The sequence below is a fragment of the Gossypium hirsutum genome, chromosome A01, assembly GCF_007990345.1.
Source record: "Gossypium hirsutum isolate 1008001.06 chromosome A01, Gossypium_hirsutum_v2.1, whole genome shotgun sequence".
NCBI classification, from domain to species: domain Eukaryota; kingdom Viridiplantae; phylum Streptophyta; class Magnoliopsida; order Malvales; family Malvaceae; genus Gossypium; species Gossypium hirsutum.
In genome coordinates this window covers 21,264,496-21,336,584 of record NC_053424.1, presented here as the reverse complement: position 1 = coordinate 21,336,584, position 72,089 = coordinate 21,264,496, and the positions used below count along the sequence as shown (strand labels likewise).

The window sequence follows — 72,089 nt, the reverse complement described above, 5'->3', positions numbered from 1 at the left end:
GTCAAAGATAAATAAGACCGTGGATGGGAGACGCTATGATATCTATTGAACAATTGATATTAAGGTAATACGTATTAGATGACGAATGGTTACATGAAATGGTTGTGTGAAATGTTTACAAGAACTGGTCATATGGAAATATATGTACAAAATAGTTGTATGAAATAATTATGAAGATAGATAAACAAAATAAGAATAAATACATGGAATATAATTTATGTTAAGTTTGATATAAACTTTACCGGAATAAATATACTTAAAATATATGGAAATGATGAAACATGAAATATTGATATAATGAAACGATTGATATATACTTATAAAGAAAAGGTAATAGAATTAATATGTTTCATGACATGTACATATATGATTATCTTTGATACGTTGATACAAGGAAATTATGTAAGTAAAGACAATTATTAAACTCAAATGTGACATGTCGAGAAAATAAGTATATCGATGTTGAATTTATATGAAATATATGCAAGTATACTAACAATGATGTGGCTTGACACTTAGACAAAGGACAAGCTATTGATTGAATGGTAATATGTTTAATTACAAGAAGCATTGAAATGGTAAGTACTTAGATGAAAATAAAATTTAAGATTTTGCGAATTTTTTTTATAATCTCGATTTAATTCCATTTGGTTTCTAGTGTATGTTTGGGGCTTCGAGGGCCCAATAGAGAGACGTTATGATTATTTTCAAAATCTGAATAATAAATGACTCAGAATTATCTGAAAATGTTCAGTAAACTCCGGTAATGCCTCGTACCCTATTCTGGCAATGGATACGGGTAGGGGGTGTTACAGACATTGTACAAGCTTATGTGATTTCCGAGTATCCTTAATGATTTCGAACGGTTCAACGGGTAAAGTCAAGTAGAAAAAGAATATGTGAATGAGCTAAACGACTCAGGTACGTACGAGATTCATATGAGTATTGAAAAGGAGAAATATTTGATTAACTTGATTAAAACATTGAATATATGTTCAATGGAAAGGTTTGTGGATTTGGATGATATTAGCTATGTTTGAATTGAATTGCAAATGTTCATGTGATAGCTTTATTTTTATATGGCTTAGTAAGCTTTTTAAGCTTACTTTGTGTGTTATTTCCATGATTTATAGATTATCGAAGCTAGCTCAGACTCGATATCATTGGGATTACGTCATCACACTATCAATCATCTTGTTGGTACTTTTGGAGCTTTGTATTTATGCTATATGGCATGTATAGGCTAGTGTCATTGTGGTATGTTTTTAGACTTGATTTTAGCCATCAGATTTGGCTTGTAAATGTTGGTGTGAATTTTGCCATTTAAGTTGGCTTATGTTATGTGTTTGATAAGTTATTTATGTGATGTATATAATGCCTTATATGTTGCCTTGTTTGGTATAGTTATATGGTTGTTATTTTAATTAGTTGTAAATGGGAGTATTAAGGTTGGAATAATGGTATGTTGTGACTTGATTATGTGATATTGAAATGGTATGTCTTGTGGCTTGAAATAGGTGATAAGATGATGATGATGAAATGCATTTAAAAGTTATGCAAGTTTAATGGTTTTGGTATGATTGTGGTTGAGAATTTAAGTAGTGAAATGGTTGATTATGAAATGACATGAATTATATGTGATTTGGTATGTTTTGGTTGCCCATATATGTAATGAAATGATACTATTTTGATGGCTAGGTGAGCATGAGAATAGGGTGGCAAATTGACTTTGCAAATGGCCTATTTTTGTCCACAAGGGTAGAGACACGGGCGTGTGTCTCAGCCGTGTGCGACACATGGTCATGTTACACAGCCGTGTGTCCCCTAAGGTACCCTTCAAATTAAAGTCAGTATACCCTACAGTTTTGACACTGCCTAGACACATGGGTGTGTCTACTGGCTGTGTGTGGCACATGGGCTAGCACATGGGCGTGTGGTCAGCTATGTGACCAAGTCAGTAACCTCCCTTAGATTTCACATGGCCTGGCACATGGGCGTGTCCTGGGTCGTGTGGTATAAGTTAGTATGTATGCCATGTTTTCACATGGCTTATAACACGGGCTTGTCTAGTGGCCGTGTGCCTGTTCACGCTGACGTGTGACCCTGAAATCAAAGAAAATTTTTTAAATTTCCTAAAATTTGTAAATGTTATCGATTTAGTCTCGAACCACTTCTAAGCATGTTTTAAGGTCTCATAGGACCTTATAAGGGACAATGTGATTGAGATGAATGAATTTTAATTATGATTGCATAAATGTATTTGAATGATGTGTTTTATCTAGTAATGCCTCGTAACCCTATTTTGGTGACAGATATGGGTTAGGGGTGTTACATTTAATTGGTATCAGAGCTACGGTTTAGTTGATTCTAGGACTAACTAGTGAGTGAGAGTCTAGCTATACATGCCATATATATAAATTGCAATAGTGTGATGATTCCTGATAGTTAAAATGTGTTTTTATATAGCAAATGGATCCCGATCGAGCAATAGCTGATGATGTGGAAAATAATGTGCCCGCTCCCGCTCAAGGGGCAGAGCCAGCCAATTCTAGGCCTATCTCAAGTAGCCAAGGGGGAGAGGCTAAGCAAGAATTCTTCCAAATGATGAGTGAGTGGTTCACAGAGTTCGTTCGAATGAATCCGGCTGCTCAACAACCTCCACCCCCATCTGTTCCTCAACAAGTCCCAGTTGTGCCGCAAGTGTTATATCTAATTCGAGTGAGTAAACCGCCAGTGGATAAGATACGTAAACACGGATCCGAAGAGTTTCAAGATACAGTTGATGATGATGCTGAGAGGGCTGAGTTCTGGCTTGAAAACACAATCAGAGTATTCGAGGAATTATCATGGACTCCCGATGAATGCATTAAATATGTTGTATCCTTACTGAGAGATAATGCGTATCATTGGTGGAAAATATTGATATCAGTTGTCCTAAGGAAACGTGTCACCTGGGAATTCTTTAAGACCAAGTTTCAGAAAAAGTATATAAGCCAACGATTTCTTAATAAGAAACATAAAGAGTTTTTAGAATTGAAACAATGTGGATTGACTGTGACCAAGTACGAAAAAGAGTTCGTACGATTGAGCAAATATGCTCGAGAATATGTTTCTACTGAAGAAATTATGTGTAAGTAGTTCGTCGATGGGTTGAATGAAAATATAAAACTTCTGGTTGGGATTCTGGAAATTAAAGAATTCATTGTTTTGGTTGAGAGAGCTTGTAAAATCGAGGATCTCAATAAAGAAAAGAGAAAAGCTGATTTTGAAGCAAGAGATTCAAGAAAGAGATCAGCTAGTAAATCTATTAGTCTGTATCGAAAAAATTCTAAGACTCATTTAATTGTTCCAATGCATCTGTGGGACATTCAAATAGAGATCGAGTAAGGCAACAATTGAGCTTCAAAAATCCAGCTACATCTATTGCTAGTGTTGACAGTGTGGACCTAGTTGATCTGAATGTAAACATTGTGGTAAAAAGCATCCCGGTGAATATAGATTAGATGATAGGGCTTGTTTTAAATGCGGATCATTGGATCATGTTATTCGTGATTGTCCTGAGTTGGTTGAGTAAGATACAGTACAAAATATGAGGCCGAGTAACACTGCAGCTAGAGGTAGACCACCCAGAAACACGGGAAATGTGAGTAGTGGTAGAGGTGCGACATGAGACATTGCTGCGAGATTTGATGCTAGAGCTCCTACACGAGCCTACGCTATTCACGCTCGTCAATAAGCGTCATCTCCAGATGTTATCACTGGTACTTTTACTCTTTATGATACTAAAGTTTTTGCATTGATAGATCAAGGATAAACTCATTCGCATATATGTGTGAATTTAGTATCCACTAAGACTTTGTCTATAGAGTTTACTGAATTTGTAATTAGAGTGTCGAACCCCTTAGGCAAGTACGTATTGGTTGATAAAGTGTGCAAGAACTGTCCATTAATGATTAGGGATAATTGCTTTTCGGCCGATTTGATGTTGTTGCCATTTGACGAGTTTGATATAATCCTGGGTATGGATTAGTTAATACTGCATGATGCTGTTGTGAATTTTAAAAGAAAGATGATAGATTTGAGATGTAAGAATAATGAAATTATTCAAATTGAGTCAGATGATCTGAATGGCTTGCCAGCAGTGATTTCATCAATGTTAGCTCAGAAATATGTGAAAAAGGGTTGTGAAGCTTACTTGGCTTATGTGCATGATACGAAAGTGACTGAAAAGAAGATTGAATCAGTGTCAGTTGTATGTGAGTGTTTAGATATGTTTCCTGAAGAGTTTCCGGGTTTACCACCGATCCGAGCGATTGACTTTGGTACTGAGTTAATGCCAGGTACTGCGCCAATATCGATAGCTTCGTACAAAATGGATTTGACAGAGTTAAAAGAATAGAAAGCTCAGTTGCATGAATTGACAGATAGAGGTTTTGTAAGATCGAGTTTCTCACCTTGGGGTGCTCCTGTGTTGTTTGTGAAAAAGAAATATGGCACGATGAAAATGTGTATAGACTGCACATAGTTGAATAAAGTGACAATCAAGAACAAGTACCATTTACCGTGGATTGTTGATTTGTTTGACCAATTGAAAGGGGCTACAATGTTTTTAAAGATAGATTTGAGATCGGGTTATTATCAATTGAGAGTTAAAGACTCTGATGTGTCAAAGACTGTTTTTAGGATGAGGTATGGTCACTATGAATTCTTAGTTATGCCTTTTGGACTAACAAATGCACCTGCTATCTTTATGGACTTAATGAACCGTATTTTTAGACCGTATCTAGATCGATTTGTTATTGTGTTCATAGATGATATTTTGATATATTCAAGAAATGAAACTGAGCATGCCGAGCATTTGAGAATTTTATTGCAGACTCTACGTGATAAGCAATTATATGCAAAGTTTAGTAAATGTGAATTTTGGTTGCGTGAGGCTGGTTTTCTGGGGCATATTGTATCAGCATTGGGTATTCGAGTCGATTTGAGCAAGATTTCTGCAATAATGGATTGGAAGCCTTCGAGAAATGTATCTGAAGTTCGTAGCTTCTTGGGACTTGCCGAATATTATAGACGATTTGTGAAAGGTTTCTCAATGATTGCGAATCCATTGAAGAGATTGCTTCAGAAAGATATAAAGTTTGAATGGTCTGAGAAATGTCAGAAAATTTTTGATCAGTTGAAAGCTTTTTTAACTGAAGCTCTAGTATTAGTACAGCCAGAATCGGGTAAAGAATTTGTGATCTATAGTGATGTATCGTTGAATGGTCTGGGTTGTATTTTGATGCAAGAAGGCAAAGTCATAGCTTATGCCTCGAGACAGTTGAAGCCGCATGAACAGAATTACCCAACGCATGATTTAGAGTTAGCAGCCATTGTGTTTGCGTTAAAGATTTGGCATCATTATTTATTTGGTGAGAAATGCCATGTTTACTCAGATCACAAGAGCTTGAAATATTTGATGACTTAAAAAGATTTGAATTTGTGACAGTGGATATGGTTAGGATTGCTAAAAGATTACGAGTTAGTGATTGACTATCATCCGGGAAAAGTAAATGTTCTTATTAATGCTTTAAGCCGGAAATCTTTGTTTACTCTACATGCAATTAATACTCAGTTGGCTCTATCTGATGACGGCTCAATTTTCGCTGAGTTGAAAGCAAGACTATTATTTTTATAGTAGATTTTTGAAGCAGAGAATATTGATAATGAAATGTTAGCAAGATGAGCTCAATGTGATTCAAACCCTGATTAAAAATTTCAAGTTGATTCAGATGATTGTTTGAGATTCAGAGGTCGAATATGTGTTTCGAGAAATTCAGAGTTGATTCAGATGATTTTGAATTAAGCACATAGTAATCGTTTATCTGTTCATCTGGGAAGTACGAAAATGGATAATAACTTGAAACAACTCTATTGGTGGCATGGTATGAAGCGTGATATTTCAAAATTTGTTTCGAAATGTTGGATCTGTCAGCAAGTTAAAGCTGAGCATTAGGTACCGTCAGGTTTATTACAGCCTATTATGATTCCTGAGTGGAAATGAGATAGAGTAACTATGGATTTTGTTTCGGGTTTACCCCTATCTTCGAGTAAGAAAGATGCAATCTGGGTTGTTGTCGATAGGTTGATGAAATCATCTCATTTCATTCCGATACGAACGGACTATTCGCTTAAAAAGTTAGCTGAGTTATATATCTCCGAGGCTGTGAAATTACTTGGAGTACCTGTTTCTATTGTTTTGGAAAGAGATCTGAGGTTTACATTGAGATTTTGGAAGAAACTACAAGATGCATTGGGTACCAAGCTACATTTTGGTACTGCATTTCACCCGTAGACGGATGGTCAATCCGAGTGAGTTATTCAGATACTCGAGGGTATGTTGAGCTGTTGTATTCTTGAGTTTGAAGGTATGTGGGAAAAATATTTGCTGTTGATTGAATTCGCATATAACAACAGCTTTTAATCGAGTATTAAGATGGCACCATACGAAGCTTTATACGGTCTTAAATGTAGAACACTATTGTACTGGACTGAACTTAGTGAGAATAGGATTTTCGGGGTTGTTTTGATTAAAGAGACCGAGCAGAAAGTAAAACTAATTCGTGATAGTCTAAGAGAAGAGTCAGATCGACAGAAATCATACGCAGACTTGAAACGAAAAGATATAGAGTTCCAGATCAGGGATAAAGTGTTTTTGAAAGTATCTCCGTGGAAGAAAATACTTCGATTCGGTCATAAAGGCAAATTGAGTCCAAGATTCATCGGGACATATGATATTATCGAGCGAGTTGGACCACTGGCTTATCGGTTAGGATTGCCATAGGAGTTAGAAAAAAATTCATAATGTATTTCATGTATCAATGCTACGAAGGTACAAATCTGATCCTTCACATATTATTTTCCCGACCGAAGTTGAGATTCAGTCAGATTTATCGTACAGTGAAGAAACGATCCGAATTCTAGCTCGTGAGATCAAAGAACGAAGAAATAAAAGAATAACGTTAGTAAAAGTATTATGGCATCGTCATGGGGTAGAAGAAGCTGCGTGGGAAACTGAGGATGCTATGAGAAAGCAATATCCAAACCTATTGTTGGTAATCCGGGGACGAAAATCCCTAAGGGGGAGAGTTGTAACAGCCCGGTTTTAGCTAAATCGAAACAGTGGTTTTGAGACCACAATTTTGAGATTGTAAAATTATTTTAATATTATTTTTGGTGTTTATAGCATGTGATTATATATGTATGAAAATTTCGTAAGCTAATTTTATTGTTTAATAGCTCAATTTAAGAAAAAGGACTAAATCGCGTAAAATGCAAAAATGGCATTCTATCTGTTAAAAGTGCCAAATTGCTATGGCTTATTAAATGGGAGGTCCTTATGTTGTAATTAGACCATTGATAGTGGTGATGGACATAAATGGCCTTGAATTATATGTTTTATAATGGTTTTAACTAAGATTAAATAAGTAATTTGGTAATTTAAGTTAATTAAAATAAGATAAATTGAATTATCATCATCATTTTATCCTTCCATAACTGAATATACAAGGAAAATAAAGCTTTGGAGAGCATTTAGGGTTCCGCACTTATCTAGCTTGATTAAGGTATGTTTTGAGCTTGATTTTTAATGATTTCTACGTTTTTGTAATCGTTGCTTCGTGTTCTAGCTAGCCCATGCTTCAATTTTTGAAAGTGTTGATGATTTTGTAAAATGACATTGATGATAGCTTGAGCTCTTGAATGTTTGATGATGGAAATTGAATAATTTTTGATAGATTATCATGTTTTGTAAAGTGATTTTTAGTGAAATTGCATAAAAGGGATCAATTTGTGAAAAGTGTAAAATGTGTGGTTAAATGTGTGAATTAAATGAAAATATGGGCTGATATGAAGCTATATGAAATTCGACGCACATGGGTTTGTAATGAATTGGTGTAATTTTGTGTTATTTGAAATAAGGACTAAATTGAAATAAATGTGAAAGTTTAGAGCCAAAGTGAAAAATGCTTAAATATGTGTTTGTGGATTAAATTGAATGTATTGATGAATAAAAGAGTTAATTTTGAATGTATATATATCATGAAGGAAAGAAAATAGAATTAGATTGGGGAAAATCGAAAGTTGACGAATAGTCGATCTGGTCCCCCTATTCCAACTACGAGGTAAGTTCATATGCAAATAAATGTCTTTGAATTGAAATATATATGTTTTATTATCATTGAAATGCTATGAATGTCGAATGAGTAAATACGAGCATGAATCGATGAAGTTTCGACATCCGGAAGTCCCGTATGAACCTTAGGAATAGTATAGGATACGAATGTCATGACATTTGGTTATCGAGGTGTGATTACTTGTAAGACCATGTCTGGGACATTGGTATCGTTAATTGATTTCGTGTAAGACTCTATCTGGGACAATGACATCGATATGTATTTACATATATGACCATATCTAGGATATGGCATTATACAAGCTTATGTGATTTCATAGAATCCTTAATGATTCCGAACGGTTCAACGGGCAAAGTCAAGTAGAAAAAGAATGTGAATGAGCTAAATGACTCAGGTACCTACGAAATTCATATGAGTATTGAAAAGGGAAATATTTGATTAACTTGATTAAAACATTGAATATATGTTCAATGGAAAGGTTTGTGAATTCGGATGATATTAGCTATGTTAAACATGTTTGAATTGAATTGCAAATGTTCATGTGATAGCTTTATTTGTATATGGCTTACTAAGCTTTTAAAGCTTATTTTGTGTGTTATTTCCATGTTTTATATATTACCAAAGCTAGCTCAGACTCGGGATCATAAAGAATACGTCATCACACTATCGATTATCTTGTTGGTACTTTTGGAGCTTTGTATATATGGTATATGGCATGTATAGGCTAGTGTAATTGTGGTATGTTTTTAGACTTGATTTTAGCCATGAGATTTGGCTTGTAAATTCGGTATGAATTTGACCATTTAAGTTGGCTTGTAAATCGGGTTATTGCAACTCTTCCGTTTAGGAAATTTTGTCCTCGAATTTGTTACCTGAAAATAGATTCAGATATTGTAATCTTATTGATTCTTCGATTTCCCAGGTAGCTTCTTCTGTACCATGATGATGGCATAATACTTTTACTAACAGAACTCGTTTATTCCGCAATTCTTTGACTTCCCGAGCTAAAACTCTCACTGATTCCTCTGAATACGTCAAATCTTATTATAACTCAATCTCATTATGAGGAATCACATATGAAGGATCAAATCTATACTGTCTCAACATTGATACGTGGAAGACATTATGGATTTTCTCGAGTTTAGAGGGCAAAACTAATATATAAGCCATAGGACTGATTTTTTGAACAATTTCATATAGTCCGATAAATCTCGGACTCAGCTTTCCTTTCATGCCGAACTGTAACACTTTCTTCCACGAAAAGACTTTTAAGAATACCCGATCACCAACAACAAATTCTATATCTTTTTTTTAGGTCCGCGTACGATTTTTGATGATCAGATGCACCTTTCAAACTATCCTGAATAATCTAAACTTTTTCTTCAATTTCTTGAATCAAATCAACTCCTATCATTTTGGATTCACTCAGCTCAGACCAATACAACGATGTTTTACATTTTCTCCAATAAAGAGCTTCAAACGGTGCCATTTTTATATTGGATTGATAACTGTTATTATATGCGAATTCAACCAACGGTATATAATTTTCCCAGTTACCTTCAAATTCAAGTATACAACATCTTAACATATCTTCAAGAATCTGAATCACTCATACTGATTTTCCCTCAGTCTGTGGATAAAACGCTGTGCTAAAATTAAGCTTAGTACCTAGAGCTTCGTGAAGTTTGCTCCAAAATCTTGATGTAAATCTCAGATCTAGAACTGAAATAATTAATGTCGAAACTCCGTGTAATCTCACAATCTCAGATACATATAGTTTTGCTAATTTCTCTAGTGAAAAATCTATTTTGACTGGAATAAGATGCGCTGAATTAGTCAATCTGTCAACACCATATCGAATCTTTCATTCTCGAAGTTACGGGTAAACTAGATACAAAATCCATCGTGACTCGCACTCACTTCCGTTCGGGAATCATAACAAGTTCTAGTAGACCTGAGGGTACCTGATGTTCTGCTTTCACTTGCTGACAAATCAAGAATTTAGCTATAAATTCACTAATTTCTCGTTTCATACCCGGCCACCAATACATCTGTTTCAAATCACAATATATCATCATGCTACCCGGATGAATAGAGTACCTACTACTGTGAGCTTCAGAAAGAATATCATTTTTCAAATGTAAATTACTCGGAACACAAATTCTATCACGATAACGCAATGTACCACTATCATCAACACTGTACTCTAAACTATCTGTCGTTTCAACACCAACTTTAGATCTTCATCTCACAATTCTCGAATCCATTGAAGAAACAAGGGTTTCATTCTCAACTCTACTAATACAGAACATTCAGAACTAAATGAGTGTTCATTACTCGAAGTGCAAAGAATGACGACTTTCGACTGAGTGCATCCGCAGCCACATTAGCCTTTCCCGGATGATAATCAATAACCAGATCGTAATCTTTCAGTAATTTTAACCATCATCTCTATCTCAAATTCAATTCTTTCTGAGTTATCAAATACATTAAATTTTTGTGATCTGTAAATACGTGACATTTCTTACTGTATAAATAATGTCTCCAAATCTTCAAAGCGAATACAATCATGACCAACTCGAGATCATGAGTAGGATAATTTTTCCCATGTGACTTTAACTGCCGAGAATTATAGGCTACTACCTTTCTTGACTGCATCAGTACATAACCCAAACCGTTGAGAGACGCATCACTATAAACAACATACGCTACTCCAGATTCAGGCTTAGTCAAGATTGGGGCTTCCATCAACATGTTCTTCAGTTGATCAAAACTCTGTTGACACTTATCAAACCAAATAAACTCATCATTTTTCTATAATAATCTGGTCATCGACGAAGCAATAATCTAAAAGTTTTTTTAACAAAACGTTGATAGTAACATGCCAAACCCAGAAAACTTCGCACTTCAGAAACATTTTTCAAAGTCTTCTAATTCATCAAAGCAGAAACTTTATTCGGATCAACTCGGTTTCCATCGGCTGATACTATGTGTCCCAAAAATCTAACCTCTTGAAGCCGGAGCTCACATTTACTAAAATTTGCATACAACTATTTTTCTCTCAAAGTCTTTAATACGATTCTCAGATGTTGAGCATGTTCGAATTTTATGATGGAATAGATCAATATATCGTCAATAAACACAACAACGAATCTATCCAAATGAGGTTGAAAAACTCGATTTATTAAATCTATAAAAGCAGCAAGGGCATTAGTCAAACCAAATGGCATTACCAGAAACTCATAATGATCATAACGAGTTCTGAAGCAATTTTTAACACATTTTAGTCTTTAACCTTCAACTGATAATACCTGGATCTAAGGTTTATCTTCGAGAACACTATAGCACCTTTCAATTGATCAAAAAAATCATCGATATGAGGCAAAGGGTATTTATTTTTCATCGTGACTCTGTTCAACTGTCTGTAGTCTATACACAATCTCAAAGAGCTGTCTTTCTTTTTCATAAACAATACAGATGCACCCTAGGGAGACAGGCTTGGTCAAATAAACCCTCTGTCTAATAATTCTTGCAATTGTGCTTTCAATTCTTTTAGTTCAGCTGGTGCCATACGATACGGTAATAGTAATATTGGTGTAGTTTCAGGAACCAAATTAATCATAAACTCAACTTCATGATTAGGAGGTATACCTGACAATCCTTCAGGAAATACATTTATAAACTCACTAACAACTGGTAACTGATCTAGTTTTGATTCTGAATCTCTGGTATCAAGAATATATGCTAGAATTGCTTCGCCACCTTTTCGAATCAATCTCTGAACAGTAAATGCTGAAATAATTCTAACAACATCATTCAGAGTTTCAAACTCAACTGAAATCATCTCTCATGTCTGGCATTTCAAATCAACCCGTTTCTGTCTATAGTTACCACAGTATCATGTAAATATAACCAATCCATACCTATAATAACATCAAATTCTCAAAAGGGTAACAACATCAAATCAGCAAGGAATTCACAGCCCCTAACTTTCAGTGGACAATTACGACAAACGAAGTTAACTATTACACTCTGACCTAGTGGATTAGTAATCAGTAGATTCAATAGGTAACTTATTTTCTATTACTAATGCAGTGCAAATATAAGAATGAGTTGACCCAGAGTCAATCAATGCATACACAATAACATCAAAGAGATAGAATATACCAGCAATCACATCTAGAGCAATAGCTTCCTTACTGGTTCGAACGGCGTTGGTGCAAGAAGGTGCTCTAGCCTCTAATCGAACAACAATGTCTTTCATTCTCATACAAGTAGTCTTGGTAGCATTGTTCTGGCCCGGACGTCTACTTTTCTGAAAGGTAGATATTTGCTTTTCTTTCTGATCTTTATCCTCTTTTGGTAATTTAGGACAATTTCGAATAAAAGGATCAGTCGAACCACATCTATAACAGGTTCTCGATTTACCTCTACACTCACCAAGATGATATTTCCTGCAATATCTACAATTGGGCTTTGGAGCATTTCTTACACTACCCACACTATCAGCTGGTCTAGTAGGTACTCTGAAATCATGTTGAATCGTCTTGTTTTTGTTTGGATGCTCAGACACTGAAGTAGCTCGGCTAAAATCATCTTTAGTCTTCTTTGCCGATGATGCAGAAAACAACTTGACAAAACCTCTCTTGTGAAATTCTCGAATTCATCTATCCCGTTGTATCTTGCGATTGTACACTTCTTCTATTTTCTGTGCACGATCAAACAAGACAACAAATTCTCATATTTCATTACCTTCGATCATCATTCGAATTTCATCATCCAAGCCATCTTCAAATTGAATACACATTTCTTCTTCAGTAGGCACAATTTCTCGGGCATATTTACTGATATACACAAATTCTCTCTCGTATTCAGCTACTGATCTATTTCCCTGATGTAACTCAAGAAATTCTCTCATTTTCTTCTCCAAATACTTTTTCCTAACATATTTCTTTTTAAACTCAGTCTGAAAAAATTCCCAGGAAATTTTCTCCCTCAGTACCACAGCTACTATCGTCGACCACCAACTATACGCTTCCTCCGTTAATAACAAAATATCACATATAAGAAAGTCATCAGGAGAGTAAGCCATTTCTTCGAAAACTCATAATATATTTTGAAGCCAGTACTCAGCTTTAACTGGATTATCTTCTGATATACCCTGAAATTTTCCAACACTATACTTTCTAAGTTTCTCAATTGGAATACGTCTATTAGGTTCAATCACTGAAGGAGGTGGAGGTGCAACTAGAGGTACAATAGGTGGTAAAAGAGGGGGTGGAGGTCGCTGAGCCACATTTTTCACTTGCGTAAACTTGCTAAACCACTAGTTCATATACTCAAAGAACATATTTTTAAGCTCATGTTCTTAAGCCGGAGAAATTGAAACATTACTAATTGTCCCATGATCAGAATTCGATATGTTACTGCTAACCTTATCATTATCAGTACAATCAGATCTGTCTGACATCTTTACAATCTATAAGAAAATGAAAGTTAGATCGGATCATGCACATCACACTATAGCAGATTTATATGACATGTAATTCTAGACATTTCACACGCTACATTCAGTCTGAGAATCGACTAAACCATAGCTCTGATACCACTAAATGTAACACCCCTAACCTTTATCCGTCACTCGAATAGGGTTACAGAGCATTATCAGACAAACAGAATATTAAACCATTCAAATAATACATTAATACAAACGTAATCAAATTTCATTCAAACACATTCATAATGTCTTTTAATCGAACCCTCGAGACCCTAAAAATACTATAGTAACAATCCAAGACTAAATTGAAAACATTAGGACATGTTAGGAAAAAGTTAAAAAATTTAGACTGCAGGGGTCACACGGCCGTGTGGACATTCGAAATAGGGACATACGACCGTGTCCCAACCCGTGTCTGTACCCATGTAACTTACTGACTTGAGTCACATGGCCAAGCCACACGTCCGTGTGTCAGGCTATGTACCCTTCGAAATGATCTCACACGCTTATGTACCAGGCCGTGTGCTAGGCCGTGTAATAGCTTGACTTGTATGCATTGAACGTATAGGGGACACACAGCCGTATGTCACACATGGTTGACATACACGCCTGTGTCTCAAGCCATGTGGCCCCAAAATGAACCTTAAAACACAAGTTTACCATTTCATAATTTCTTAGACCTTAACAAACTCAAATTCCAATCAAAATACCAGTCCAAAACGAAAATAATCGAGCCATAAATACATCAAACCAACCTAAATAGTGTCTAACCAATGTACCATTAACGGTACCACAAGTATATAACATTTTCACAACAAAACAAACATCAATTCAATTCATAAACTCTTTCAAACAATACCTAATCAATATACCTCACAAAGTTAACACAATCACCCCAATTCAAATACGTATATATATCATACATACTAGCATCACAATTATACCTCATTCTCATACCAATATGCAAGTTGGTTATATAAACAAAATATCATTCATAATATTTACCTAAGCCAAAGTTTGACCAAAACCACACAAAAGCCTATCATGCCATATAATACGAATTAAACGTTTCAAAAACTACCGAGATAAACTGGATAGTGTGATTTAAGTGCCGATCTGATCATCCGGCCTTCTGAAAATCTACAATGACATTAAACAATACAAGTAAGCTTAATGAAGTTTAGTAAGTTCGACGAGTTAATCGAAAATCTTACCAAACTAACTATAATAAATAAAACAATAAAAATCATCCAAGAGAACTCCCTATCATTCACAATTTCAATTGATAAATACATCTGTATTCAAATCAATACAAAAATAAATAACAAATCTTTCAAATTCGTGAAATAAATCACCTTACCAAGATTTTCCATTCGAAGAATGACTTACGGGTAAGAGTACACCGTCAACAGAAGCTCATAAGAGCTGGTTCTCTCGAATACGCCAACAGAATCTCGAAAGCTGAACATAAGCTCGTAAGAGCTAAACAGAAGCTCGTGAAAGCTGATCCACCCAATCACGCCAAACAGAAAGTACAACGCAAGAGTTCGCAACAAATACTGAACCTTGGTTTACTTGGGTAAAATACCGATATCTCCCTCTAATACCATCTCCACTCCAAACCCCCATCAAACACCAAATCACAAATGTACTCAAATCATGCGTTCAATTCAAACCGAATATCCAATTTAATATTAATATTCAAATAATAATTAATTCCAAGAATAGAATATATATATATATATAATAGCAATCACCAATTGTTACAAATGTTAAAATTTATCCGTACAAACTTACCTGGACTGAATTGTAGTCATTGCAGAGGTTTAGAGACTATTTTGTTATTTTTCCTTTTCCACGAGTATCTACGGGATTTTGATATCAAATGTAAAATTCTTCATTTATTAGCATATATTTCATTTCTAATCCATTTTACAACTAACATCATTATATTTTTCAAAATTTGTACAATTACCTCAAACTTTTACAATTTTTACAATTTAATCCCTCAATTAGTTAATTCATCAAATTAACTATTTTTCTCAAATCAATAATTTATCCAAAAATTCTATGCCCTCAAACAGCCCCTAATAAACATCAAATTTACTATCCAACCCTAATATTTTAACATTTTCACAATTTAATCCTAAAAATCAAAATTTAACAAAAACCACTTTACCAAATCATCACACAACACAATCAAAACTCCAAATACATAATATTCATCATAAAAATCCAGTATTCAATAATGAAAACTTCCAAAGTTTTTAACAGGATTAGAAACGAAGGTACGGGCTAGTTGGACCTAGTTGCAACGATCTCAAAAACATAAAAATTGCAAGAAACGGGTAAGAATTGAACTCGCATGCAAGCTTTTATGCTCAACCGATTCTCCAAGCTACTTCAATGGTGTTTTAGCAATGGCATAAGAAGAAATGAAGAAGAAAAACTTATTTCTTTGAATTTGTTTTATTTAATTTCTATTTATTTACAATTATGCCATTAAAATCTCATTAATCTATCATTTTAATTTCTCTTGCCACCCAACACTATCCATTAGGGACTAATTATTATATTGGTCCCTCCTCATGTAATTTCTAAGCTATTTAATCATTTAATTGAACAAATTATTAACTTTTGCACCTTTCTCAATTTAGTCTTTTTTATTTAATTAACTATATAAATGTTAATATTTCTAAACCAAATTTTAGTACGGATTTTATAACTCTGTAAATATTCTAAAAATAATAATTAGTAGTGGAAATGATGGAAATTTTTGGTCTCAAAACCACTGTTTCGCCACAACTGAAAATCGGGTTGTTTCACCATCACACTTGAGGATGTCGCAATGCAATTAGGGCTCCTAGTAGACAGTGATGCGATAACTAGTTCAAGCGGTATAGTAGATCCTGCGACAAACGTTATCAGATTATGTGACCAAGATGGAGAAGATACAGGTTGTTCCGGCCTATATACTACAACTTATATGGGGTACTTATGCTGGATTCCAATAATAATATAGTCGACTTGATGTACCTGGGCTTATTTAATAATTTACAATGTGCTCGTTCATACAGTTGGGTTTTGGCAGTATTAGCTATGCTATATCGTGAGCTTTTTCGGGCGACAAAGTACAAAATTGTCGATATAGGTAGCTGCCTGATACTGCTATAATCTTGGACGCTATACAGGATGTTATTTCTGGCATCAGTGGGTCACCAAGCGAATTGGTTCCCACTTATGAATAGGTAAAAAATAAATAAATTTGGATTAAGATTTTTTTCATGAAAATATTTTTTAACGAGTTTGATTTATATTTTTAGATGGTATACTTGTCCGAACATTGAAAAGTCAGAAACACTCATTGTATACCGACATAAGATCGAGGCATACGCAGGGATGAGGTAATTTAATTTCAAATCATTAAATTATATTAATGTTATGTAATTATTTTATTTATTAAATTATGTTGTAATTATTATTTTAATCATGTGTTTAATTGTGCAGTTCGTGTGGATGTCGTATACAGCGTCAGATGTTGCTTCTGTCATTCATTCGCTAACTAGAGCATATGCAACCATGTGGTGTGTTAACGCACCCATTATCAATTTTCAAATGGTGAAGTGGTATGCTTGGGATCAGGTGTCGTCAATACATTTAGGACATTCCTATAAAATTGGGAAAAGATGTCCACGAAATTGACTAGAAGGGGAAACATGCAAAGAATTGGGTATTAGGGCTTTAACCATATATTGTGATGTGGAATGCCCAGTTGGAAAGAAGGCTTTATTTGGAATCATGTTTTCCTGATTTCACTCCATCGAGGGACTATCAGTAGTAGTTTATGCAGAATGTTTTCCCCTACTTATATGGTGATCGATTGATGTTAATCCCTTCACATATGGAACGACGAGGTCCCCTAAAAAGCCATCTTTGTAAGCAATCTCCTCTACCACCTGAGCCTAAGCTCCAGCCTTAGCTTGATCCGATATCTTCATTGTCATACACACTCTCGACTGACAGTTACTATCACTTGGAGATGGAGGGTTGGCCCCAATCTGAGTTATCAGTTTCGAGGTTAGTCAGTCTTTGTTTGAACTGATGTGGCTCTAGCTCATTCCCTGAACCGTTAAAACATGATATGTGTCGTTTGGAAAACTCTAAACATATGGAAAAAATGTAAGACAAATAATTACCCATATTCATAACTTGTCTTCGCTAATTTGTATTTTTGAATTCCTTATGGAAGTTCATCGTAATATGCTTGATGCAGTACACGCGCCTCCATGGAACACCTAAATGCCTAATTACGACAACTAGCCCCTTTAATCTATTGGAAATGATACAAACGTTATCTTAAGTGACAACATTTCTCATCAAATTCTTCACGAAAAATTCCTACGACTCCATATTCTCTCATTCGATAATGATAAAGGCTTTGAATAGAATGTTCTGGTTCTCATCTTGTATAATTACAATAAGGAGGATCTGCCTATATTTCCTGTATAGCCAAGTCCCATCCACTTGCAGAAATGACTTACAATGAGGAAAGACCCGAATGCATGGACCGAATGTCCAAAACATACAGTGAAAAATTCTTTTCCCCAGATGTAATTGGCTACTTTGGTCATGATAAAGCAACGTCTGTAACTCAATGATAGTCCCTAGAATGTGCTCTCGCATTGCGGCAATCCACCATTAAATTTCATTGTACGATGCATCCCATTTTTCATAAAACTTATCCATGGCCATCTGTTTAGCCAACAATGCATTCCAGGATGAAACTTGGTGCTAAAATCGTTCTTGCATTTGGCAATAAACACTGATATAAAAATGGTAGGGTCATCTTTAACCATAGTCAATATGCAGTTACAGATAGTTTTTGAATCAAGTTTGCGTTGGTTATGCGTCAAAGAGCAGAAGTGCATGTATGAGGCCAACATATTTTGTATCTCCTAATATTGAGACCTCTAAATAAATGCAGTTCGTACCCCCCACTTGCACCCTCCTGTCAACTTCTAACACTCACCAACATAGATCATGGGTAGAGTCAGGCACCTTGTAGTCGACAGACACCTTCAAACTATAACGCTTGATGACATTGACACACTCGTCTTTGCTCGCGATTCTTTGACCCACAAACAACTCTTTCGATTTAGGATCTTCTAACATTAGGTGAACAGATATAATGTCCAGGTACTTGGGGAATTCGGAAGCATGCGTTGTATCGGAATTGTCGATCGACATATGGACCCTGATATCAATGCGTATGACGATGCCACAACTCGAGTTTTCGACCAAAGGGGCATGATCATTTTCATCATTTTGTCCTTCTTCATCGATATCGTCTAGGACATCGTCTAAACCAGGGTCACTAAAATCTTCACCTTCGTGATAAGAACAATCATTATTATTGGATCCATCTTCACCAAGAGCATCAGTTTCAATAATGACTAGATGTATCTGTAATCCACCACCATACTGATCATCCAATGTTGAGATTGATGTCAAAACCGTGCACAGACGACCTGGGAACTTCTGTTCGTGAGTCTTCAACTCCATATTGTTGACTTAACTGTGTTGCATTTTCAACGGGCTCTATATTTGCTAACTTCGAAAATAACTGAATCGGTTCAGTGTTTAACCTCCCTGACGAGCAATACAATGCAACTATTGTCTCGACGTCGTCATTGTCTAGAAGTGCCATCTTGGTAAATTTGATAGGATTTGACCAAACTGGAAATTTGTAGAATAGTTTCGTCATCCTTCTTCCACAATGCTGGGAAATTGTTTCACTCACCTTCTCTTTCATATCACTGATGGACACATTCCTATTGATTCTCATTCCAATTTTTTGATGAGTTTCAAAAATACAACCAACGGTTGTTTTTAAACTAACAATATTGAAATTAATTGCTACAAAAAAAAATGATTCTCCATTTTTTTTGAAATTGCAAAAAATAAAACAAAAAGACTTAATAAAATAACAATAAAAAGTAAACACACACAATTATAATAAAATAACTAACTATTTTGTTTTTTAAAAAAAGAAACTTCTGGCTATTCTTTAAACCATAGTAAACAAAATAAATTGTAATATAAAAAAAATTAACATACCAAAACAGTTAGTATTAACTTTCTAACACAAATAACATACCTTAATACTAACATTAATAAACTATTACTAAAATACCAGTGAAGAAACTTAATTGCAATTTTCGGATGGGGGAGGGGAGGAAGTTCAAAATTTTTTTCTCGATTCAATTTAAGAACTAATGTGTCGAGGTTGGGAGACCAAACCAACCCCTTTTATAATAATAAATAATAATAAAACAATAAAAGATTTTTTCTAAAGCTGAAAAAGAAAAATAAAGTTGGTATTTTAATTTTTAGGTATTGGAACCTGGGTCTGTGACTGACAGGCCACATCTGTGATAGGTCGCCAAATTATCAGGCAACACCGGCCTGACGGCTTGCCACGGATGTGACCTATTGGTCACGATCCCGAGTTCCAATACCCGAAAATTAAAATACTAGTTTTTTTTCAACTTAAAAAATATATTTTATTAAAAATAATAGGATGCCGTTTGACACATTGGTAGCACCAAAAAAATAATATTTTTTTTATTTTTATGCGTATAATGTTTAAAAAATACATATTTTGGATTTTAAATACGAGTGCTGTTGATTGGTCAGGTTGCACTCAAAAAAAATATTTTTTTGGTCTCAATTTTCATAAAATTATAATCAATTATAACAACTCTTACTTTTATTACAATTTCTATAATGTTGAAATAAATTTATAAATTATAATTATAATAATTCATGAAAAGCAATTGCATCATCAACAATAATTAATGTACTAATAAATAAACTATTAAAGTAAAGGTTAAGTTTTGCTACTAGACACTATACTTCACATAATTTGTGAATTTAGTACATGTACTTTATTTTAATCAAATTTAATCCTTATACTTTTAAAATTTTGAAATTTTAATCTTGACTAAACAATAGCCATTAAATTTATTTGGTTAAATTATGCTATTAGTCTTATATTATGTGTAAAGTTATAGATTCAATTTGTCATTTTTAGTCATTATATTTTTTAAATTTTTAAATTTCAGTTGTAACACCCCCAAAAATTTGAATGCTTGAGTCTTCGATTTTGTTGTAATTAAATCTTTGTATCTGTGGTTCTATGCTCTGCTTATGTGGTCGAGGTCAGGAGTTCGAGTCGCATCTTTAAAATTTTTCTATTTTATTCTAAGCAGCCCCGGTCCTGAAATTAAATAATTAAGTCTAATTTTGTGCAAACTTAGGACAAGAATGAGCTTCCTGATTTGATGGTTAAGCTTCAATATCCTATCGGGTTCTATGTTTGAGTCTAAATACATGTGTTAGGAAATATTTTTGCTAAGTGTTGGAATTCTGGCTAGTGGTTTAAACAATTAATTTAACGTCCTTCTTTCTAATTTCCCAATTCTTTCTTCTTTCTTATTTTCTTTCGCTTGAGGTTTGTTGCTGGTTTCTTCCCTTTTTTTCTTATTGTCTGCTTAGATTCGTACTCTTTGTCTATTGTTGTTGTCAATAAGTTTGTTTCCATTAATTCTATGAGTTCAGTTGTGCAATATCTGAAACCGTTGGTTGCTTCCTTTTTGCCAAGAAATTTGTTTCTTGATTAATGATAGTATTCTTTGTTTGTGTGTTCGATTATTGTCTTTAGGAGGAGGCCTTGAGAATGATAGTCCCTCTAACGCTCTTAATTCATGAATTTTCGTTGGGTGCGGAGGTAATGGTTATGTTGAATTGGGGCTTGTGTCGAAATGTGTCGTTGAACTTAGTTGCGCATTAATATTAATAATTGTTGTGATCTATTGTTAATTGGTTATTGACTGTCCATTCTAGGCCCGGGAGTCTTTTACATTGTTCTTGCTTCTAAATCACTTGAGGTGCATGCCAAAAACCCCTATTTTTGCGAATTTCAGACACTAGAAAACATTATTGTCGACACCACACGATTGTATGGTAGGTTGTGTAAGCTACACGGTCATGTGACAGGCTGTGTAACACACTATTCACTGCATACAAGCCACGTGTCTAGGCCGTGTGGTCTTGTTAGTGCAGAGTTCACATGGGCCAAGGACACCAGTGTGTGTCTAGGCAATGTAACTCACTGAGTACAAAATAAAGATCAAACGGGCTAGGGACACGGGCGTGTGTCCAAGCCGTGTGACTCATTATTTATGAATTAGGACCGCACAAGCATGTGTCAGGCTGTGTAGGACAAACGGGCGTGCACCAGGCCCTGTGGCGTGTAGCTAAAATCTAGAACTTGTCTCTGAAGCCATAAGCATCGTATAACACGAACATTGGCCTACCATAATGTATTTATAACCTGAATTAGATTGTATGATTGCTATCTGATGTTTTGAGACTGAGATATTGATTATATAAATGTACACGCACCGTGATGATTGTCGACAATATTAATCTGTATCACCTACCTATGAATTGAATCCGAATGACTGTGTATATGTTGTTGACATTTGGAAACTGTATTGGCATTGGTTTGGAATTATGTAAAGGAGGAAGTAATATGTTCTGATTCAGTGGCTAAGCCACGATTTATATGTGAATCTAGCATTTTGTCGTAATTCGATCTGGCAGCTAGTCTGCATCTCAGTAAACGTGTCAAACTGACACTATATGGTGTGTAGGGCTGTATGGGTATTAAATGCCCCTAAATATATGTATGGATGGTTGGAGATGGTGTGTAGCAGATGGGGTTAGGAATAACTGCATATGTTTCTAATCTGTTCTGTATTTGAACTGGAATTGTTCTATCATATAACTGATTCATTAATTCTATACGAAATATTCTCTGATTCTGATTAGAACTTGAGATTTGGGAACTTCTTATTAAAACTGTACATCTAGTTGAATCTATATTGGTTATGCACTAAGTTCTCTACTCATTGTGTTGTTGACTGGATTTTAGGTAACTCATAGGTTTGATCGGGCCGGTTAGGGGAAGCTCGGTCAATCTACTTTATCACCTTATTATATAATTATCATGTAGTTTTAGTATTTCTTAGTACTACGACTTTTCTAAGATTGTTGAACTGTATGTTGGATTTAATTGTTGTCATGACTTGTCAACTGGTTTTAGCTATACTTATAAAAGTTGGTTTTCTTAATAACATTAATGTAGCTCTTCGGACTTGATCTAGACGCCTAGGTCGGGTTTGTGGTGTTACATCAATCTTAAAGCAAACAACAATTGATAAATCTATTAACTAAGTTTTTTTTGTGAGTAATATGTGGAAATAACAAGCTAGGATATGTGATAATATATTTGGCCCATCAAATTTTAAAAATAACATATCATAACTTAATGAATTTAATAACTATCATTCAGTTAGGACTACAATTTTAAATTTCTAAAAGTACAAGTACTGAAAATAACCAAATTAAATTACAGGTACTAAATCCACAACTTATACAAAATACTAGATCTAATAGAAGAATTTGAGCTAAAGTATGTAATAGCCCAAATTTAACCGGGCCTTAAGACCAAATGAAAATAGATAAATAAATAAATATTTATTTATTAAACAGTCCAAGTCCAGGTTACAAAGCCCAAACAGTAGGCCCAAAATCAAAACTACCCAGCAAACCCTATTACACCCGTAACCCAAAATACCTAAGCTCGAATCTGAAACAGCCCAAAAGGCCCAAAAGACTTAAGGTAAACGAGAAACCCTAGGGTTTTCTAAATACTGTGATGCCGCAAGAGGTTCTAGAGAATTCGGGGAGCATCTGTTTAGTCCCCAAAATTGAGGCCGCCATTAATGCACTGTCCCAAGGGTCTTCAATGCTCATCAGTGTCCCGGTCACCGGTCGTCCCACTATCCGGCCCCGAATCGCGCTAGCAGCCCTTGAATCACCGAGATCATCGCAAGTCACCTACAAGAAAAGGAAACAAACAACAGATACGCGAAAAAGCAGAGCAGGAAAGGCAAGAAAATCATACCATATCAGTCAAAGATGCAAAGGACACAAAAATGGAAAGAAATCGTAGATTTCTTTTCCAGAATATGTAAAGGATTAAGGCTATAAAGCCTTCCCTTTCACTTGTAAAAAAAAGCACACGCATAGATATACAGAGTGAAAAAACACAGAAATAGAGAGAAACACATCACAAAAAGCATTGTACATCAAACCTTTGCAATAATATTTCAGAAGGTGATTATTTTTCATACTTATCTCTTTTTCTCTTTTACGAATATATGAATCGTTTTTTAAAAAAGTAACATTTAAAAGGAAAGAGGTTACCTGTGGAAGGACGAAGGTTATTAAACCTTCAGACCACCGCGTACGATAGCACGTGGGCACTCGTGGGCCAGTGGTCGGAGGCCTGAGGCCAAGGCCAGAGAACCCCTCTGTCTCTTTATTCAGAGGATTTTTTAGATTTTTTTCTTCTAAACTGATTGCTAAATAAGTTTTAGGCTTAAGTTTTAGCTTATATAATCCAGCAAAAATGACATCGTTTCTGTTTAAACAATAAGCTATGAAACGGCACCGTATTAGGCAGAGGATCCGCGTGTTGACCCGATTACCCGGGGAGGATCCGCGTGTTTTCATGAAATGGGTTAATTGCCCAATTGGTCCTCTCGCAATTTTTATATTTTTAATTTCATTTTATTTATTTTTTAATTTAGCCTTAATGTTTTAATTCTGTTTCAATTTGGCCCTCCCAGTGATTTACAACCGCATTAGGGAAAACGCTGTTGTTTTGGGAATAGGGCGATTTGCCCAATGAGTCCCTTTTGTTTTACGCGTGTTTTAATTAGGACCTTAATTCAGTTTTTTTTTTAAAATTCGCCCCTGTAATTTTATTAAACTTCAAATTTAACCCTATATATTTATTTCTATTATTATATAAATATAAATTTTTATTGTTATTTGCTTCATTTTTATTTTTTAAATTATATATTATATGATTATTTTATATATTACTCATATTATTTATATATTATATATTATTTTCACATACATACTTTCATATTATATATTATATTTATTTTATATTATTATGTCATTAAATATTTTTATCTACGTATTGTTATCATTAAAAGTTTTAACTTGTATTATATATTTATTTTTATTTATATGTAAATAATTACTTTACTTATATTCTATTATTACACATTTTGAAGATATTATAATATAATAATTTGTATAATATGTATATTTCATCATTAATTACTTATTTCATATTATTCTAAACTTATATTTATACATTATACAATTATTTTATTGTAAATATAAATTCTTTCACATATTTGATATTTTATACATTAGTTTTTCTAAACCATTATATTTTATATTTTTATATAATTATTATTCTTATAAATATATATTTATATATTATATCATTAAATATCACATTTTATATGCTCATTCTATTTATCAATCATTTGTATTATACATATTTTTTTATTTATTATACAATATTTGCTTTTGCTTTAGAATTAATGTATTATTGCTATGTTATTTATTTTATATGTTATGTAATATCTTAGACTTTTATAATTTATTTTCAAATGCATTTTTTTATATATGTGTTAAAATTGTATATCATGCATCATTTGTGTTTAAATATATGTTGAATTATATGTTTAGGGATTTTTACCTACTTTCCTTAAATATGCATTGTTTTTATGTATAGTTTTTTTTTTAAATTGTCATGTTTTATTTCTTATATATGTTGGTTAGTGTATGATATTTATGCTGTTATGCTATTACTTATCTATTATTATAACATTTTATCTCGTATGTTATGTTAATATGCTCCTTCATGCATTGGTTTTAAAAACGAGACTTCAAAGTTTTCAAAAAATAAAAAGGCAATGCTTGGTATTTGGAAGCTTCGAGAAAAATAGTGCCCTAACTTATTGGGTTGCAACTTTTCTCGTTGAGTTCAAATAGTCAAGTACCCTTCTAAGCTTTTAAGATTTTCAAAAAAACGAGCAACTGTCTTGGAATTTCAAAGCGTTGTGTCCTAACTTACTGGATGTGGCGTTTTGTCGTTTCGAGATAGGGATTTCCAAAAAGGCTAACTTAGTATCAATATTTTGATACAAGTGAATCCCAATTTTCAAAATCAAAATATTTTAAAGAGGATTGTATCTTAAAATTTTTAAATTTCTGACCTTAAAGACATTTGATAATTAATTAGGTACCAATTTTTGGGCGTTACGAGGGTGCTAATCCTTCCTTGTACGTAACCGACTCCCGAACCCGTTCTTTTTATTACGTAGACTAAAACTAATGATTTTAAAACAAAATGTTTTAAAGGTGATCCAATCACACTTAAAAAGATTGGTGGCGACTCCCGTCTTCGTTTTTCTTAAAGTCATTCCCATTTTCCAAAACTCGATTTAAAATTGGTTTCGACAAATTAAATATAATAATTATAATTTTAAAGTATGCTATCTATTGTTTCACTATCAATGAAAAATAATATTTTTATTTTTAATTAATTTTAAATTTTATTTGAAAAAAACCAAAATTGATTAAAATAATAAAAACAAAGAGCAAATCTATCCAAAATTTTAGACTACATCTTTAATTTAAGATAACCTAAAGAATAGGTTGTAATGAAATTATATCTTATATTGCGATATCTTGACACTATTTGGAAATGTAAAATTATAAGGTGGCCAAAATATTAACAGCACGTTTGGTTGGATGGAATAGCTATTCCATTCCTGCACAATTCCACGTGCTACAGTATTTTTTTGCTATTACACCATTTGGTTCACCGTTTACTTATTCCACAGCTTTGCTATTACAGTCATATTCCCTCAAATGTTGTAATAGGTATTCCGGGGTGGGGGCTTTGAATTGCTATTCAACACCACACGCGTAAAATTTCTCCCCAAAATAGCCTGCTTTCTTCTCCCTTGCTCCAGATTTCTTCCAACATTTTTCCCCAAATCAACAGCACGTTCGCCCTTCATCTTCATCTCTGGTAAATTTTCTTTTTTTATTTCATCTCATGTTTTCTATTTCTCCTTCCTCATAATTTCATAACTCTTCTCATGGTCATCTTTGATTGTCAAAATTTGTTATGGGTCTCTAATATATTTCTTTGTTTCCTTGGCTTATGAAACTGAAGGCACCTGTTGTTTTTTTTTGTTTTTTTTTGTTTGATTCTTGATTGACTAATGTCGCCTGGTAATGAGTATCAAACTTATGAATTTGAGTGAAAACTATTAATATATACTTCATCCGGCTAAATTATGCATTTGCGTGAAAATTATATAATTTAGCCGGATGAAGTATGTATTAATAGAAAACTGTATAATTTAACCGGATGAAGTATGTATTAACAGATATACTTAAAATCTAGTTGGTACTTAAAATCTAGTTGGACTACCACGTAGGATTACCATTGGGGAGATAATAATAACATAACGTAACATTTCAAATATAAGTGACTAAAATGTAACCCGAGGTAAACAAAAGTGACTATTTTTGTAGTTTACCCATAAATAAAACATTGCAATATATGTAAAAATAATTTAAAATATAAATTTATTAATATATATATATAATAAACTCAAATAAACAATGAAAAGATAATAAATTCTTAAATATATATTTGTTTAATTTAAAAAAACTTTTATAAATTAATTTTCGGAAAATATTTAACTGGCAAACAAACGGAGAAATATGTATTGCGGTTTAAAAATAATAAAGTAGATTATATTTTTTTTATAGTTTTATATATTTTGATTTTTAAATTCATATAATAATAATTATATAATGAATGTTATTAAATTATATTTAATAATAATTATGTTAAAATATGGTTAAACTATTTATTTTTTATTAATTTATTTTCAATAATAATCTTATTAAAATTTAATAACAATAACAATAATCATATACATTAACAAAAAATTTGCTAAAGGTATTCTGGTCATTTTAGTTTTTTTCCTTATGCTATTACAACATCATTCCATTCAACCAAACAAAAGAATACTATTACAGTTCTATTCCATTCCATTCAACCAAACAGTTGAATTACTTATTACAGCTCTATTCTATTACAGCTCTATTCAATTACAACTCTATTCAATTACAACCTTATTCCATTACAGTGAACCAAACGTACTGTAAGATTTTAAATAACGTAATTTTATTCCAAAATATAACATTACAAATCATAATATAAAATTCAAATGTGAAAACATGAATGTAACAACATCTTTGTGTTTGCTTATTAGGCATCCTTTATCTTGCGGTATATTATGAATGTATTTCTTCTTAACTAAAGAAGATATAATTGTTGAAGAAAATAAATAAAATTTAAATAAAAAAAGTACTTTAAATTAAAATAATATTTTAATCTTATTGGTAATTGAATTTTGATCTGAATGTCTGGAAAATGTAAATTTTTTTTTAGTTTTATGTTAGTGTAAGTAGATTCCCCTTTTATATAATGCTAGTATATTTTATGTTCATCTAAATTTGGTTCTATCTAAAATATGAGTTTAAAATTTTTTTTAAACTCACTTATATTTATAGACTATTAATCCAAATCTATTTTAAGTCAACCTACATTATTTTTTAAAATATATATTCTTATAAGTAAATAGAACTATAATAGTCTTTCTCTTTTATATATATATTTCTTTACTTTTATTATTAGTCTATATTTATCTATATTTGTAAAATGTATATTTCCACACCTTTTTAAGTCATTTAAAATTACCTATTTAATTTATTTATTTTAACTCCATTTGAATTTTTAGAACAAAAATTATAATAATCATTTCAATTTACTTTTTTTTTCTTAGATCAAATCTAAATAAAAAAACTTTTATTTTCCTTTTTAATGTTTATTATAAAAGTAAATTAAGATAATTAACACTAAATATTTAATGCTAAAAATTTCAATCCTAACATTTTACTTCCTATGTGCATGACTTGATCCAACATCGATCCCCAATCTCCCCTCCATCTAGCTTGATCCTTTCTTGAAGTTCTCGATCATCCTTACAAGTCCTGTGAACATTAGACAAACTCTTGTAAGTTCAAATGAACTTTGTGAGTTCCTTTATTACCATAAATAATCCTATCACACGAGGGTAATGAATGTAAAATAAACTGAACATAAATTAACCCCCTTCTTACTCAAGTCGTATGTTCTTTATCAGGTTGACGAACTCCACCTAATCCTCTGTGCTACTCGACTCACTATGAGACCTTTTCTTAGTTAAAATCTCCCTTAAATGTAATCCAAATGCCTCACCAAGTCCTATCCTTACTTCTCGTCTTTTCTTCCTTTCATACACCTCACGTACAAGGTATTTGTTGTACTCTATCTTACTTGGTTGTACGCCCATCTACCATCATTCACCTCTGTGGTAGCGCTCTATTGTCTTTCTGCCCAATAGTCCTTAGGTCATACCTTTTTTTGGCTGACTTCTATGGTTGAACCAGCCCTTAGTGGACTCCCTCTTTCCATACCATAGTCTTGAATGACTCATTAACATTTTCGTATTATGCTAACTTACAGCGGACATCGCCACTCTGGCGAACCTAATCTTGTTCCATCCAATTGGTAATAATGGTGAGATTACTTCCAGTAACCCACCTTATGTACAAGACTAACCTGAGACCTCACATGTCCCTTGTGATGAACATTTGACTTATTGTCTTGGCAGACCATCACTCATTAGACTATTCGAGTCTGATTCCCCTATTTTGTAAGTTATGTTGGAAAAACAGGTTTGGAAAACGCAATGAAAAATAAATTTAGGGAAAAACTAGAGTTTTAAAACTTTTTTTCCAAACAAGATCTTGGTTGTGATATCTAAAGTAATAAACACTTAATTAAAATTGTACATTTTTTATTTGTCTAGGATGAGCACTTCGACCGAGTAGTCTTCTCCGCTATCCTCAAGCTCATGTCTATCGAGTATGGGCTTGCTTCGAATAAGAAAATTTTTCACAAAAATTACTAGTGGGGTAATTTTGCAGTTTCTCTAAACTTTTGGGTTAAATTGTATGTAACAACCCATTTTTCAGTGGTTTCAGAAATAGTAATTTTAGGGCCACAAATTCGATGAGCGAGCTCGTAAATATTATTATTTAATATTTACGAGTCAAATATGATATTAAAATAAATGTTGAATTGGTAATTTATACTATTTTAGAGAATAATTAGGTTCAAATGGTATGACCCTAAAGTCAAGTGATTTTAGAAAATGAGGTACTAGGACCTCGTTTCTAAAAACCGAGCTGTAAATATTGTAATAAATATTTTAATAAATATTAAAGTTATATTAAAGTTTCGTTAAGAAATTTTAATGTTTAGATAGTTAATTAATTAAAAATGACTAGATTGTAAAAGGTGCAAAATATGGTAATTATAACATTTAGATGATCAAATGGCTTAATCAATAAATGAGGAAGGACCTAAATGGTAATTTAGCTATAACATCCCAAAATTGGGCCTAGTTAGAATAGTGGTTTCAGGACCACAAATTCGACATTTAAAATATTTGTTTTATGATTATTATGAGGTTTAGGATATGAAAATAAGCATGTGTTAAAGTTTTATGAAGAAATATTAAGTATAAGGTGTCCAATTAGAAATCAGGGAACAAATTGAATAAATTGCAAAACTTGGGTTCTAGAAGCAATTAGTATGAAATTGCTATAGATTATTAATTAGGAGGCCTTAAATAGAAATTTGGCCAATTTCTAAGTTTTTGGACAAAAATGGGCATGCATGGAAAATTTTGAAAGGTTATTAAGGAAGGGCATTTTGGTCATTTGGTAATAAAATTAACAAAAAGGGAAAAAGGAAGCAAAATTTAGCCATTTCTTCTCCATGGCTGTCGAAAATTAAAGGGTCTCCATAGCTAGGATTTTCAACATTTTCAAGTTCAATAGTAAGTGCTCCCTAGCCTCGTTTTTAATGTTCTTCGTATTTCTTGAGATCCTCGTAACATGCTATCTCTATTTCTACCCATATTTTAAGCTAGGGTTCATGTTTAGAAATTTACTCATGCATGAGATGCTTGTGTTTTGATGATCTATGGAGGAATATGAGAGTTTAGAGGATGGTAAACAACACTTACTAAGTACTGTTTCATGGAAATGGCTTAAAGGACCATTTTGTAAAAGTTATGAAAATGGGTAGAAAAATGTGAAATGAAGGAAAATGTGGATTGCTATAAGTGTGAAATTTTTTTAGCTAGGCTTGGGTAACCTAGAAATTTCATGCATTTCATTATACAAGCTTAGGGACTAATTTGTAAAAGTGTGAAAGGTTAGGGGCAAAATAGTCATTTTGCCTGGGGGCAAAATTTAGGCCTAAAATGAACAATGTGAGGTATTAATAATTTATTTTTACTGATATAGACCCCGAGGAACCAATTCTGGAGGTCGACCGTGGAAAACGAAAGGTTTTGAAATAACCGAAATACAAACCTCAAGCAATTACCAGGTAAGTTCGCGTAACTCGAACGTAAACTATTTAAATTACATTAAAAATGTATATTCATGTATGCATTATAATTTTGATAATTGTTGTGAAACAATGCATGATAAATATTGCGTTGATAAATGCCCCAGATGAATAAAAGGATATCCGATGGATTATCTAAACGAATTGACGGTAAAAAGGATCTAGCCCAGACGGCTGTTCCTTTAGTGATCGATCCTCTCGAAGAATAAGCGTGCTGAAATGGATTTATCCCAGACGGGTAATTCGATTAGGGTCTGAATTTAGCCTAGACTGGTAATTTAGATCCGAGTTCATTAGAGTACATGTCATTGTAAAGGATTTAGCTTGGACTAGTAATCCCGACATTACTCTATGAGTTTGCATTTTGGGGGATTTAGCTTGGAATAGTAATCCCGCCGTAAGAGCGAGGTTCACGGGAGTACGTATTTAAAATGATCATTCACACGATTTGACGATAAATGAGATATCCATCGAGATTCCACGAAGTTCAATGGGATTAAAATGAGGAACGAAAATAGAAATGCTTGAAATGATGAGCTCATCTAAGACTAATGTTATAATATACCGATATGAGACTAACCTGATGATTGAGTACATGTGATAGGGAAATTATACTATGCATGTTGGCATGAATATGTATTATGGCAGTATGCTAAATAACCGGTAAGTTTACTTTTCTGTTACCCGAACTTACTAAGCATGTTAATGCTTACCCCCTCTTTTTTCCCTTATCTTACAGAGCTCGTGGACTCGTGAAAATTGGAAGACGGTTGGAGCATTGTCAACACTATCAACTTGTTTTGCTTGGGTATATAGAAACTTTTATTTTGTTATAATGGCATGTGTAGGATTCTTGGTCATTTTATTATATGTGTCATTTGGCTAGCCAATGTAAGGGCTTGAATGATATGCTTATTCATTTTGTATATGGCCATGGGATATGGCTCATATCGGTGTAGGTTGTAAACCTACTAATTTTGCATGTTTATGCTCAAATGTTTCACAAGTTGGTAAATGTGATATACCATGAATGGATATTTGTAATGTGACCAAATCACTTGAAGATGGCTTAGGTCACAATTGGTATGATGCATGAGATGAGCTAAGTTTATAATATGAATTGTAAAATGGTAACCCTAACACAAAGAGGGTAAATTCAATGTAGTATAAGAAGAGACATGAAGCAACATGCATGACCTTGGCTAAGAAGATTTTAAGGGTATATTTATACCATGATAGGTGCTCAATGATTATATTAGTGTGTATGGATGTTTGAGGGAGACCAAAGACTTGAAATATAGACTACAGAAGGGTCCACAAGGGTAGACACATGGGCATGTGTCTAGGCCATGTGTGACACATAGCCTGCCCCTTGGGCGTGTTGCTTAGTCGTGTGTCCCCTACACCTTGAAATTTTAGGTCAATATGCATGGTAGTAAACACACGGGCAGAGACATGGCCGTGTGTCTTAACCGTGTGAAGGACATGACCTAGCACATGGGCGTGTGCCTTGGCCGTGTGCCTTTATATGAATGATGACGCCATAAATAGAATGTCTGGGTTTTTGGACACGGGTGTGTCTAGGTCGTGTGAAGGACACAGGCGTGTGCTTGGTCATGTGAAAACCCTTGTAGGCTATTTCAATAATTCAACATGGGTAAGGGACACGGGCGTGTCCCAATGCACAAGGGCGTGTGCAGTACCTCCACACGGGCGTGTGAGGCTTAAACCTAGAAATTTCCTAAAGTTTTCTAAAGTTCTCGTTTTAGTCCTAGATCGCTTTTATTGTATGTGTTAGACCTTGTAGCTCCGTAATTGGGTCAATACAATTTTGTTTGATCGGTTTTAAATTAAACCGAAATTTTATAACCCGTATTTTTTGGTAATGCCCCATACCTTGTCCCGGTCTCAGGTACAGGTAAGGGGTGTTACATTAACCCTAGTCAATATGTTGGATGACATATTGAAATGAAAAAATGATAAAAAAATGGTATGTATAATGGTAAATTTGTAAATAAGTTAAAATTTAATGATAAAAATCAAGTTCTCTTCATTTTTCTTCAACCTTTGTCCGAAATCGCCATTTTTTACCTAAGGAATTTCAGTTACTTCTTGGCTTATCATGATAGGTAAGTTTCATGACATATCATTGCAACTAGGTTCAACTAGTCTGTACCTTCGTTTTGAATCTGTTAAATATTTTGAATATATCTTATGAATCTTTGTGATTTTAGATGTTAAATTTGAAGTATTAGTTGTTATTTATAAGTTTGTTGTTAAGTAATTTTTAATGATTTAAATGTTTAGGGATTAAATTGCTAAAGTAATAATAATTTAAGGACTTGATGTGAAATTGTTACAAACTTGGGTTGTAATGGAAGCCATTAACATTCGGGTGGTATGAGTTTTCAATAAAATTGGTTTATTTGTATGATTAGGATATAGGGACTAAATTGAATAAAAATGAAAAGTTGAGGGTAATTTTGTAAAAATATCAAAAAGGACTTAGTTGCTTAAAATGAATTGGTTTTGCTATCTGAATTAATGAATTGAATGAAATTATTAATTTAAATCAAGAACGAGTGGAAAATCAAGGAGAAGAGAAAATTACCAAATAACCCCTATACTTAGTCACTGCTGCAAATTAGTCCGTAAGTTCTTACAATTTAAAATTTAGCATCTATATGATATATTGGATGATATGAAATAGTATAGTAGATATATTTGATTATAAATGTGTAAAATATTTGAGAAATTTTGTTGAAATTCAATACTTGGATCGGATTGAACGCGGGTAGAGTACAATTGAGATATTGTGTGTTATGGGGGATTGGAGTGGAGATTTTTGTGGAGACTATTTTCCTGAATAGGTCGAGGTTCAACATTTTTTGAAAACTCTCTTGTTATACTCTATGTTTTGGTGTGTTTCAGATGGATTAGCCCTTATGAGCATTGGTGTGTTTGGGATGGATTAGCTCTTATGAGCATCTGGTGTGTTTCAGTTAGATTATCGATGTACTCGTATTCGTAAGTCATTCATCGGATTGTAGATCTCAGTAAGGTAACTTTTTTAGTGATTTTTATGGACTCGTCATATGTTTGAGTTTGAATTGAATGTTACAATTCACCAACTGAGATTGTGGATGACAAGAACACATATGATTGATTTTTATGTTTATGCTTTATACTATGCAAATGAAATGGGTAAGAAAATGGAATGAAATGGTAAATTCATAACTGGGATATAATATGATGATATAAAAGGATTGATGAGCTAAAATGTTGTACTTATATATGAGAAATCTACTTATGTTATGAATGAATTTACCTATACAATGGATAAATACACTAAGTCTTGAATTGATAATGTTGTTTAGACTTATGTTAAGCATTTGGAATGGAATGGAAAGAAAGTATTAGTAAGTGGAATGGTTCATAATCTTATGAAAAGGTTAATGATTACATAATATGTCTTATAAAATCCTATTATGTTATGAATGAAAAATATATGTGATGTTGATAGACTTACTCATTTGTGAGTTGATGGTTATATAATTTTATAAATCTTATGACATTGATATAGGTTTTTATTTATCTTATAAAGTTCATTATTGAAACGGATTATTATATTTAAAGTTTATATGAGCTTACTAAGCATTCTGAGCTTACTAAGCATTCATTGCTTACGTAATTATTTTCTTTACTTTACAGATTATCAGAAGCTTAATTGGTTGGAAATTTGTCGGAGATCTATTACACTATCTAAAAGACAAATCGATAGTTTTTGAGTAATTTGGTTACAGTTTATAATGGCATGTATAGGACTATTTGTAATAGTATTATAGTGCGTGTGTTAATGATGTTTTGGTATGTGTAAGCTTTGGAAAGCTATATTGGTTTGGCATACCTTGATACCTTACCAAGTTATGTGATGTTGATTACTTTAAAGTGCTTGTTGAAATGATTCACTTGGCATATTGATGATAGTTTGAAAATGGATTGAAAGTGATTTGGTAAAAGTATACATTATGTAACTTAACTACGTTGGTACATTAATGCCTTGTTAGTTTGTGTCATTGTGACCATATCGTGTTCCATGTTTTGTAATGGAATAGTAATGGTCATATTTGTGGTATGATTTGTTAAAAGTTGAATTAGGTTTGATGATGGAAATGTGATCAAATAAATGCATTTTTAGGTAAGTTTAAATGTTTGCATTTGAGGTGCCTTGACTGGTATTGATTGATTTGGGACCATTAAATTGGTCATTATATATATGTTTTGGTAAGGTTATGATGTTTTGATAATGTGCACTAAAGGTTTTTAGGTGGATGCATGAGTTGATGTTGGAAATGGCTTGATCTTGGGCAAAAATTCATGTCCACGCAGCCTGAGAAACGGGCGCGTGACTCAGCCGTGTGTCCTCTGTAGGTTTTATTGCATGCAAGTTAGGCAATTACACGGCCTAACACAAAGCCTGTCACACGAACATGTGGGGCAATTTCGAATGTTACACGGCCTGAGACACGGGCATGTGTCTCAGTCGTGTGAGGCACACGGTCATGTGACCCCTGTTTTGTAAATTTTGTAACTTTTCCCTAAACTTTCCAAATTGTTTCAAATTTAGTCTCGAATCGTTTCTAAGGAAAATTTAGGGCTCGATTAAGGGACAATATGTACATGAATGATTGTTTTATAATGTGTTTATGATCATGTATGAAATGTATGTTTAAATGTTCTATTTGTACGATAGTACTCCGTAACCCTATTCTGACGACAGGTACGGGTTAGGGGTGTTATATTATAAACTAGAAAAAATATCTCTAGAAATTTTCTAGAATAATCTCTTTAGAGAATCTTCTCTCTACAACTTTCTCTTGAATTTAAGTATGTGTAAATGACCCAATACTCTCTTTATATTGGAAGAGTTTAGAGAGTTCAACTATAATTAAACTTAATCACTTTAATATTAAATCTTATTAAAATAATAGAATATTTATCTTCAAGATAAATATTAAATTAAATTTAATATTAAACTATGAAAATAATTTTATTTTTGGAATAATTCATCTGAAATCAAATTCTCTAGTATAGTCCTAGTAGGAGTGTAACTCTTTCATTACTCAACCACCGATGACCAACCAACGCCAACCATCAGGACGTCACCGTCGCAGCCATTGGCACCATTATGTCCGGTGATGCAAGTGCAACACCCTTATGGCACGCTAAGCCAGTTTGGCTGTTGCCGGTTTGGTTTGGGTCAATGACAACCCGATCGGTCTAGTCTAGCCGCCGGTTGGACCGTTGACTTAGTTTCACATACCGGGCCAGTTTGACCAATTTTTGGGTCTTGGTCTCGATTTTGGACTCTTGGTCCCAATTTATGATCTTAGGTCTAATTTTCAAGTCCAATTACCCATTGGGCCAATTGTCTCACTTGAAAATTAACTTCCAAGATATCATATTAATTTTAATTGATTTGATTAATTTAATTTTACTTGATCAAAATTAATTTTTCAAGAAAATTATTTAATCAAATTCTCTAATTGAACAATTCTCACGCCACCTAATTTAATTCCACATCGAATAAATCAACTCAATTAAATTATTCCCAAAGTTGTAGAATTTTCTTCATTTCAAATGTAGTCCGATCGAGCTTTTGTTGAGCTAGCGGAGGGACCAATCAAACATATACAATTAGGCCCTAGTGATTGCAATTATGTCCTGAAGCATCATTCCGATAAATCGCAATTACTTAATCATGGAGTCAGTTCACAAGAAGTACCACGATTGAAAACTCCTTAATATATACTCTTTACGAAAGCAATTCATCCAACTGCTTTGTCCAATGACCCCGTCATATGAGTGTTACCCTTATATGATATCCTTGATTCTTTCGAGTTAAATTTGGTCACTCAATACAATTCGATTTTATCTCATTGCCACCATTGTGTCTTCCTAATGATTAATATAAACACTGTCAATAAATGACTGTGATAAATTACTCGTTTGAGAACAAGCAAACCGTGGCCACGTTCCATATTTATCAATGCATACAATGCCAATGAGAGGATATCATTAACTCTTTAATTGAGCTATGAAATCCACTGTTGCTAGTAAAGCCATGCTATACATAAGTCATGTACCCAATTTACCAGCTATGAGCTCGATCATCTTTAGAGTATAAGCCTCCATTTATATCAAAGCACATGAGTTGCATACGCATGATCAGTGGTTAACTCAGGATTTATGTAAATGACACTATGAACGTCACAAGTGAATTAATTCGCAAACGGATTCAGAATTAATTCATCTTGGGTCCAGTCTAATGTATCATTTTACAAATGAATACATCCATATCTCTATTCATGGAGTCAACTGCTCCGATAGCTATGACTAGTCATCTCCCCGATTGGAATTGTAGACAGTACAATAATATTTCTCAGTATTTAAATCAAATGCTTACTTTGATTCTTTTACGGGATTACGGACTCATTTAGATTATCTACTAAAGTAAGTTGTCTTTCTCGCAATGTAAACGTTCTTACAATGCCACATATCTTCAGTTTAAACTTAGATTATCAATGAGCTAATATTTGCTTATCACAATGCGTGCAAAATATAAAAGACATAAATACAAAGGACATAATAGTGAAATGTGAAATTAACTATGTTTATTTATTTATCGTTTAAATAAATAGAAAACAGTTACATGTTTACTACAATATGGGCACATTTCCCAACAAGTTCTCTTTACATAGCTAGCTTCATGGCATGTTTCCGTAAAGGGCTATCCTTAAAGAAGAATAGTCTTGACAAACATACTATCCCTTGGACAGAATCTTCATCCTAGGAGTAGAACTCTGATCCATTCCTTGAGATTTGCTTCTCGCGTACAACTCATTTGAAGTCTATCTGGTGGCTCTTAATAACAGACCTTTACTTGCGATCCTCAGGTAATTTCCCTCTTACATCTTCATAATTAGGCCAGTTTTCAGACGACCTATCTTTCTCTAATTCTTGTTGGGTATTCATCTAGCATTGTCAACTTCCATATTAATCTTTACTACTTTCATCATTTTTGGTAGATTCCTCATAATCCTCTTGCCATACTTACGCTTTCTTTTAACTCTTCTTCTTCTTGCGTGGTTTTTTATGCTTGGCGCACTAGTAGTATACCCCGCATTTGAGATCCTAGCGGACTTTTCGTATTCGTTACTTGGCAAACTTTATGGGTTACCGTAGCCGAGCTAGGGTCTTATACTATTCTTGCCCCATTTCTTTTATTCTATTGGACTTACTCCGTGTTTACTATTCTGACAGACTCTATTTGTGTTTATTGTTCTAATGGACTATCTCTATTCTATATTTATTGTCCCAACAGACTACCTCTGTTTTGTGCTTACTGTCCTAGTGGACTACTTTTGTGGATGCCATGGAGTCTTTCATCTGTGGTCTTAAACTGATCCTTCATCCTGGCATACTATCATATAATGCCATGAAGTCTTTCATCCATGGTCTTACTCATTATACTTGACTGTCATAGCATCTTTCCTCTATGGTCTTACACCGTATATCTTATACCTTGTACCATGTTGACATCGCGTCTTTCATTTATGATCTTACACTACATACTCATACTAGATTGCCATAGCGTCTTTCATCTACGGTCTTACATCATATACCGTCGTTACGATGTCGCCTCGAAGGACTAATCAATAGTCGATATTGTCATCGCGGTAAATTCCTTTTCATGGTTCTTATTTCTCGAATTCTCATCCCATTACCTTATTTACACCTCCTAAACTTAATGCTCGAACACCGTAGTGTTCCCTTCGCAAGACCCAAAGCTTCACCCGTGGCTGTATCTAACATGATCATTCCCCATTTCCCTTTCTAACTTCATCTACACCATGGAGGTTTTTCCCATAGTTTTCATGTAAAACATGCAGATATCATTATATTTCATGTTTATGCAACATGGCATACTCAAACAACATAGATTTTAACTACTATGGTTGGAGTCATAGGAACTCACCTGAAGCTTCATCGTTTTCATAGCTTAACCTTCTTGAGTGTTAGAGCTTCCATTCTCTTGGAAGCCAAGCATTTCAACCAAAAACATGGATTATACTCAACATTCTCAACTTAAACCCATTTTTCCAAGAACATGCATAACTTTTAAAATGATTTTGAAGTACATAACTTTCTTTATTTATTCTTACGTACACATAGAGGCTAAGAATCTTACCAGCTTGTTGGTTTCCCTTCTTTTTCATCTCTATCCTCATGAAGTTTACTCCATGCAGAACCTTCTATGGCTATTCCTTCTTCAAGCTACCGGAGAAGGTGAAGAAGAGAAAATGAAATAAAGTCAGGAAGAAAATCATTCCTGGGAATCCATTTCTCAGCTATTTATAGCCATTTTTGCGTGATTACCAACCTTATGAAAATTGTCCATAGCTATTTATTATGCCTCCCACTAAGGAACCGATTGGTCCTATTCTAACCGAACTAGGTTTGGTTGTCAACTATGTGCCATTTAGTTTTCAGCTTTCTTGTTTCTTTTAGTAGAAGCTATTAGCTTACGGTCTTTTTCAATTTCATTCTCTCATTATTTGAAGTTTTTGGGTTAATTGAAAATCGGGTGTTACAAGAATACAGTTCTTTAATAAGCCATTTATCATATTCGATTGTTTGAGACAAGTGTTCTTGGCTTGATAGAACTGTGTTTTTGAGCTTTTTTTTATTCCTATCATATAACCTACAATAAATACTATTGTTAGAGTTAATAATTACTTGTTACCCACGTACTATACACCGGTTAGATTCTATACTATTATTTAAGAATTTGACTGAGTTGGGTTTACCCATAAATCAAATTTCAACTTGGTTGTGAAATGACAAAATGCCATGTTTTTTTTTATAAAATAAGTTATTATATTATAAGTATGTTTCTATCCTTTTACATTTTTATATTAAATCAATAAAAATCCACATATAATAAAGTTTGAACTTAAGCCCATAAACTTTTAAACTTTCAATTTTACCTCTTGAGCTAAAGCTTCAATTTATTCATTCTTACAAAATTTTAATAAATATATTGTATACTATTTTTTTTCACACATATTATGGGTGTGTCATGATCATGTTTGTAGAGTTTGAGTCTTTTAGCCTACAAATTCCTTTTATCTTGAAGCTTGTGTTCTAGAGATGACATTTTAGGAGAGGCTACCACAAAAATTATAATGTTAGTATTCATAAATTGTACATGGATATGAAAAATACCTTATTTTAAAAGTGTTAAAATATGCTTTTAATTCCTATACTTTTTATAGAATTTGAGATTTAGTTTTTGTAATTTAAAAGTTAAAAATTTAATCATCCTACATTTTTAGTTTGAAAATCTTAGCCCAATCATCATTTTTGTTGGTAGTTTCTTTTAAAATTTGTCAACGTAACATATTTATTTTCTATTAAGCATATGTCACATAATATGAAGATAGCTTAATTCATGTGCTAAATTGATAAATTTTGACAAAGAATATTAACAATGGTAATGATTGGAGTGAGATCGGCAAAGTAAAAAGACTTAACTTTTAACTTTTTAAGTATATGGGTTAAATCTCAAATTTTGTTAAATTAAAATGATTGAGAAGAGATTTTAACCAAAAAGAAATATTACAAAAAATTGAAAGCATTGTGAAGGGAAAAAGGTTTCTAGAAAAGAATTAAACAATGGTGGAATACAAACAAAAGGAAAGGATTAAAAGTACTTTTAAATTAAGGTCTTCGGGTTGCGCGTTGCCAAGTGTCGTTTAAGTGGGCCCCAATATAGTGAGAATTCAAAGCTACAATTTTTAGAGCCTTACAGCCGTCTCATCCTCCCACGCACTATTTTTATATTTATCTTTTTCAAAAATTTAGAGGAAAATTAGATTACGGTGCTTACCATATGAGTGATATTTTATTTAATAAAATTTAAATATTGAAGTAGGTAAATTCTTATTGTATGTGTATTTCGTTAGTTTTTATATAAAAATATACAAAAATTATAATAATATTTGTTCTTTTATTAATTTAACCAAACTTTTAAATACTAATATATTTCATTGAAGTACGAGATAAAAAATAAATAAATATTAATTTTATTTTTAATATTTATATATTTTTATTAATTTTATCTTTATTTTTAGTTAAATTTGGCTCTCAACATTTTAAAAAAATTAAATTTAATTAATTTTTTAAAAAAGATTTGAAATTATGTTTGTTTGATGAGAATACTAATTAAAATGTTAAAAATTTAAATACGATAGCCTCCATGATAATGGATGTATACTCAATGCTAATATTTTTGAAATTTTATGAACTTTTTATATTTTATATTTTATTTTTTTTATAATTTTTAAATTATTATTTGTTGAAGTGATATATAAAATAAATGATGTTATATTAAGATGATGTGTACATAAATTATAATTCAAGTTGTCATGTTAACAACATTAAAAATTAATATTTTGATCATAATTTTTATTAAAAAAGAGAGATTTGATTTTTTTTAAGGTTAAAATATCAAATTTAGAAGAAAAAAAAACCAAATTGATAGAAAAAATGTAAACGCTAAGTTTATTGTTTTGTTTAGATAAAAATATAAGAAGCAATTAAAATAAAAAAGAAAATAATAATAATGTTAAAAAGGTGGAGAGAGTTAGAAATACAGGTGTCCACTACATCTTTATGACAAACACGGGACCTTACCTACCTTATCTAAGATAGCTTGGAAACGCTGGCCTGGACTTCGATTTTTCTTATTTTAACAAAAGCGAACCCAATGTGTCGAACCAAAAGGTTATATGCGTGACAGATGACGGTCTTGACCAATTAAATATAAGTCAAGACGTCGCCAGCATGATAGTTAATGGACCCGAGGAACAGTGGGAGTTTGGCTCATTGACGATACTTTTGGAGTGAATCGTAAGTTCGGGGGGGGGGGGTTGAATTGCTATCTTAGGATAAAGAATATGGTTCCATGCAATTTAAGCTTTGAAAGGACTGATTTAATCTTTTATAAGCAAACGAGAAGCGAGAAAAGAAGACAAGTGATGAAGTAGGAAGGAAATGGATTTGGACGACAACGCCAGGAATCTTGTTCAAGCTTTGACAAATGGTGATGCCGAGAAGATTTCAACATCTAGATTTTCTTCTCTTTTGGCTTCTAAAGATCGTGATTATCTTCTGTCCTCAACTGCTCAAGATGACCAGGTTAGTTTTCCTTTCATGGAAGGAAATAAAGAACATATCTAGCATCTTCTTCTTCTTCTTCTTCAGTATCTATTATTAATTTTTAGCTGTAAACTTTAAGTTGTGGTCAGACATGAAAGCACGCAGCCACCTTTAGGTCTAACTCACTTATGGCTTCACGGTAATTTGTACTCTTTCATCATCATAGATCCATTTCTTTTCTATCTTCTTCTTTATCCAAGACTTCTTTCTGAAATTACATAAACCTTCCAGAATATCTTTTCTAGAACTATATATATATATATATATCATTATTTGGTATTATTCTCAAAATATTTAACTTTATTTATTAGCAACATATTTCAGGAACTTCTATAGGGTTTTAAAATGGAAAGTCCACCTGCTAATACTTTGTTATATATGTATTATAAGGTCCAGCAAACTAGAACTTGGTTATGGTATAATCATCTGGGTATATTATAGCACCAAACAAAGAATGAAGAAATATATGGGATGTTGTTTGGTAGAACATGTTTAATTGAGTAGATCTTATGTTATTTCGCTAGTGGTGGTTGTTAAACTCGACAATGATTTGATTTAGTTTTGAAGGGAATACTTTTTTAGGGGTCTTTTATGTATTTATGACAATTAGGTGATGATCACATTAAATAATTAGATGAAACTGAGAAATGGATCATTGTAAGTTCATAAGCGAACAATCTAAGTCGGTTACATGTCTTGTCGGTAATTCAAACATGTTGGAACACCATTGGTGGTGAAGAGATCTTGTTGTTTTGATGTTCTTGTGGGGGGTTATGAATTTTGCTTGTCGGGAAGGGAATTAGAACGGATTCTTAGCATGAATGTGGGATGCATTCGTGATAATGTTCAATATATCGATATATGATATATCGGCAAAAACTATCGGAAATATGTCGGTGATCGTCCTTTTAAATTTCTAAGATACTTCTTGTCGCGACAAAAACATGCCAAACATGCCTGTCCTCGTCGAATATAGGTTCCCCCCACAGCGGTTGTGCTGCGAACATGTGACATTATTGTTCTTCGCTTTAGCCTAACAACAAAGCTAGCTATTGCCATTACACACATGGCGTATTATCCTTACAACATTTGAAAGCTGGTGGCACGTCGCTTTCACAATTTACTTATGGTTGGGGCTTGTTTTTTTTGTGGAATAGATTGGTATACGTATTTCCTTACTGAAAATGTATGTAGGAGTGTCCTTTGTGGTGGCTTGCGACGAAAAGGGTATTTGAGGAATAAGCTTGACTTTTCATTAGTAATTGAATGGTTCCATTTGACCTTTAACCATTACTGGTTATAGCAGGTGAAAATTTCGGATCTTGAGGGCAAGGTGATTGGACTTTACTTCTCAGCTAACTGGTATCCACCATGTAGAAACTTCAATAAAGTATTGATTGGCGTGTATGAGCAGCTGAAGAGCAATGGGTCTAATTTTGAGATTGTATTTGTGTCATCTGATGAAGATTTGAGTGCCTTCAACAGTTACCGAGAAAGCATGCCATGGCTTTCAATTCCATTTTCTGATTTGGAGACAAAGAAAGCCTTGAATCGAAAATTTGAAGTTGAAGGCATTCCTTACTTAATCATTTTGCAGCCTGATGGTTCAACTTTACATGACGGCGTAGAACTAATTTACAGATATGGTATTGAAGCCTTCCCATTTACTGAAGAAAAATTGGAAGAACTGCGAAGGGAAGAGAGGATGAAGCATGAGAGTCAGACCTTGACCAATTTATTAACAAACCCTGGAAGAGACTATCTTTTGGATCAAACCATGACTAGAAAGGTCAGTGCTTATACCTAATTTCCATATTATAAATATGCTTTGTTACCCATCGACTATAGTGAATAATATATACATCCTCGTGGCATTGATATCCATCTATGGTAATGAAGAAAGCTCTCTTTAATTCTTTATAGCCTAAGTTGATACAAACATGTATTGAGCATTTAGAAATTGACAAGAGTATTATTTCAGGTTTGCTACTTGAGTAGCCCCGCTTGTAGATCATTTTGTCCTTTTACCCTTACATTTGCAAGGTATCCGCACCCAACAGTTGGATTCCCATTCACATCTGAGGCAAGGGCAAGACTGTGTTAATCACCAGCATAATGAGCCCTCACTTGTGTGGCCGAGATGGATGCATGTTTTGAGATCAATCTATGTATGTTGAGGCTTGATTCAAGCTTATGTATTTGTTTTGCAGGTGCCAGTTGATTCGCTGATAGGTAAGACAATTGGGCTTTACTTCTCAGCACAATGGTGCTTTCCATGTGCTAAGTTCACTCCCAAACTGATATCCATCTACCAGAAAATCAAGCAAAGTTTGGAAGGAAAAGGTGGTGGTGTTGAAGATTTCGAAATAGTTTTTGTGTCGAATGATCGAGACCAAAGTAGCTTTGACTCCTACTACGGTACCATGCCATGGCTAGCGTTGCCTTTTGGAGACCCAATTATTAGAACCCTTGCAAAGTACTTCGACGTGCAAGGCATTCCATGTTTGATAATCATAGGTCCCGACGGAAAAACAGTTACCAAGCAAGGTAGAAATCTCATAAATTTGTACCAGGAAAATGCATACCCTTTCACTGATGCAAAACTGGAGTCGCTGGAGAAAGAAATGGAGGAAGAAGCCAAGAGATTACCCAGATCTAATTATCATGCAGGTCACCGCCATGAGCTTACTTTGGTATCGGAAGGGAATGGAGGGGGGCCGTTTATATGCTGCGATTGTGATGAGCAAGGGTCTGGTTGGGCTTACCAGTGTCTGGGGTGTGGCTACGAGGTGCACCCAAGATGCATGAGAGCTGTCGACCCTGCAACTGCTGCCTCAGTTACAACACACTGATCTTTCATATATGCTAAAAAGTTGCTAATTCAGCTTTCATATATGTTATTGTAGCTAATGCCCATGAATATCACATTTGAGAGTAACATCATAATCCTTTATAACTGATCAATAATTATATTGTCGACTCAGTTTGCAGGTATATTCGTTTTTTTTTTTGGAAAATGAAAAATATGAAATGGTAAAACATAAAAAAACTTAATGAATTAACCTCATTCATACCATATAAATAAAAAAATATTTTCAAAAATTAAAATTGGAAACAAAAGGAAATTAATTGCTGTAGAATTTGGGCTACAAAGCGGCCACTCATATGGCAATGGCCCATAGACATCAAATTGCAAAAGGCTCCACATGATAATAAAACTAAAATTTGTACACGTTATTGTTTGGGGGGGGGGGGGGCTGGCTGGCGTGGCAGCTTCATTTTGTACTGGTAGGTATAAGACATGTGAAACTTCTTTGAAGTTTCCATATTTCTGGATTTTTTTTTAAGATATATATAGGTTGGCTTTTCGTTTTTCATATCTGCAAACGACCAATTTTTTTCTTGTTACTTAGCACACGGAAATGATCAAAATAAAATCTCATTCTTTTTCATAAAATCACAATTATATTAAGATTTATATTTAATATGAAATATAAAAATTTTAATCAAATTAATTTTATAAGTTAGCCCACATCAACTCAATTGAAAAATATTAAATATAATTTATTTAAAAAACAATAAACATCATTATAATTATATTTTTATCATTTAAAATTTTTATATAATTTTTAAAAAATAAAACAACTAAAATATTATAAAGCTATTAACATCAACTAATAATATATGAACTTATTGCATCACATATGCATTTAATATATGGGAAATTATTATATTATATTGAATTTAATTCACTCAAAATATGCGTAAAAGTGATTTATAAAGTTATGATGTGTTTTTCTAATTATTTTTTTATTTTTTAATATAATTTAAATTATCGATATATATCTTTATTTATTTTAATATTATAATTATAATTTTTTAAATTTCACAAAATTAATTTAATTTAACTAGTAACAACAAATTTAGTAAAAAAATATAACTAGTATATATATAGGTTTTTAATTCTTAACTCATTAATCTATATTTACTTCTCTAACCCATCACCTAAATTAGTACTTAACTATAGTTAATTGAGTAATTATATTATGTATTAATATTTTGGAGTTGAAAATAACAGAAGTTGAAATTAGAAACGAAAGGGAATATGCTACGATGCTAACCTCATCTTTATAGCCACGTTGCATGATATTAAAAAAAAAAAAAGGGGGGGAAATCAAGTTCTCCATCAATACAATTAGTATGAATATGACAAGTCAAGTAAGACATGAATTTTATCAAAATCACATTGAATCATTTATTTCTTTTATCATCCTACATATAACTATTTATAATTTATTTCTTTTATCATCCTACATATAATTATTTAAAATTTTTTGTAACTATAATAAACTCACGCCCATCCAATCGAATTAAGTAAAAAATGGATAAATGTAATAAAAATTTTAAATAAATTTGAAAATAATAAAATTATTGAATCTTAATTTTAAGACGTTTTCAATCTCATAAATGATTTGTCAGTTAGTGCTTAATTTCTCCATTTATTTTCACACCTCTAATAGTTTACTTGCTCAAATAGAACTGTCCAACTCAAACTAGAGATATCTTGTCATTTTGGGTAAATTTCTTTCATTCGCACTTTCCAAAACATAATCGAGGTAAGAATCGAGTGTTTCAAACCTTTGCAAATTTAGATTCCATCACTAGCCATTCAAAAACACGGTCGCTTGTTTGGATCTGAAACAATGTTTTCTAGTTTTTTTTCTTCTTTTGATCTGCTCAACTATTTTATCAGTGTAGACAATACTGATATATGTTTCTGATTCGTTTTCTTCTTAATGTTTATAAAATTTTAATCAGCTTTGAACTTGAAGATGGGTGCTGAAAAGAATTTCATTGACATGGAGGAGGGAACTCTGGAGATCGGAATGGGTAACTTATTCATTTTACATTCAAAGCCTAAAATCTGAATTCTGACCATTGCCTAATTTCGAGATTTTTTTTTTAATCTATCATCAATAAATTTCATGATGTTGGAGTCGTTTTGTTTTTAATCTTTTAGTTGACTGGTTATGTAATATGTTTAAATTCATGACATATGTTCGTAATCGTTCTGTGGATTAAAACATACTTTAAGTTAAGATGGATATTTTAGTTCTTTAATTTTTTTAATTAAACAACTACTTTGTGTTTTTATGGTTAATATGATCTAAGGCTAGTGGGATGCTATGATGAGAATTTATTGTTATTCAATTGGTGTGAAGATTATCTAGAAGATTAAATCGGGGGTTTATGGTTTGCAGAGTATAGAACCGTGTCCGGTGTTGCTGGACCATTGGTTATTCTTGACAAAGTTAAGGTAGGTTTGCTCTTTTATCCTTGATGGTTTTACATTCAGTGTTAATGGGTAGTTGTTTGATTGTAAAATGCGAATAATTTTGATATGTTTCAGGGTCCAAAGTATCAGGAGATTGTCAATATTCGTTTAGGTGATGGAACAACTCGACGAGGTCAGGTCTTGGAAGTTGATGGAGAGAAAGCAGTTGTGCAGGTAATTTTCCTAGCATTGAAACCTAGAATTCTTTGCACATAGGAGATGATTCTTGGCATATTTTATTTAATGATAATCCCAATATTTGATTATTGTTACTTGTCTTAAGTCCATATTAATGGATCAGGAAATGTGGAGGGGAACAACATAGTGATAGAAAAGATGTATTTACCATTTACTAAATCCAATAATATCATTTCTGTGAGATATGAACTCCTGAGAGCATTTGGCAACAATTGGTTCTGGACTGACTTTATAAGTCTGTACTGTGGCATCTTATTCTTTTCCCCTTTCTCCTTTAACAGGTTTTTGAAGGAACATCTGGAATTGACAACAAATACACAACTGTGCAATTTACAGGAGAGGTAATAAGTCTGCTTTTCTTTGGTGCTATAGGTTTTATTTTACCGTGGCTTGTAAAACTAGGATGGCACATAGAATGGTTACCGTTATAGAATCTTTTGAAAGTTAGTGTATTGGAATATTTGTTTTCACCTTGTTCTGTTTGATGCAAAGTATATGTGCTTGTAGCTGTCTCATAACAATTTTATCGTTAAATATGAATGATGCTGAGCTTTCTAAAGTAGGGAAATTCTCTGAACACACAGTTGCATCTTCAATCATCTTTGTCTGTGATTTTAAACTTTTAACAAAAGGGAGGTCAGTTTAGTTATCTTTTATGACTGTTGATTGTTGAGCCACTTGTAATGTATGTTTTGTAGGTTTTGAAAACTCCTGTGTCTTTAGATATGCTAGGGCGCATATTTAATGGCTCTGGAAAACCCATTGATAATGGACCTCCTATTTTGCCCGAGGCATACCTAGATATTTCTGGTAATGTGTTCGGCAAACTGTCTATTCTAGTCATTTATAGGTGAGAAAGTTTATTTTACCAGTTCTACTTTATGTCCTTTTCCTTTCTCAGGGAGTTCCATCAATCCTAGTGAGAGAACTTACCCTGAAGAGATGATTCAGACAGGCATATCAACAATTGATGTGATGAACTCAATTGCTCGTGGACAGAAGATTCCTCTTTTTTCTGCTGCTGGTCTTCCTCATAATGAGATAGCTGCTCAAATTTGTCGTCAAGCAGGTCTCGTAAAGCGATTGGAAAAGTCTGATAATCTCCTTGATGTATGTCTACATTGCAGCTTACTGTGGTAGTAATAAAGTTTTCCTTGATTGTGTGCTTGATGTTCTGTTATGCGCCTTGGCGTAAGATCTAGTCACAGGTCTAGACGAGAAAGTATCCTTGCTTCGACCTATGGTTACTCAAAGGCAGATTCGTCTTTGACTGAACCCCCTTCCCAAACTAACGTTTGTGATAAAAAATAAAACCCCCCTTTTATTTCATATTGGCAGCCTTTTTATAGGCTGTTAATTACAAAGGAAAATCCTAATCTAATTCCTAATTTAAAGTCCTAATAGAATTCCTAATTTAAAGTTTATAAGGAAATAAAAAACCTAGTAAAACTAAAACTCCCAAAGAAATTAAATAAATGTAGAATTCTAATTCCTATTCCTCCGTTGATATTGTTTTCCAATGAAAACATCTATATCATTACTTCCCCTCTCGGAGTTGAGCTTGTCCTCAAGCTCAAATTCAGGATAAGCTGCTCGAAAATTATCAATTGGTTCCCAAGTGGCATCTTCTTGAGGGCATCCTGCCCATTGCACTAATAGTTCCCGCCGACCCCGATTAAGCCTGGTATTAATAATAGCTTGTGGAGTAGGCAAGGCCTTGCCATCATATACTAAGGGCAAGTCTCCGACCGCATCTGGTTGAGGTCCCTTGTATTCTTTGAGGAAAGAAACATGAAATACATCATGTATTCTGCTGCCTGTAGGTAATTCAAGCTGATAGGCCACTGATCCTATTTTGTTCAAGACTTTAAAAGGACCAAAATATTTTGGCAATAACTTGTGATGCTTCTGTTTAGTTATCGTCAATTGTCGATACTGTTGAAGCCGTAACCAAACCCAATCCCCGACTTTAAAATTCAACTCTCTGTGCCCCAAATCATAAGTGGCTTTCATTCGTTGCTGAGCTTGCAAGAGTCTATCCCGTGCATTGTGTAAAAGTGCATCCCTATCTTGTAGAGCCTTATCCACAGCTTCAATCCTTGTAGAACCAGCTGTATAGGAGAGAAGTCGAGGTGGATCCCTACCGTATACTAATTGGAAGCAAGAGTGGCCTTTAGGGCAGTGTGATATGAGGTGTTGTAGCAATACTCAGCCCATGGAACCCAATCGACCCACTGTCGTGGATGATCACTAGAGAGGCATCGTAGGTACATTTCTATTGTTCGGTTAACTACCTCTGTCTGACCATCAGATTGGGGATGGCATGCTGAGGAAAAAGCGAGCTTAGAACCACTTTGACGAAATAATTCCTTCCAAAACAGGCTGAGGAAAACTTTATCACGGTCTGAAACTATGGATTCAGGCAAGCCATGAAGTCGGAATACCTCTGCAAAAAAGACGGTAGCAACAGATATAGCAGTAAATGGATGGGACAAAGGTAAAAAATGAGCGTCCTTCGACAGTCTGTCCACAACCACCATAAGTACCGATTTCCCTTTTACTTTGGGTAGACCCTCCACGAAATCCATAGAAATATCAGCCCAAACATGTTGTGGTATTGGAAGAGGTTGAAGTAAACTTGCGGGCTGTAAATTTTGCCATTTGTGGCGTTGGCATACTAAACAATGTTGCCCAAATTCTGAGGTTGCAAGCTTCATTCCTTTCCAAAAAAAATCTTGGCGAAGACGATGCAATGTTTTCAATTCCCCTTCATGTGCCATAGCATGTATAGAGGAGATAAGAGTGGGAATAATTGGTGAGGTAGGTAAAAGGTACAACCTCCCTTTGAAGAAAATCAACCCATCTTGTGCAACCCAATCGGGCCCCAACTCTCCTTGTAGAATTCTTTGCTGGAGTTGTGATAATTCTGGGGAAGCTTCTATTTCTCGTCTGATGGCTTTAAGAATTTCAACTTGAGGGAATGAAACAGTCATGAGCTGTGGTAAGTCTTCGTCTTTTCTAGATAAAGCATCTGCAGCCCTGTTCAACTTCCCTGCTTTATATTCCACTCGGAAATCAAACCCCATTAGCTTGCTGATCCAATGTTGTGGAGATGTCGTAAGTCGTTGGTCTAACAAATACTTAAGACTGAAGTGATCAGTACGGATGAGGAAATGGCTTCCCCAAAGATAGGGTCGCCAATGAGTCACTGCCTTTGCCAAACCAATTAATTCACGTTCGTAGGCAGCCAACTTAAGGTGTCGATCTGCAATCTTGCAACTGAAAAAGGCAATAGGGTGTCCCTTTTGCTGTAGTACAGCTCCAAACCCGCTGTCCGAAGTATCACATTCAACCACAAATTCCTCCGCAAAGTTGGGTAATTGCAAAACTGGGGCCGCTGAAAGAGAAGTTTTTAATTGGGTGAAAGCAACATCAGCTTCCTTAGTCCAGTTGAAGGCATTTTTCTTTAGAAGAGATGTTAAGGGTGCAGCCACTTGTCCATAATTCTTGATGAATTTTCTGTAATATCTTGCCAACCCAAGAAAGCCTCGTAGAGCCTTGGTAGTTTTAGGAGTTGGCCAATCGGTGACATCTTTAATTTTAGTGTGATCAACCTCGACCCCTTCACCATGGATGACATGACCGAGGTAGGTTACCTAAGACTCTCTAAAGAAACACTTGGATTTCTTTAAGAACAACATATTATCCCGCAAGAGTTCAAAAACTAATCTTACATGATGCATATGTTCAGTCCATGTTTTGCTATAAATTAATATGTCATCAAAGAAGACTAAAACAAACTTACGCAAGTAAGGGCGAAAAATGTCATTCATCAAACTCTGAAATGTGGAAGGGGCATTGGTAAGCCCGAATGGCATGACAAGAAACTCAAAGTGTCCATGGTGGGTTCGGAAGGCTGTCTTTTCCACATCAATAGTTGCCATTCTAATTTGAAAATATCCCGATCGTAAATCCAATTTTGTAAAATATTTTGCCCCATGAAGTTCGTCCAACAATTCATCCACGACAGGAATCGGATATTTGTCTTTAACAGTGCAAGCATTAAGCTCTCGATAATCGATGCAAAAACGCCATGACCTGTCATGCTTCTTTACTAATAGTACTGGAGAAGAGAATGGTGATCTACTGGGTCGAATGATTCCTTGTTGTAACATTTGGTCACACTGCTTCTCAATCTCATCCTTTTGAAAATGTGGATATTGATAAGGCTTGACTACAATTGGTCCCGTTCCTGGTTTGAGAGTTATACGATGGTTACATTTGCGGTTAGGAGGTAACCCAGACGGTTCTTGGAATAAATGCGCAAATTCTACCAGTAGCTTATCTAATACTATATTAGGTTACTCAAAGGCAGATTCGTCTTTGACTGAACCCCCTTCCCAAACTAACGTTTGTGATAAAAAATAAAACCCCCCTTTTATTTCATATTGGCAGCCTTTTTATAGGCTGTTAATTACAAAGGAAAATCCTAATCTAATTCCTAATTTAAAGTCCTAATAGAATTCCTAATTTAAAGTTTATAAGGAAATAAAAAACCTAGTAAAACTAAAACTCCCAAAGAAATTAAATAAATGTAGAATTCTAATTCCTATTCCTCCGTTGATATTGTTTTCCAATGAAAACATCTATATCATGTTCATGGTTTATTTTGTGGATGTCAATGATTTTTGTTTTTGTCACTTAAGTGAGCTGATACACATTCTTTTTGGAAGCTAGATGCCTGTTTATTTCTATTATTCCACTTTCAGATTTTTTATTGTCCTGTTCTGTGGATTGACTTTTAGGATCAGGAAGAAGATAATTTTGCCATTGTGTTTGCTGCCATGGGGGTGAACATGGAGACAGCTCAATTTTTTAAGAGAGATTTTGAGGAAAATGGATCTATGGAGAGAGTGACGCTTTTCTTGAACCTGGTACCTTCCACTAATTAATCTCATTCTCCCTGCATTTTTCTTTTCCTGCAAGTAATTCAAGTTAAGTATATTCATTTCATTTTGAGTTTTTTTCCCCATTGAAGATGACTTTCTCTATGAGTATTGATTTCAAGAAATTAGTCCCTTTCCTCTTCTTTTTTTTAAAGAAATTATAACTGGTCTATTTAATGTGTTTTACAGGCCAATGACCCCACTATTGAACGAATTATTACACCTCGAATTGCCCTCACAACTGCAGAGTATTTGGCTTATGAATGTGGGAAGCATGTTCTGGTTATATTGACAGATATGAGTTCTTATGCAGATGCTCTTCGTGAGGTAAATATGCTTTATAGCTGTTATTGGAGGATATATATGTGGTACACAATTTCTTTGTCAAATTACTGCTGTACTGACAAATAGCATTATGTTGGTGCTTTTTGAACATCTCTCTATTTTTAACTCAAAATTAGAAGGCAAACTGTTATTTCTTAAGACCTTTTTGGAGCTAGAAATGACTTGAGAAAGTGAATGTAATCCATTTTACAGGGACTTTTGACTTAAATCTGACAAACTGCTGAAATGATGCTCTGTTAGAATGTCAAGTAAGCAAATGCTAGATTCATATCATTCATCATGTTTTGTGTGTGCCTATAGGTATCTGCTGCTCGTGAAGAAGTCCCTGGAAGGCGTGGGTATCCTGGTTACATGTATACTGATCTGGCAACAATTTATGAACGTGCAGGGCGTATAGAAGGAAGAAAAGGTTCCATCACCCAAATTCCCATTTTGACCATGCCTAATGATGGTAAGATGCACCTTCAGCTCAATATAGCATTCGTTTAAGTTTGAAAATTGGCTATCTGATATTATATTCGGTTGATTATCATGTGTGAACCAGATATAACACATCCTACACCAGATCTTACTGGTTATATTACTGAAGGGCAGATCTACATTGATAGACAACTTCACAATCGACAGGTAACTGAAACAATATTCATTATTGTTTTAATCATGGGCGTAGCTTTAGAATCTATTGATACACACAATAGTGATTTAGATATTGTCAATGATGTTTAATTGACATGAAGTTGAGTATTTAATGGAGTTTTAAGTTTCCAAATAGATTTAATTTCGATAGGAGATGCCTGTGCTCAAGTTTGAACAATATGCCTAATTTTTTATTTTCTGAACAGATATACCCACCAATTAATGTACTCCCTTCACTCTCTCGATTAATGAAGGTATGGCTATTACTTATTTTCATTTCATCAATTCATCTTGTACGGGAAAACCTACCTCCTTATTTATGAGTCGACGCATAAGTTAAGAGTTTGTGCTAAGCTTTTCCTTCTGTTATATATGTTTCAGAGTGCTATTGGTGAGGGGATGACTCGTAGAGATCATGCTGATGTGTCCAACCAGGTATGATTGAGAAGTTCTAAAATGAAATAGGGGTCCCTCTAGCTTAAGTATTATTATTATTATTCATACTGAAACCCTCCGAACCTTGATTTCAGCTCTATGCAAATTATGCTATCGGAAAAGATGTTCAAGCAATGAAAGCTGTGGTTGGAGAGGAAGCACTTTCTTCTGAGGATCTGGTTTGCATCTCTCTATCTCTCGGTTTTGCATGCACGGGAAAGCTACTTCAAAGATAAAGCTCTATGTTAATAATTGCATTTTGATTTTCTGTATTGTTATCAATGACACAGCTTTATCTGGAGTTCCTAGACAAATTTGAGAGAAAATTCGTGACTCAAGGTGCTTATGATACTCGCAACATCTTCCAGTCTCTTGATCTAGCATGGACTTTGCTTCGTATCTTCCCTCGTGAACTTCTCCATCGTATACCTGCAAAGACACTTGACCAGTACTACAGTCGCGAATCGTGAAAGCAACAAGCTGAGCTGGTAAAGCATTTGCATTTGCTGCATGGCCTTAACCCAGTAATCCGTCTTGGTGAATGGCTTCATTGCGGTGTGCTACATTTGTTTCATTTCCTTTTCAGATACAGTTCCAATCAAGTTCATGCTCTGTGATTATAATTTATTTTAGCTGTTGAGTATTCTTTGTTTTGAGAACCCAACCCATAAGCTTTTTCGAGAACATTATTTTCAGCTTGTTATTCTCATTCAAACCTGTTGTTAAGACTTGGATTGCCAAGGAAAAGACTGGTTCTGTTTTAAGTTAAGATCTGGCAATGTTGGATGCAATTAGAGGTGTTTATGGGTTGTGTCAAGGGTTTAAGTGTGATATTAACATAATTCATAGTTGTTCAAGTCTATCTCAGCTCAAAATATGGGTTTAAATTTTTTAAGCTCGCTGATATTTATAAATAGCTAATTCAATCCAAGCTCATTTTAGGTTTGCAAATATTATTTTTTAAATATTTTTGAATAATATTGGTATTATTTTGAATTTAATTTTTTTTAATTTTTAAAATGCTATATAGAGGTATCTTAGTTTTACATGGTAATATTATATACTATTATGGATTTATTTGGTGTCATAAATTATATAAAAATAATATAATATAGTATATTTAAACTTAGAAAACAAATCGGGTTGGGTTTGGGCTTTGAATATGTAAGCCCGTATCTAGTTTATATTTTAAGTGGGTCTAAATTTTTTGTTTAATATATTTTCTTTGTCTTTCAAATTTTGGTTAGACTTTTAGATTTTAGTGGTTGACTTGACTTATAAACAAATCTAAATATATCAATGTTGAAGTTGGTGATTTGTAAAATTAAGTCTAAATTAAAATTTTAATTATATAATTACATCAAATCAAACTTTTAGTATTATATCAAATTTTAAATTTATATGATTGCACTTGATATTATGTATTTAAGTTCTATAGCTTTTTTTCTTCATATTTTTGGTAATAAGAACTTCAATGCTAGAAAAAATCATGTTACAGAATAGAAATGAGCTCGTGAGGGAACTGCAAGAATTCTGTTTAGAGGGCACATGCTCCTCTTAGTATTCTTTGCTACCCGACGGGGACCTCGAAACAAAAACGACTAGCGTAAGAGAAAATGACATTACAACGTTCTGTTAGCTAATGAGAGATATCATCTCGAATAGCAACACATTCCCACAAAGGTTGGCATTTTCCTTTTAAACAGTTGATAACAGTTTGGTTATCGGATTCAAGGATAATGCTCCGCCATTGTTGAGTTTTTGCCAACATTGATCCTAACCGAATAGCAAGAGCCTCGGGCACAAGAGATCTAACAAAGATCAAGGCATTTGCACCTGTAATGAATAAACCATCGCTAACACGGGCAACTGCAGCCAAACTAGCATTTTTGCTTCGCTGATCAATGGCAGCATAAACGTTTATTTTAATAACACCATGCAGAGATGAGCGAAAGCCCAATATTTACTTCAACAAAAATTTTATTATTTTTGGACTGATTAAAGAAGAATATTGGCATATAATGCTAATGTTGGATATCACGATAAAAGTAAAGAATCCACTCAACTATTAAAAAAAGATAACTGAAATGGAGATCTACAATTTTTCATCACACATAATTGAAGAAATAAAAAATACATGAGAAAGCGAGGTGTGAAAGCAACAAGAAAGCGAGGTGTGAAAGCAACCATATCTATGTCCAAACAAAAATAGACCAAACAAAAATAGATCTAATAATGCCGAAATAAAAGAAAAGCAATAAGAAAACAAGGTGTGAAACCAACCACATCTATGTCCAGAAAAAAAAGGAAGCAACATGTAAATAACCACATCATGACAAAAAATATCATTAAATCAAAAATGAGATATTATCCTTATCAGAAAAATTGTACGGGATTAAGATGAAATTAAATAGAATTTGGAATTTCTCCTATAAAAGTAGATGAAGGAAGCCTAAGAAGGGCATTAAAGTTAGTTTTGAAATATTCCTCTAAGTTACTTCTCATCCACCATCCTCCACTATTTTGTAAAACCTTTCCTTTACTACTAGTTTCATTCTGTAAATTTGTATTACCATTTATTGTCTCCATAATCTCCTTATAACTAAAGATTTAATGACTAGTTTCTATTTCGGCATGATTTCTAACCATAAAGGCTAGACATAGTTGTGGTTGCTTCCACATGTTGCTTCCTTTGTCTTTTTTTTTTTATCCTTATTGAATATTATCTAGATTCATTTTTTCAATTTCATTCAAATTTAATGAATCAATTGACAATCTTGGTGAGTTCCAACTTTCCCATGTATTTTTTATTTCTTCAATTAAGTGTGATGGAAAATCGTCAATCTCCATTTCAGCTATTGTTTTTAATAGTTGAACGGATTCTTTTCATTAAATCTACTGTCTCCATAATCTCCCTATAAAAGATAGAAGCAATCACATCAGGACAAAAATATCATCGAATCAAATATGAGAAATCATCTTATCAGAAAAACTGAAAAACTGTGTGGGGTTCGGAATTTCTACAATAAAATGAGATGGAGGAAACCTAAGAAAGGCATTAAAGTTAGTTTTAAAATATTTCTCTAAGTTACTTCTCCTCCACCATCCTCCCTTATTTTGTAAAATCTTTCCTTTATTACTAGTTTCATTCTGTAAATTTATATTACCAAAACATTCTCTTGAGCATTTCCAAGCACCACTCCAAATTTGTATGGGTCAGTATTTTATGCCTTCAGATGTCCATAAATTTTGGCTCCTCCATATTTCCCAACATATCCAAGCTGCCAGACTTGTGGCCAAGAAAGACCCAAAATTTGGAAATTGCTCATTAATCTCAATCCACTAGTTAAAGAAGCTAGAGAAACCAATATTTTTGGGATCATAGTGAGGCAAAGATGCTCTCCAAACCGCTTTCACAATTGGACTGTGAAACAAAATATGCTCAAGAGATTCAACCTCATTGTCGCATCTTAGACACTCATTTGGCAAAGCTCGATAACGCCGGAACAGATTTTCGTTTGAGGCAACGGCATTATTACAAGTTCTCTATATGAAATTCGGGTACCTTGAATATTCCATATCGAGTTCCAGTTTGAGCTTTGTCTATTACTTCTCGAATGAGATACACATTCTTCATTTCTGTGCTTCAGCTCTCTCAAAAGATTATACCCAGGTTTAACTGTGTATTTGCCATCTTTGGTAAAGTTCCAAACAGTCTTGTCATCGATAGACGATGGTCCTATAGGATAGCTCTAATGGCTTTCACTTCATGCTCTGGAAATAAAGAAAGAAGTAGGCCATGGTTCCATTGATTATGGTGATTAATGAGGTCACAAGCCAGTGAGACATCAACCCCTCGTTGGAATTGTTGTTGCGGTTTGTAACTTGTGAGAGATGGAATCCGCTTATCTTCCCAGATCAAGATATTCGAACCGTTTGAGACATTCCATCGCAATCCTCTGTTAAGAAGAGTGATACATTCATGGAGACTTTTCCATTCCCATGACGATGCTTTCAAAATCGAGGATGTGAGCATTGTGGTTTCTGAAAAATACACAGGGAACAAAAGATCAAGCTTCCAAAGATAAGTGCCGAAAATATTTCTTCAAATGATGTTTAACAACAGTAGAAAAATGGGAATTAGTAGAGGGTTCAATGTTGGTTGACAGAAAAAAAAGGCATGTCTTCATTGAAAATAAGATGGAAGCAATGCAAATATCATCGATTAAATTTCTGAAGAATGAATAAGAAATTCACATCACAACATCTCAGTTTTTTCTTTCTGCAGTTTCGATGACCATTACACAGAAAGTTCAGAATATTTCTTCAAACATCAATTCAGCAAATTACATTTGATATGTTAAAAGTAAAGAGTATGGGCTCAATCTTGTGACTGGCTCTAGAATATTCAACTACCTTCTAATTTATCACAAAATTAAAATCACCAACAAAAATAAAAATCAAATTAATTAAAACATAAACAAGAATAAATATCATATTGAAACAAAAATCCAATTAAGTAAAAAAAAATCAAAATAAATAGAGAGAAAAAAAAGCGTTGAATGGAGAAGAGGGGGCAGCTGCTAGGAGACCCAAGGCTTCAAAAATAGTGAAAATGGAGAAGAAAGAATGAAATGAGTGGGGGAGTTGGACGGCAAACGTGGGAATAATTTAGAGATATTTCTTGTTTTTTTTAAAATATATATATTAACTTATTCAATCCTAATTATTAATGAATTTGAATTTAATCAACAATCTACTATTATGGGCGGCACAACAAGAGGGAATAAAATTAATTTCATTTTGAGCATTGTTATATTTAAACTTGGGACCTTTAATTAAACTAAAATTTTATCATTGAACTAATAAATTTATTCTTATCAATGAACTAACGAGAACAAAATATAACCTAAATGAAAGCATAAAAATAATAAAAATTCAAAAGAGAGCATTTAAACACAAAACCTCAAACAACATCTAAAGCATTTAACCATTAAAATAGATTATTGTAGTTAACATAATTAAACCTAGAAATTACAAAATTTGGAGCATGACATCCATCAAGCTATTAACATGCTTTACTCTCTCATCATTAGGGGCTTTCTTAGTTCCAGAGGCAGTCGTTGCCTTGGTAATAAAGCGAGGGGATTTGCTAGGTTCGAGTAATTTTATTGAAAAAGGTCTCGGCCTCTAAACAAAAGATGGCAGAAGGGAACCATGGGAGCTAAGGTAAGTGGTTTTGCGGATGAAACGAAGATGAGAACTAGGTGGCTTAGTTAAGAAATTTGTGACGGCAGCCATTAAACTCCCTTTAGAAGTTCTCTCGGTTCATGGGACAAGTCGGGTTTAGACTGAGCCAATACAAAATTTCAGTTCTGTTTTCTAAGCTTGGGCTAGGTCAAGTTGTATTCGGACTGAGTCAATACGAAATTTTAGATCAGTTTTTTATGCTCAGACTTGGTTTAGCCTGAAAAATAGAACTAAAATTCTACCCAAGCCCAATCCATATTAAAAATACTAAACTCAAGTGTAGTCCACTCGTATTAATTTTTTATTATTATTTTACATAAAAAAAGTTTTTTTAAAAAATATAATACATTAAGTACACTAAAAACATTAAAATAAATGTTTTCCAATAAATTAAAAACAAAGATAGTGGCAACTTAACAAGAAAATGTCTCTAAAATAGTAACAAAATTAACAATAAAATAAAAGTTAAATAATATCCAAACAATAATAACAAAGTAATTGCAATATAATAGCAAAATGGTAGCAAAACAATAATAAAACAACAGATTCGAGTCAAGCTCAAGCAAAAAAATCTTACCCAAAGCCTACCCATTTAGAAAATGAGCCTTATTTTTTGTCTAAACTTATTTTTCGAGCTTATATTTTTATCTAAATTTTCTCATATTTTGAGTAGATCTTCAAGTTTAGGCGGATAAACAAACCTTTTAAATTGTTTAAGAAAAAAAGTGAATATGGGATTAGGATGTGATGTAAAATTCTAATCGATCAAATATGCTAAACTCTAGTTTTTGGTTTTTTCTTTTTGGGTTCACTTTTATCTACGTATTTCGTTTTTTTCATGTCTTGTATTATAATTGGGTATGATATTTGAGCCCTTTGAGTATGGTTGCCCTTTGTGCAGTAGCAATCATTTTAAGGTTACTATTCAGACCCGAGAGTTTAGATATCTAAAAATCTCCTAGACTGAAATCGATTGGGCTTGTATGAAATGAACCATTTGGGTTTAGTTTCTAGTTGTAACTTTGAAACTCAAGAAAATTGCAGGCTTGAGGGTCAAAGTTCATATTTTGCTACAACATAACACCACCTTAAATTGTTATAACCAATGTAAGGGCATGTTGCAAACCATGATTCCAGGGAAGTTGAAGTTCACAACGGCTCAAGCAATTGACATGACTATCTCTTGATTGGAGAGTAAATCAAATTGTATAACAAGTAGTTGTTACTGATCAATTGTACTATCAGAATGTACACTGTAACACTGAGCAGCCATGGTTGCTATCCAAAAATTGGCCTCTGGTCAAATTGTATGCCAGCAAAGTTAGTCAGATGCACCAATGACCATCAATTGGGTGGTTTTGTTGAAGGATTTGAGATTTGGTATTTTAGGTATTTGTATAAAAAATTATTTAATATTATAATCTTATTTTAATAATAAAAATTTAACATTGATAAATAAATTTTTTTAAGAGTAATAAATGTTTTATACTATAAAATATTAGTATATATTTAAATATTGCTTAACTTTATTTATTCCCTCTAAATTTAATGTGTTACTATACACTTTCATATATGTAATATATACAATTTCTAATTAAATTTTAATTATACATTAATTATTATTAAATCTATATAGGATATTAGTTATTTAATAACTAATATCTTATTATAAAATAAATTTTGAGAAAATAATTATATAATATTTAGTAACAAATATAATTTATATTTATATTTGTTTCATAGAAAAACAACTTTCAAAAATTGCTTTAGAAAAATTTACCGATAAAAAAATTATTTTACCTAAAATCATTGTAATGTTAGAAATATTATATAAGTTAACTTTTCCAAAAAAAAAATTATTTTTCAAAAATAATTTGTAATCAAACAAAAACAACCTAATTTTATATAAATTATATGATTTCATTTTATTAAAAAATTGAAAAATAAATCTAAAATAATATTATTTATAATAAAATAATTTCATGATAATAAAAAGAAAAGAAAAAAAAAAGAAGAGGATTTGATTAACTATTGTACAAATATTCTATCCATAGCATATAGATGGGACCTATCAGGGACTTTGTTCAACTTGGAATTTCTGGTTTCTATAATGAGAATCGTCATATTTACGGTAAGAGTGAATTAAAATATTTTATATTAAAATAATATATTTTTAAATAATAAAAAATATTATTAATAAAGTGACGTGATTTTGTATTTGATTCCCAATTAATGATTTTATTTAAAAATTATATAAAAGGATGAAAAGATGGAAAATTACTTTTATAATAATAATGATTATCCTTTAGTAATTTTACAGCTGAGTTGGTATTGAGTTGACTCGTGATATTAACTCAATCAACCACTTTATATATAGCATAGATTTGAAGCTTATATAAAAGTATGAAAACTTATAAAAATATTAATTATCTTTTAAAAAAATAATATTTTAATAATTTTATAATTAAATTAATATCGAGTTGATTCGTGATATTAACTTTGTCAACTACTTTATACAATAATAATAATAATAATCTCTCAAAGGGATTGATTTAGTTGATACTATGAAATGCTTGAGTGGTAAAATTGAAGGTTGATTAATGGATTAACGTTACCAACTGTGACTTTTGATGAGCTATACATAGCATGTGTCAAATGTTAAAAGTGAAAGGTAGTTAAGTAGTAAGAGTGAGTGGTAGCATGTTTTAAATATTTAGTATTAGGTAACTAGAAATCTGTTTTACTTGTAAAGAACAAGGTTAAAGAATGAGTTGGGTTTGGATGGGATATTAGGACGAATATTTTTATTTTTATTAAAATTTTTAATTGTTTTTGAGGAAATAATAATAAAAAATTCAAATCTAAATTCTATCTAAATAAGTTTGTTAAAATTACTCATAATCTAAATAATCAAAAGAAACATAAACTTCATATTTAATTATAATATATAATTTGATATTTTTAAATTATGAAATTCTAACAACTTAAATATTTCTAAAAATATAGAAACACAATAAACACAAAACTTGCTTGAGATTTTCATAAACTCAAAATATCCTTGAAACTTGGAAGAGGCAAATACTCAAAATATCAACTATAATTATGGTTATGATAATGTGGAAACCACAGAAGCAATTATAGTTGAAGGGAATAATGAATGATGTAAAAGGTATTTAAAATTAGAAATAATTGAAGTCCTAAGACAGCTTTTCACGCACTCTGGATTTGGTAATCCAACTCAATCACCCTAACTCAACCTTGCACGCTTTGAAGCGTGAACACTTTCAAACCTTTCCTCCACGCCTCTGCCTATACTACTTAGTGCGGTGCAATGAAATATAGGAAATCAAAATTTATGTAACTATCATAAAATATAGATTATGTTTATTGAGTAATTTATCTAATTAATTATCCGAATTTTACTATACATATAAATTGATTTACATTACTAAAGAATTTATTTTTTAATATTATAGTAACAAATCAGTTGATATTATAAAGGGTAACAAATTTTCAACATGTTATTTTAATATTTTGAAATTTAAAATTTCAATATTAAAAAAAATTAAAATTTTCGGTAATGGGATAAACAAGTTTAATTTAACCATTTTTTAGTACATTATTTTAGTTTTTACCTCATTTTCAGTTTAGTCATTAATTTTTTTTTACCTCGATCAATACTTAAAAAGATATTTTTGGGTGACCTAAATGAAAGTAACTTAGAAGTTGGATGACCAAAATGAAAGTGTAAATATGAAGTGGTGTGTATAGTTTACTGCCATTAGAGATTTAATAGTTGGATGACTAAAATGAAAACACCCTCAAAGTTAAGGGACAAAATTGCAAGGATTTCATTTTGGTGAAAGCGCCCTACAAATTGAGTAACCAATTGGGTAGTTTACCATTTTTATTTTTTCCCTCAAATTTTTTTCCATATTAAGCATAAAAAAATTTCATTTTCTTTTGCATTTTTATTTTCACTTAAACTTTTAGTTTTTCTTCCTTATTATTTAAGTAGAGAATTTTTACTTGAATATGTAGATATATATATTTATTTATTTATTTATATATATATGACAAACTTATTTTTCTAAAGCGGTATCTTAACATCTATGTTATGTAACACCCCATATTCGACCCGATCGTTGGATTCGAGCTACAAGATGCCACATTTGTTGCTCAAATGTACCAATTTACAACACCTAAAATAAATGCTCAAATGCCTTATTTCAACCCAATAAGCTAATATACAATTCTCATATATACTTAACAAGCTATATGTTTAATTCAATTTGACATTAACTAAACAAACTTCAAAAAGATCATTTACAATACAAAACTGACTCAAAACTTAAGTACATGACATTTACCGAAAACATAAGGAAACTACACAAACATTGCTGAGTCAAGGGTTGCAGATTGGATGTTGAATCATTTCTCGGGACTTTAAGATCTACCAATACATGTGCACAAAAATAAACAAATAGTATGCTGAGCGATAAAACTTAATGGTACTTCTATGATTCAAGTCATAAAACGAGCATAATCACAATAAGAATTCAATCAATGTATGTTAAGTTACAACCATTTTAATCCTCATATTCATTACTCAAATACTAATCACATACACCATATCATTTGATAACCAATTTAAACATTCTATGTCATACTTTCTATTAACAAATATACAATCATTTCCACTACAATTTCATGTATACATGTATATACCAATATGATACTCAATCCCATTTTCATCCAATGCTAATTAATCATTCATATTATGATTTCGTTCTCTCTCTTGAGTCTATTGGCTCGTTCATATTTGATTCGGCCCCCAAGGCTCGTTTCTAATCGGTTCGCATAACCTTTCACATGTTGTCTTTAGTCACATTTCACATTTATGCATATATAATATCGTTTTGTGTTATCATTTAAATATAATATAATTTATCAAGTTGTAATCCCTATTAATTAAACTCAAACTCAGGACGAACACAAGAATCATCCAACCATCATACTAGTCTAACACCTAATGTCTCATCGAAACTTCTGAAGTATAACTTGTGCCCAACGCTCATCGGCATAACCAAAATAAAATGTGTGCCCAACACTCACCGGCATAACCAAAATAAAATGTGTGCCCAACACTCATCGGAATTATAATAGCTCGATTTTCAGTGGTGTCAAAAACGTTAGTTTCAGAACCCAATTCTATAAATCGAGTTTGTAAATATTAATATTTAATATTTATGATGATAGTATAAAAGTTTATTAAAGTTTGGTCCAATAATTTTACCGAATTGATAGTTATTAAGGTACAAGGACTAAATTATAAAAAAATTATTACTATGGATTTTTAATTAGCTAAGGGTTCAAAATGGTGATTAAACCATTTTATTTTATTATATAGTAGGGAATGATGTATATTCCCACTAACTTTAATTAATTTTGATTATAGTTTAATTAATGATTAATTAAGTTAATTTGGATAAATTAATAATAAATCTAAGTACATAAGATAATTTGTCATATTTATTTCTCCATATTCTTCCATCGAAACAACAAAGAAAACCTAAGGAAGCTATTGTTAAAGCTTCAAACTTTCGGCCCTTGATTGATATGTTCAGTTTAGTCTTTTTCTTGTAATTTTTATATTTTTTAGGTCACGGGATCTTTATTTAGCTAGCACATGTACCAATTTACAAAATTTTTAAAATTTTTAAAGTTTTCATTGATGATTTCTTGATGAAATTGGTGTTAAATTGTTAGATTTTAAGCTTAGATGTGAAAAGGACTAATTTGTAATGTTTAATTGTTAGTTTTTTTCACATAAGGACTAAAGCATATAAATTTCAAAATTGATGTGAAATTTCTATAATAATAGATAAGAGAGGGCCACATAAGGATGTGATTGAGATTAGTTTCAAAATTGAAAGATATTGTTATTTCGATTTTAGGGATTAAGTTGAATAAAATGCAAAACTTCATGGGTATTCAAAAAAAGGAATTAAATTGGTTCATGCATATTATAGAATGTTATAAAATGTTTGGTATTGATAAATTGAATTGAAGATCGGGAATTGCATCAAATCGAGAATAATCGGGGAATGACAAAATTGTTGAATAGTCATTGAAGTTCAAATTTAATTGTTGATTTTTCCAGGTAAGGTCATATGGTATGATTTTATTTAAATTTTTAGTTTGTATGGTATGATTGTATTTAAATTGTTATGTATTTAAATTATGAATATGTGTATGTTTGGTTGAAATTTGGATTGTTTGCAATTTGGTACAAAAGGTGAGGTTTGGACTAAATTGTAAAAAAATGTATATGTTGGTGTTTGAAAATGCTCGGGTGAACTTAGTAAAGGATTTGTGTAGGCCTGCATGGATTGACTACTGATAATTATCGAGATCCGACATTTGTTGTGGACTCAAATATACATGTGACATAGGTTGAGTCTGGACTGGTAACCTATGTCGTTTTAAAGGTTTAGCCTGGACTGATAACCTTACATGTATAATTTCAGCTTGGCCAAGCAATTAAATGTGTCATTAAAAGTTTGTTCTGTACTGGCAACTTGACAGGAATATGCATTCAGCTTGGACGAGTAATTATTGTACTGGAGATACCTGTGTATCCGAGTCTATTTACTAGAGTTCATCGAGCTATGTGATTATAGTTAAATGAAAGGTGAAATTAAATGATACGAGCTTGATGAATAGATGGGTACATGTTATATGAGTATGATCATGACATTGAAATGAAATGAATTGTTATACATTTATATGATGTTATTGTAACACCCTTAACTTGTATTCGTCGCCGAATTAAGGTTACGGAGCATTACCACACAATCAGAATATTTAAACATACATTTCATACATAATCATAAACATATTATAACCCAATCATTCACATACATATCGTCCCTAAATCAAGCCTTGAGGCCCTAAAAATACCTTAGAAACAATTTAGGACTAATTTGAAATCATTTGGAAAGTTTAAGAAAAAGTTACAAAATTTTGACTACATGGGTCACACGGCCGTGTAGCCAGGCTGTGTAACCTTCGAACTAGGGACACACGACCGTGTCCCAGCCTGTGTCCTTTCCTGTGTAACTCTCTGAGTAGGGTCACACACCGTGTCACACGCCCGTGTGCCAGGCCTTGTAACTCTCGAACTTGCTCCACACACCCGTGTGCTAGGTGTTGTAACTCACTGACTTCCATACAAAGGAACCAACAAGAGACACATGGCCGTATGGACTAAAATTCACCTATAAACAAGCCTTTTCAAAACCATTACAAGCATAACCATTCAATCTATCTAAGCACACTTTAAAGGGACCTTAATCAACATCAAAACACAATAATACTTGCTTAAAAACATATCAAAACAAATATCTTAAGTGCCTAACCAATGTGCCATCATTGACACCACATTTAAATCATAAACAACCAATATACCCTTCATAGGTACCTCAAATAAAGTTCAAGCATTCAAATAATTAAATTTAGTAATTGCATAACCTATACTAATCATTCAGAAAATAACTAATTTCATTGAACTTATCACATGAAACATACATACAAGCAAATCCAACCATCACCAAAATATGCTACATAAACATATCTTTCTATATATATATATATATGCAAACCTATAATTACATATTCAAAAGATTCAACTTCTAGGACATGTTCACACCCTGGGAACATGCCAAAATCACAAAAGAAAATATCACCAATGTTGAGTACGAGATTCTTGTAGGATGATGAGTTTGAGTTTACTATTTACCTAACCTGCAAACATGGGAACCAGTTCACATTTAGTAGATTTCATTTATTTAACTAACCACAAGAATAACTAAAGTATATGAGTTTGTTCCTCAACCAAAAAAGAAAAAAAACTATAATTCCTCTTTAATAATACCTACAGCCAACCCTTTTTCGATGAATCATATAACTTTGTTGTATGGTCCATTAGTTACATGGCACCCCGTGCTTAGCGGATAAATCACAGAAGAGTTTGTGCCCAGTGCTAGTCGGTTAGACTGACGATTATGTGCCTAGCACTAGTCAGATATGCTGACGGAAGTTGCGCCCAATGCTAGCCAGATAAACCAACAAAATCAATAGTGAGCCTAGCTCTAGTTTGATAAAATAACGATATTTGCACCCAGCACTAGTCGGTTAGACCAGCGATTGTATAATTATTTACTTCCACGATTTCCTTGTTCATCAGTTAACATCTTATTTCAATAATACACGTAAGATTGTATATTATTAAAATAACATTGATTAATTAAATAATTAATAGAAAAGTTAAGTTCAACTCTTCGAACTTACCGAAACTACGCTTGCAGACAATTATTCCCTAGCTTTCACTTTTCCACGACTAGCAATAGGATCTCTCGTTTCTCGATTTAGAATTAATAATTTAATTTAATCAATTACTCAATAATCATAATCACACATTTAACCATTAACATTTGATATTCACTCAACTTAGTCCTTGTCATAAATTATAACTAGTCAATACCATATTTATACTAATTTCCTTAACCCATTGAATGTATATGTATAATTATCTATATAATTCTCAAAAATTCCTTATACTCTTGAATTTCATCACTTAATACCATGCCATTTTAGTTTTAAATAGCTACATCTCTAACAATTAATTTCACCTAAACCCATCTCACAAATTAACCAAAATGACAAATGAAAGAAGTTTATAAATTATCATACTTTCTTAACAAATCACTTCATAAAATGTCCATGTATAAAGGTTCACCACTAGATCACAAAACCTTAAAACATCAACAATAGCATTGTCCACTACTTCCAACAAATTTGTACTTTAGCTCATGGATTAGCTAAATTAAACTATTTCCAACACAAAAATATAATCAAAATGAAAAGTCAATTTGAATAACACTTACATGCTAGTCCTTTAAACCAAATACACAATCTTTGTCAATGGCTTCCTTTCCCTTTGACTTTTCTTTAATTTCGGCAAGAAGGAAAATAACAGAAAGTTCTTTTACTATACTCTTTTGTGTTTTATTAAACATGTTATTTATTTATTTAGTTTTATAATTCCTTTAATAATTATTTTACTAATTTATCATATATTTGTAATACTATAATATTTACTAAAACCGTCCACCATCACACTACCCTTACAATTATTGGCTTATTTATTTAATAAGTCCCTTAAGATAGTTCCATTTAAAATTTAGTAGTAATTCCTATTTATATCCCTTATTTGATTTAGTCCCTTTACTTTAATTAAAAACTTAATACTTAAAAATATTTAACTATTATGCAATTCCCTTCTAGGGTAACTCCAAATATATTTAATAACAATATTTATAAACCCTATTCATGGAAACATGGTCCCAAAAATACGTTTTGTAATAGCCTATTTTCAGTGAAATTAGACGGGACTACAAATTTGACGTCAAAAAAATTACTTTAATAATATTTTAATGTTTACAGCATGTTAGTAAGGTTGTATAAAAATTTCGTGAAGAAATTTTATCGTTTGCATGTTTAATTTGATATAAAGGATTAAATCGCACAAAGATCAAAATTTAGGTTCTATTAGAAAAAGGTGTCAATTTGCTATGAAATTAAAACATGAATGGCCTTAAATGGTAATTAGACCATAATTATTTTTAGTGGACAAATTTCGACATTATTAAGCCTTATAAAGGATTATAGGTAAGGTTATTATGGTAATTAATAAAATAAACTAAAATTAGATTAAGAAAAAGAAAGAAGTTATCTTTCTTTTCGTTTTACCAATCGAATATTAGCTTAGGAAGCCATTAAATACCATCCAAGCATTCGCCCATCCTTAGTTCTCATGCATGTGAGTATTTTTCATCCTGTTTTTAATGAGTTCTATGTTTCTAAAGTCATAGCTTAATCTAGCTAGCCCGGGGACTAATTTAAAAAAATATTAAAATTATAGGGTTTCACCATGAATGTATGTTAGATTTTTTTTTTATGTTTGATGAATTAAAATGAACATTGGGTGATAGCTGAACAACTTTTGTTAATGAATTTTTGATGACTTTGTTATTTTGGGATTAAATTGAAAATAGGAAAATGTCCAGGGTAAAAATGTGAAATAATTGAAATGAAAAGCTTGCTAACGGCTTAGATGATATTTGGCTAGCATGGATTGTGACTAAATTGCATGAATTTTCATTTTTATGAGCTAAGGACTAAATTGTAGTGAATTCAAAATTTAAGGGGCAAAAGCATAATTTTTCAATAATATGATTTATTTTGGATTAAATTGAATAGAAGAAATTTTGAATGAACTAAATTTGATTATATAGATCAAGAAAAGCAACATACGAATTTAGATTGAGGAAAAGAAAAATTATTGGATTAATCGATCGTATTTCTCCATTCGTGTTTGAGGTAAGTTCTAATTTAAATAACATTGAATTATGTTCGATTTAGTTGTTTCATGTTATGTATATTGGAATTATGATTTTACGGAAATATCCAAAGAAGTTCCGGTGACTTTCGGATCCTATTTGAACCTTAGGAATATATAGGATATAAATGACATGTCATTTGGGGTTATCGTGTTTTGGGTGCTAACCTTGAACGTCCTACTAGTGGCTGAGTTTTCAGCATGTGTTGTGGTTACTTGATAGCATGTGTGAGTAGCACCGTGTAGCTATGTCCTGACTGACAGCTTGTGTGAGCAGATCCATTTATGGCTCGAGAGAGAGCATTGCTATGAGGTATGAGATAGTAGTGGTTTCGACCACATGATGGCACATAGTGCGTGAGATTCCCGCATATCCAATATTATTCTAGTGGTTCAATGGGTATGAAAAATGGAAGGTTCGGCAAATGCTTCGATAGGTGTTGCTATGAAAGTATGAAAAGGTATGAGTTGATGATGTTTGAAATATGCTTAGCCATATGCTTGAAAATATGAATGCTTTTAAGTAGTGTGTACGAAAGTTATAATGTTTTGAGATGATTTGCTAAGCTATGTGATTGTCTAATTTGAAAGGTTGTTGTTGCTTAGGCTAATGCCAAGTCATGTTGGATTATCTCAAATTATTTTTATGATTATAAATTGAAATGGTAAGCTTTGTTTATGAATTATGAACTTAGTAAGTGTTATATGCTTACTATGTGTTATTTCCTTTGTGTTTCTAGATAATCAGAAGCTCGTTTAGATTGGAAGTTGTCGGAGATCCATCACACTATCCATCAGTTATATCAGTATATTTTGACGATTTTGATTAATGGTTATTATGGCATGTATATGCATTTTGTTTAATGATTTTAGTCATTATGTGTAGCTTGTATATGTGTTATTTTGGTTGGTGAACTAGTTGGTATGATATTAAGATTATATGGTATTATGTGTGGATGTTAATTTGATGTTTGTGTTAGTTAATTTGATGGTAAGAAAATGTTGATGGGAATGGTATGGTAGCTTTGAATGTAGTTGCTTTTGATCTAATTGGTAAGATGCATGATAGGTATGCAAATAGTTATAATGGTACTTATTGCATATATATTTTTGGTGTATAAACAATATGGTAAATATGGCTTTATGGTTGTCTAATTGGTATGATTTGAACATGAATGAATTGGATAATTGTTTAGGTAAATTTGATTATGGAAGTTGAGGTGCCATTTTGGCATATTGGTTGTATGGATAGTTTTAGGTTGTTTAAGCTTGAATTTTGCCAATGTTAAGGGAGTTTTGGATGCCTGATTATAGGTGTTTTTTTGGCTTATAGAAGTGGTATTAATTTGGGTGAGAAAAATAGCTTGAAAATGGCCTATTTTTCATCCACAGAGGCAGAGACACGAGCATGTATCTCAATTGTGTGTAACACATGGCCAGGTGACACAGCCATGTGTCCCCTATAGTTTTCAAAGGGTTACAAGTCAGGCTGTTGCACGGCCTAGCACACGACCTGGCACACAGGCGTGTGAGGTTATTTTGAAGGGTAGACGAATTGGCACACGAGTGTGTGGCTTAGCCATGTAGCCCAAGTCAATGGGTTACACGAGTACGGACACGGGCTGGGACACGGTCATGTGTCCCTATTTCAAATGCCCACACGGCCTACAACACTGGCGTGTCTCTTGGCCATCTGAGTCATATGGCCGTGTGACCCCTGCAGTTTTGAAGAATTTTAACTTTTTCTGAAAAATTTCATATATTTTTTATTTAGCCTCGATTCATTCCTAATGTCTTTTTAGGGTCTCGAGGGCTCTTAAAAGAGACCGTATGTATGATTTTTAGTTGATGTCACTATGATTATGTGATGAATTGTTAATGTTAACTAAATATTCATTGTATGATGTTATGCTCCACTAACACTCCAAAGCCCTAATTCGACGACAGATACGAGTTAAGGGTGTTACATTTATT

The 72,089-nt window shown here is 32.9% G+C and overlaps 3 protein-coding genes across 6 annotated transcripts; 2 read left to right on the top strand and 1 right to left on the bottom strand.

The window, feature by feature from the left end:
* Positions 1 to 12,222: 12,222 nt before the first annotated feature.
* Positions 12,223 to 13,269, bottom strand: LOC121210982 (uncharacterized). Its single transcript, XM_041083079.1, has 2 exons — positions 12,930 to 13,269; positions 12,223 to 12,833 (listed from the first exon to the last, which is right to left on the bottom strand). The coding sequence occupies exons 1-2, from the start codon at positions 13,267 to 13,269 to the stop codon at positions 12,223 to 12,225; spliced, it is 951 nt and encodes a 316-aa protein (XP_040939013.1).
* A 28,754-nt stretch (positions 13,270 to 42,023) lies between these two features.
* LOC107916523 (probable nucleoredoxin 2) lies at positions 42,024 to 45,502 on the top strand. Of its 4 annotated transcripts, none has more exons than XM_016845780.2 (4): positions 42,024 to 42,487; positions 43,815 to 44,297; positions 44,490 to 44,591; positions 44,719 to 45,502. In XM_016845780.2, exons 1-4 carry the CDS (start codon positions 42,344 to 42,346, stop codon positions 45,358 to 45,360), a joined length of 1,371 nt encoding a protein of 456 aa, XP_016701269.1. In that variant the 5' UTR covers positions 42,024 to 42,343; the 3' UTR covers positions 45,361 to 45,502. The 4 variants fall into 4 exon arrangements, with proteins under 4 accessions (XP_016701269.1, XP_016701271.1, XP_016701270.1 ...); XM_016845779.2 differs by having other exon boundaries at positions 42,064 to 42,487; positions 43,812 to 44,297; XM_016845782.2 differs by lacking the exon at positions 44,490 to 44,591.
* Positions 45,503 to 46,979: 1,477 nt separating this feature from the next.
* On the top strand, positions 46,980 to 55,172 carry LOC107917984 (V-type proton ATPase subunit B2). Its single transcript, XM_016847448.2, has 15 exons — positions 46,980 to 47,124; positions 47,327 to 47,398; positions 47,770 to 47,825; positions 47,919 to 48,017; positions 48,323 to 48,382; positions 48,740 to 48,851; positions 48,943 to 49,151; positions 52,847 to 52,975; positions 53,177 to 53,314; positions 53,633 to 53,783; positions 53,877 to 53,959; positions 54,175 to 54,222; positions 54,350 to 54,403; positions 54,499 to 54,582; positions 54,694 to 55,172. The coding sequence occupies exons 2-15, from the start codon at positions 47,341 to 47,343 to the stop codon at positions 54,871 to 54,873; spliced, it is 1,461 nt and encodes a 486-aa protein (XP_016702937.2). The 5' UTR covers positions 46,980 to 47,124; positions 47,327 to 47,340; the 3' UTR covers positions 54,874 to 55,172.
* Positions 55,173 to 72,089: the final 16,917 nt, after the last annotated feature.

Excerpts from the sequence above, each read along its gene's own strand:
- LOC121210982 (XM_041083079.1), bottom strand. The coding sequence starts at position 13,269 with ATGGCTTACTCTCCTGATGACTTTCTTATATGTGATATTTTGTTATTA. Across the intron at positions 12,834-12,929 it reads AATTCGAATGATGATCGAAG|AATTTCACAAGAGAGGTTTT; the intron begins GTAATGAAATAT and ends GATGAATTCGAG.
- LOC107916523 (XM_016845779.2), top strand. The coding sequence starts at position 42,344 with ATGGATTTGGACGACAACGCCAGGAATCTTGTTCAAGCTTTGACAAAT. Across the intron at positions 42,488-43,811 it reads CAACTGCTCAAGATGACCAG|CAGGTGAAAATTTCGGATCT; the intron begins GTTAGTTTTCCT and ends TACTGGTTATAG. Across the intron at positions 44,298-44,489 it reads ATCAAACCATGACTAGAAAG|GTTTGCTACTTGAGTAGCCC; the intron begins GTCAGTGCTTAT and ends GTATTATTTCAG.
- LOC107917984 (XM_016847448.2), top strand. The coding sequence starts at position 47,341 with ATGGGTGCTGAAAAGAATTTCATTGACATGGAGGAGGGAACTCTGGAG. Across the intron at positions 48,383-48,739 it reads CTGTGCAATTTACAGGAGAG|GTTTTGAAAACTCCTGTGTC; the intron begins GTAATAAGTCTG and ends TATGTTTTGTAG. Across the intron at positions 54,404-54,498 it reads ATGCTGATGTGTCCAACCAG|CTCTATGCAAATTATGCTAT; the intron begins GTATGATTGAGA and ends CCTTGATTTCAG.